The sequence below is a fragment of the Pongo abelii genome, chromosome 5, assembly GCF_028885655.2.
Source record: "Pongo abelii isolate AG06213 chromosome 5, NHGRI_mPonAbe1-v2.0_pri, whole genome shotgun sequence".
NCBI classification, from domain to species: domain Eukaryota; kingdom Metazoa; phylum Chordata; class Mammalia; order Primates; family Hominidae; genus Pongo; species Pongo abelii.
This window is the reverse complement of record NC_071990.2, coordinates 36,526,601-36,579,239: the sequence shown is the minus strand read 5'-3', so window position 1 is coordinate 36,579,239 and position 52,639 is coordinate 36,526,601. Positions and strand designations below refer to the sequence as shown.

At 48.8% G+C, this 52,639-nt stretch overlaps 1 protein-coding gene across 2 annotated transcripts; it reads right to left on the bottom strand.

The window, feature by feature from the left end:
- Positions 1-2,235: 2,235 nt before the first annotated feature.
- Positions 2,236-43,732, bottom strand: PNPLA1 (patatin like phospholipase domain containing 1). Of its 2 annotated transcripts, XM_054557429.2 has the most exons (9): positions 43,140-43,458; positions 22,619-22,851; positions 21,056-21,121; positions 19,782-19,991; positions 18,751-18,811; positions 12,022-12,630; positions 8,146-8,230; positions 6,814-6,939; positions 2,236-2,765 (listed from the first exon to the last, which is right to left on the bottom strand). In XM_054557429.2, exons 1-9 carry the CDS (start codon positions 43,342-43,344, stop codon positions 2,642-2,644), a joined length of 1,719 nt encoding a protein of 572 aa, XP_054413404.2. In that variant the 5' UTR covers positions 43,345-43,458; the 3' UTR covers positions 2,236-2,641. The 2 variants fall into 2 exon arrangements, with proteins under 2 accessions (XP_054413404.2, XP_002816852.3); XM_002816806.4 differs by lacking the exon at positions 2,236-2,765 and having other exon boundaries at positions 5,769-6,939; positions 43,140-43,732.
- Between the last annotated feature and the right edge of the window lie 8,907 nt (positions 43,733-52,639).

Below are 52,639 nucleotides of genomic sequence, written 5' to 3'. Positions count from 1 at the left end.
TAACAAAATGTCCTCTATTTTATCTGGCAACTCTGAAACTAATGTAAGAACAATTATTTTAATTACCTCAAAACAAGAAAAATAATTAACCCAAGTGAAGGGAAATATGCAAGTGGATGTGTTAATACTTTAACATAATTGACATTAAGAGCATCTGGGCTCTAAATACAGACTGTGAATTAAAACAATAATTATGATTAAGTTCGAGTCTTCCTTGGGTCCCAGGGAACAAGCATTCCTGGGCTGTGCAAGAGAGGACACTCTCCTCCCCCTATTTTCCCAGGCCTCAGGCTTCTGCAAACATGGAGGCCACTCCTGGAAGAAAGGCCTGCGGCCAGGCGGGCCTCTCTAGTCAGTCTCCCCCGAGTACACACCTCCAGCTGCTTCCTTTGACTGGTCTGGCCACAGATCAACCAGAGTAGGCAGAAGATGCAAGACCCCTGGGACTTTGACCATTTTCAGGGTCTCAAAAGTACATTTTGTTCCCTGAAATGGCTGTGTTAAGTGGGGTCTGTTGCCGCAGCCGAGCCCCAACCCCCTAAATCCCCAGCCCCACCAGGCTTAAATTTGCATATGGTCTCCTCAGGCTCCAAAGGCCAGTTTAGTATCGTCCTCCACCCATTCATTCTGGGTTTTGCATTTCAGGATTTGGTAAGCAAATGTACCTGAGGCCTGTGGGCAGCTAGGGCTTCCTTGCTGGGCCTGGCGGGGCCTGGAGGTTGTCTGCTCTCTGGGGAGGAGGGGGGCAATTATTTTCTGGACAGGCTGGAAAAATTGAGGCTGAAGTTGTCTTCCTCATGGAACATTGTCACTGAGGTGTGAACAGCAGACAGAGAGCCCTCATTTGTGTTGGCTGCAGGGGAGGGACATTTGGCCTCCTTCTTCCTCTACAGCCACCCAGGACTCCAGGGCACCCTGTCTCAACACCGCAGCACCACATAATCCCGGGGGAGCTCTAAAGATCTCAATGCCTGGGCTGCCTGAGCAAATTCAGCCAGCGATTCCAGTGACCAGCTCAGGCCAAGCTGTTAGTACACTGTAAGAATTAAAAACCAAACAACAGAACTTGGGCTTCTGCCACCACAGGAAACAGGGAGTATGTCGTTGGCTCAGTCCTGCTGGGCCCCCAAGCATTTTGCCCTTGGACAGGATCCTGGGGAGACTAGAAATGATCTGGCTCATCTCAAAGAAGCAAGCTCAGGCCAAGGTTGGGAGGAAGGTCCATGAGTGCCAATCAGTGCTGGCGTCCATCAGTCTGTCCAGAGTAGGGTAGTGGAAGGGTTGAAAGGATCGCAGGAAGCTGAGATGCTCACCCTGGAAGGGAAACAGATCTTGTGCACCATCGGGACTGACAATAGGTGTTGCCCCTGGTCCTCAAAAAGGCCCAGAGTCAGGGAAGTGTGCCGGAGAGCAGTGAGAAGCAGGCTTGGCCTCAGGGTCCTCAGGTTCTCTCCCGTTCCAGCTCCAGTTCTCTCTGTCGGCTCACAGCTTCCTAGGAAATCCCCCATCTAGGACTTCCCTAACCTTAGTTCCACCGGGGATCACCCTTATAGGTTCATACACCTTAGGCAGTCCTCAGCAAGTAGCCAGGCCTTTTATAGCCAATGCATGGAAATTGGAAATCTCAAGCTACACCAAAAGCCAGTTAGGGGGTTCATTTCATTACACAAGGGTCTTTTGCTGCTTGCAAATGTAACCTCCAGTGGGAGGTGATAAAAGGGTGTTTGACAATAGCAAAGACTTGGAACCAACCCAAATGTCCAACAATGATAGACTGGATTAAGAAAATGTGGCACATATACACCATGGAATACTATGCAGCCATAAAAAATGATGAGTTCATGTCCTTTGTAGGGACATGGATGAAATTGGAAATCATCATTCTCAGTAAACTATCGCAAGAACAAAAAACCAAACACCGCATATTCTCACTCATAGGTGGGAATTGAACAATGAGAACACATGGACACAGGAAGGGGAACATCACACTTCGGGGACTGTTGTGGGTTGGGGGGAGGGGGGAAGGATAGCATTGGGAGATACACCTAATGCTAGATGACGAGTTGGTGGGTGCAGCGCACCAGCATGACACATGTATACATATGTAACTTACCTGCACATTGCGCACATGTACCATAAAACCTAAAGTATAATAATAATAATAATAATAATAATAATAATAAAAGAAAAAAAAAAGGGTGTTTGAAACATCATTCCACATATGAAAGTTCAACTGATACTTGTCTTTTTAGGAAGGGGATAGGGCTGAAGTGGTCTCCGGATGGCTGAGTACAGTTGTGCAGATTTTACACTATACAAGGGTACAGTGCCATACAAAAGGGGTAGGCGATTCGCAGACTTATGCATGTCTGTGCATGTTCTTTGTAGTTTTCTAGCAGTTGTCAGTCAAGTTTCTTGCTCTAACAAAATCAGCATATTACGACAATTTTCCGGTGGCTGGTAGTCAGGTTCTCCAGGAAGGGGTGCTATTTTCTTAGTACAAAAGGTACTGCCTGGGCTAGTGTTGACCTTGACTGTGACCATGAAGGGAAAGGTGGGAGAATAAAAGGAGCTGGATCAATGAGACCCAGGAGTCACCACCGCATCCCAGAACAGGACAGGCAGTATCTGCCTTTCAAGGTCATCCTAAGGAATTCCACACCTCAGGGCAGCATTCCTGGATCCGGCTGGGATGAGGTCTGTAGGTGACCCAAACTGTCTCAGAAGTGGAGAGCAGAGGGAAGTTGAGTGGGCAGGGAGCAGACCTGGATAGGAGAAGCCGAGGAAGAACAGGTGAAAAGAAGGGAGACAAAAGGGAGAATCAGAAGACCTCACTTCCAAGCCTTGCCTCCACCTCCTGTGTGACTTGGGGCGAGTTACTTGCCCTCTCTGGGAAATTGGAGGAAGACACTTGCCGAGCCCAGAGAAATGCTGGGATGTCGACTTGTACATTCTTGGATAATTTTCAAATCTCCATAATTTTCAAATCTGTCATTCTGTTGCTTAGACCCTGCAATGACTCCGCAGCACCACACGGGAAGTCCAGCCTCATTAGCTGGTCATCCAAGCCAGCCTGACGTACCTTCCACCCCATCTCCAAGTTCACTTCCAGGCCTCTCCACTACCTCCATCCTTGCAACTGCAGTTAACTGCTTGCATAGGCTATTTCCTTGTTCTGGGCCATCCCATGTGCCTGGAATACCCTCCCACACCCTTATCCTCAGTCTGACTAACTTCTGCTCATCTTCCACACCTCCACCAGGTTCCCTGAGATCCCCAAGCTAACAGAGTGAATTCGCTGCCTCTCCTCTGTGCTTCTATTCCACAGTAATCCAGTGGTTCTCAAACTCCAGCGTACATCAGTCATCTGGTGGACTACGTGAAATACACACCACTGGGCCCCAGCCCCATTTCTGATTCAGTAGGTGCAGGGTGAGCCCAAGAATCTGCATTCCTAAAAGCTCCTAGGCAGAACCATGCATTCAGATACCCTCTCTCTGCTCCTTTCTCTTGGTGCCCCGGTCCTACACACTGCCCCGGGACCCTCCCAAATGTCCCACGCAGGCCTGGGCACTGGTCATAAGGTCCTGACATGTCTTGTTACCCAGAATTACACAGGATGCTTCCACATTCAGCTTCTCAGTTAAGTCCCAAATAACATGGGTTGAAGGCAGAGTGGATGTTACAGAGAGAAACTGAAACTCCCACTAAGTAAAGTAACTTGCCAGAATAGAGAAACCAGTGCTAACCCCTGTGACTTCTGACTCCCACCCCAGTGCTCCCACCACCCTTGTAGGCTGTATCACTAAGTTGGAACATGAAGACACTGGTGACAGACAACCTGAATTGGGATCCTGGCTCTGCCACCTACCAACTGTCTAACTTTGGGCATGTTACTCAACCTCTCTGTGCCATGGTGCTGGGCACGGAAGTACTATGTAAGTTGTAGCTATATTAGTACATTCACATTGGAATGGGGGAAATTCCGTAGAAACTCAAAGAAAAGGATCTCTTATGGTGGAAACTTGGGGCATCTCACAGACTTGGTAGGAATTAGGAGGATTTGGGGGCAGGATGGTGTCCCCCTTCTCCATTTGTAGCCTGTAGGCAGCCTCTCAATTTCTCAGTCTGTCTCTTCACTTTGAGGCCAGTGACACAATCCAGAGTTGGATGACAACTGAACCCTTACTGGAGGAGAGCCAAGGCTATCAGAGGAAAGCTAGGCTGATGCATACACCCACCCGTCACTGCCGGTCCTAGAATGAAAGGGGCCTGGAGCAGACTTAACCCAGCCTGCAGCCTAAATAGAGCTATCCCAGCCAACACATAGGCCCATGAAAGAGAAACACAAATGTTTGTCTTTGTAATCCACTGAGATTTGGGGGGTTGTTTGTTATGCAGTGTTATCATAGCAGCAACAACTGACTAATACAATTTGCATCAGAGTACGAATTTCAACCTCTGATTAAAAAACAACACTGAATAATGTATGGGACATCTACACTTTAGCTTTTGTTCTAGCCTCTCTCTGCTTGTCCGCAGGGATATCAGCTGGGGACTGGAAGTTTGCACAGGACTAGCCATGGATGTGACAGTGGTTATAATTTGGGAGGAAATGAGCAGGTTTCTCCTCTTCCTGAATCACTCCCCCCTTCTCTATCCCTAACATTTTTGAGCTTTTCTTTTCTACCCCTTACCCCAGCCTTTGGAATTGCGTAAGACCATCAATTGGTAAATTGCCATCTCCAGGCAGGCTCATCATCTGTTCTGTAAAGGAACGCAGCAGACAACCACCTGCCTGGTGCAGGAGGTGTGACCCAATGACAACAGTGCTTCCCACAGTTTATAAATGTTGTCTTGTTTGTTTTTATCACAGCCTGCTTCTTTGTAAAGCACCTTCATTCCCAGAAGATTTGTTAACCAAAGTGGCTCTTGCTGAATTGCACAGTTCCCGCTTCTCTGCTGCAGTGGGAAGAGAGCTGGCCCTGGAATCAATGAACTGGGGCCTGGGCTTGGCTTCCAGATAGTGCTCCTAGTCCCAGGGAGGCTCCCCACACCCACCACAGATCGGTGGCTTCCCAAGGCCAAACGTGACCATGAGCTCCTAGAGACAGAGATAAGGACACTCAAAGGTCAGGGAAGTGTTGGGGCTGGAGATCAAGAATGAGTGAGAAGAATTCCAGGCTGAGATTGTTGATCCCATGAACCCAGGGACCTCGAGCTGCCGTCCTGCACCCTCCCTTACCTACCTGTCATCCAGAAAGAACATGTGGTTTGTTCCACTTCCTGCAGCAGCTCTGAGAATCTCCTCTACCATACTGCTTCCCACCACTCACCAAGTGTATTGCTTAAACTTTGAGATGAGCCTTTGGCCGCCGGGTGAGCCTCTGACCCTTGTCTGTCTGATAAATCCCTGTGCCCATCCAGGGACCCCACCTGGGACAAGAACAACCAGGAAGGATGTTGCTCAGAATGATTAGAGGTTTTTCTGACCAACAAAGACTTGAAGCAAATTATATAGCAGTGTGGGTCTGTTCCATTCAGAGAATACTATGTTGCCCAGCCCAGACTCCAACTCCTGGGCTCAAGCAGTCCTCCTGCCTCAGCCTCCTGAATAGCTGGGACTACCGGCACATGCCAACATGCCTGGCCAATTCAGAGAATACTTTGATAACCCAATGAAATAACTGTAAATAATACCCGACTTGGTTTGAATCTGAGGCTCTCATTTTGAATTTGTGAGTCTATTTGTATACATGCATGGGGCTTTACTTAAAATATGATGACTCAGTAAAAAAATTAAAACTTGGTTTAGGTGGGGCTCAAAGTTCATCAGATTCTTAGGTTTTAGTCTTATCTTTGATCTAAAGTTAGACTAGGAGTAAACTGTTGAAACTTGGGGATAGAGTTTTAATTCATTTTTTATTTTGCCAGAGTACAGGAGAGTGTTTGGCACTTAGTAGGTGCTCAATAAGTGTTGACTGACTAAGTCAAAGACAGCATAATATAGTCAAAAAGCTATAGGAAGCAGGCCTACATTGACTAGGGCCCTTAACTGTATGCTGGCAACATTTGAGTGTCACGTAGGCACTCACTTGTCCAGTTTTGTTTTGTTTTTTTCGAGATGGGGTTTCACTCTTGTTGCCCAGCCTGGAGTGCAATGGTGCAGTCTTGGTGCACTGCAACCTCTGCCTCCTGGGTTCAAGCAATTTTCTTGCCTCAGCCTCCCAAGTAGCTGAGATTACAGGTGCACACTATCACGCCTGGTTAATTTTTGTGTTTTTAGTAGAGGTGGAGTTTCACCATGTTGGTCAGGCTGTACTTGAACTCCTGACCTCAGGTGTTCCACCTACCTCAGCCTCCCAAAGTGCTGGGATTACAGGCATGAGCCACCATGCCTGGCCTGTCTAGTTTTGTTTTTAAGTAGCATCTCTTCAGAAGCAGAGAGGTAGCCAGTTAACCTCTGGGAATTATGTAAACATAATACCTACTTATTGTGAGCTATTACACATTTTGCATTCTATGAAGCAATTTACATCATTGATCACATTTAACTCTCACAACTTTATGAAGTGGTATCATCCCCATTTTACAGGAAATGGAGGCTCAGGGAGAGCAAGTGTCCCAACCATGATCGCTGAGTGGAGTTGTGGCAGAGCAGGAATTTTATGTCGGATGTGTCTGTTCCAAAGCCCAATCTCCCACCACACCCCCTACTCCCTTACACTCTCCTCTATTCCTCGGAATCTCTCTGAACACAGTTCCCAAAGCTGCTCCTCTCCGTGGGATTTAAGGAACATTAGTCATGCTCACTGCACTTTGCCGCTTGGTTTTTTGGATCTCGGATGTCTTGGGAAGCCTTTTCTGGTGCCACTTGTCTTTTGCTTGTTCTTCTTGAAGACCTTATTCACCCAGTTTAAGTCTTCAGCAGGGCTCTCCCTAGGCAAAGAGATTAAGTAGATGGTTCATTATGGGCCGGCCTGGGCCCTCCAACATGGTGGCCTGCTCAGCTCCGCAGGTGGACACACCCGCGCTGTGGTTCTCAACCCTAGCTGAGGATCGGATTTCTCAGGAAACTTTTTAAAAAATATAATCAATGAATATTTATCTAAGTAACATCATGCCCATGAGTCAAATGAAACTCAGACTTTTATAGAGTTATATGTAAATGCAAAAAAGTTTAAATTATGTGAACAAAATGCATAACTTATGCCTAAGCTCAAAATTGTTAAATTTATACAAACTCTTTCAAAAAGTTTTATGGTTAAAATTATATTTAATGTGGGAAGCAGGTAAATTTTAATATGTTTGATGTGAGAGAGAGTGCAAACATTAAAAGCAAGAATGCCTCAGGCCCTGCCCTCTCAATACCTGCAGCTGTGGTCATGGAGAAACCCAGCTACTGCCAGAGTGGTCCCAAGGCAGGGAGGGATGAGAGAGGGGCTGGAGTTGTGGGGAGAAATACCCTTGACCCAACTTCTGATCTCCTGTGGTGCCTCCCCCACCACCAGTACAAACGGCATTCAGCCAGCAAGGGAGCCTGGGTAATGTGGTCCTCAGGGAAGTTTTTAAAAAAGCAGATCCCCAGGTCCTCTCACAGTTATTGCAAAGATATAACGGAGTGTATGTTATGCAACCCAGACACTTGATGTGCATAATAAAAAAGATTTTCTGGGGACAGTCTACAGTCTAGGACTATCAGGTCATTATCATGCTAATAGAAAATAGTTCGGAGTAAGGAAGGCCTTTGATAGAGACCCTTAATTCATTTCATGCAGGAGCTACCTAAGGCTGGGAGGTAGGATGCCTGCAGGCCCTCTTGGAACTGTGGCATCACCAGAGAGTAAAATATGAGGGCAGGGGATGCACATTCTTGCACTGCACTCGGAGAAGGAGCATCCCCAGTGTGCAGGAGAAGAGAATGACATCATCAACACGGACAGGCTCCTTCCCCACACGCTGCCCTAACTGAACAAGAGAAGGCAGCTTTGTGAGGTGTAAACGGGTGGACCCGTAATCACACAATCACACACACCAGAAAAGGATCCCAGAGTTCCCGGGGCAGCTAAGGTGGAAGATATCGCTTAGCCGAGCTTGCTTCTCCCACCCAAAGGAAAAAGCATGCTCCACGAAGGAGAAACTTACATTACATAAGGCTTGCTGATGGTTTCCTTCACATGAACCAGAGGCACGGCGCTTTTTGGTTTTGAAGAGACAAGAGGAGCTACAGCTAAAAGTAAAAATATAGGAAACGGGAGTGAGATGGGGAGGGGGGATATGGAGTCATTTTTGAAATAGCAATAGTCAGTGAATGAGAATGTTTAAAAACAGCAGAGAACTCTCTTGTCCTCCAATTCTCATCTTTACAACCAGAGTCATGTGGGACTTGACTGAGATGCAGGCCTGCGGCATCTGTGGAGCGGCTGACTCGGACCCTTGGTGGAACATTAGAAACAACTCCCAGGGGCAGGCTCAGTGGCTCATGCCTGTAATCCCGGCGCTTTGGGAGGCCAAGGCGGGATCACTTGAGGCCAGGAATTTGAGACCAGTCTGGCCAACATGGTGAAACCCTGTCTCTACTAAAAATACAAAAATTTAGCTGGGTGTGGTAGTGCATGCCTGTGATCTCAGCTACTCGCTGAGGTAAGAGAGAATCACCTGAGCCCCAAAAGTTGAGGGAGTGAGATACTGTCTCCCCACCACCAAAAAAAAAAAAAAGAAAGAAAAAGAAAAAGAAGGAAAAGAAAAGAAATAGCTCCCTCACAGAAAGCAGTGTGTTAGGGAACGTTTTCGGGAAAATCCCCTGAAGGGGCCTGGACTTTCCATCACATGCTTCGTGTAATACTTTTTGCTTGTTTCTTAGAACAGAGTATTAATAGTTTCATATCCATTACTCTTAAGTAAGTTCTTTACATGTTTTTAATGAGTATGGGGGTACATAATAAATGAAGGTTAATATGTAATTATGTATTATATATAAATAAAAGTAATATAAAGTATATGTGGGTTCCTCTGAAGTTATTTTGTTAGAGACTTGTTGTATGTCCCTAACTCTCCCAAATCTATTCACAATGAGGTTGTCCTTTTGTTTTTGGATTTTCCTAGGGCTTTTAACAATTTTCCTGTTCCCCAATGCCACCAATGGCCATCATTAAATGACTGATACCACTAAACTCCAGGGCAGGGGTGTCCAATGTTTTGGCTTCCTTGGGCCACGCTGGAAGAAGAATTGTCTTGGGCCACACATAAAATACACTAACAGTAATGATAGCTGATGAGCTAAAAAATAATCCAAAAAAAAACTCACAATGTTTTAAGAAAGTTTATGAATTTTTTATAGACTGGTGCATTCAGAACCGTCCGGGCCACGGGTTGGATAGATTTGCTCTAGGGGGTCTCAGCTCTGCCTAACTCGCATAGATGGCCTAGGATGTCACCGCTGAGGCTCAGCTGTAAGCTATAACATGGTCTCTCAATCTCAGTACATGCTATTGACACTAAGGGTCAGAGAGCGCTTTGTGCAGAGGCTGTTCTGTGCATTACAGGATATTTTTCAGTGTCCCCAGCCTGTAACCACTAGGTGACAATCAAAATGTCTGCAGACATTGCTAAATGTCTCCTGGAGACAAAATCACTCCCAGTGGAGGATCACTAGACTATATATGCCCTCTATCCACCCCCAATATGAGTGAGGAATGCCGACTTGGGGCCCAGGATTGCTCAGGTACCTGAAGATGGCCGCCTTCATGCACAGGTGTGATTAATGTAAAACAAATGTTTTGCATTTAACAGGAAATAAGAGAGCAGGTAAAACACTGTGCCCAATTTTCTGACTCTTTTTTTTTTTTTTTTTTTTCTTGAGACGGAGTCTCACTCTGTCACCCAAGCTGGAGCACAGTGGCACGATCTCTACTCACTGCAACCTCCGCCTCCCAGGTTCAAGTGATCCTCCTGCTTCAGCCTCTTGAGTAGCTGGGACCGCAGGTGTCTGCCACCATGCCCAGCTAATTTTTTGTATTTTTAGTACAGATGGGGTTTCACCACGTTGGCTAGGCTGGTCTCGAACTCCTGACTGAAAGTAATTTGCCTGCCTCTGCCTCTCAAAGCCATGAGCCACAGCCTAATTTTCTTAATGGTGTTTTGTTTTTGTCTCATTAAAAGAGTCAAAGTAAACCTGTTCCAAAGAAAGGGCATCTCTGCCACGTTGGGGCTAATTCCCAGATGAGGAGACATTGCCGATCTGTGATGTTTACTATAATAGCTCTGGAAGTTTGGCTGAGGACCATGAGTACCCTACAATCTGGCTTCAGTCCTTCATTTAGGTCTCTGTCCCTCTGTCTCCACCCAGACCATCCATGGTGGCCGCACACAAGTCCTCTCCTTCCTAAAGTACCTGGAAAGTACCCTGCACATTCCTGCGCTGCACCTGAGCATCTTAAATAAACAAAATCGGAAATGCTCTTTCTACTCCAACCCATCCAATCCCACAAACCACGATGTTCAAAATCCTGCCAATTTAAGCTCACCTGTCACCTCCAAGAAGCTTTTCATACTGCCCCAGAGAGAAGTGGTCTTATTCTCTACGAATACCCTCCAACACTGTGTTTTTATTAATTATATAGTACTTAATACTTCCGATTTTTTTTTTTTTTGAAATGGAGTTTCACTCTTGTTGCCCAGGCTGGAGTGTAGTGGCATAATCTTGGCTCCCTGCAACCTCTACCTCCTAGGTTCAAGCGATTATCCTGCCTCAGCCTCCCAAGTAGCTGGGATTACAGGCATGCACCACCATGTTTGGTTGATTTTTTGTATTTAATAGAGATGGGGTTGCACCATGTTGGTCAGGCTGGTCTTGAACTCCTGACCTCAGGTGATCCACCCGCTTCGGCCTCCCAAAGTGCTGAGATTACAGGTGTGAGTGACCACACCCAGCCCGATTGTATTTTTGAGGTTAGTATCCGTGTTATCTCCTCTGCTGAAAGGGAGATTTCCTGAGTAAGGAATTGAGAACATTTTATCTTTGCAAGCCCTATAGTGGTGCTTCTGAAACCGTCTATAGCAGTAAGGAAACAGTTTTTTAAAAATTTCTGGCCGGGCACGGTGGCTCACACCTGTAATCCCAGCACTTTGGGAGGCCAAGGCGGGCGGATCACAAGGTCAGGAGGTTGAGACCATCCTGGCTAACACGGTGAAACCCTGTCTTTACTAAAAATACAAAAAATTAGCCAGGCGTGGTGGCAGGCATCTGTAGTCCCAGCTATTCGGGAGGCTGAGGCAGAAGAATGGCGTGAACTCGGGAGGCGGAGCTGGCAGTGAGCCGAGATCACGCCACTGCACTCTAGCCTGGGCGACATGTCTCAAAAAAAAAAAAAAAAAAAAAAAAAAAATTTCTTTGTAGTCTATGGCAAACTAGTAATTTTGTGAAATACAATGCAAATGAATTAGTAAAAAATGGTCAAGCTCCGGGATGTTGTGGCAATACCTTAGTGCTATAAACGTTTCTAAATGATTACTCTTAATTTCTGCACACACTCCGTGGTGTGCTAGTAACACACAGTTGAGGGCTGGATTGGTCTGCGGACCACTCTTTGAGTAGCACTGCCCAGCACAGCAGGTTTCACAGTAAAAATCTACTGGCCCAGCGGTCTCAAATGTGAGCAGGCAAAAAATCACCTGGAGGGCTTGTAAAAAAGACAGCTGGGCCCCACCTCCAAAGTTGGTGATTTAGTAGGTCTGCAGTAGGACCTGAGAATTATAAGTTCTAGCAAGTTCCCACGTGATGCTTTTGCTGCCGGTGGGGGGACCGCACTTTGAGAAGCACTGCACCAAGGGAAATGAACCAATGTCTATTATACTGCCCCCTTGTGGCGGACTGTCCTCATAATGGACAGAGACGCTAAAGCTCACTGCTAACTTCAGCCACGCACCCCTAAAGAAGTGGTTATCAGCCCTGGTGTCCTTGCTCGCTTGCCAAGGGACTCCAGGCATGAGAAAGTCATAAGAAGCCAGAAAGGTCCGTACCTTGGGGCTGTTCTTGGCCTAGTTCCTCCACCAGTGGCTGAGCAGGGAAGGCTGAAAGAGAACTTCGGGGCGGTGTTTGAGGTACCCCCACAGTTGAAGGCCCCAGGGATGGCCTGGGTGAAGTGGGTGTCTGAGAGTGTGGGGATCTGGCTGGTGATCCAGATGGTTGTACCTGCTGCTGAGGTGACAGAGGTGACAGTCCAGGTGGTGGGGTGGGCAGTGATGAGCCAGGTGTGGAGCTGGGTGGCTTGTGCACAGCTGGGAATGACACAGGTGGCATGCCAGTTGGAGAAAGTGGCGTTGAAGAGGCCAGTGGCTGTGCAGGTGGCTGCTCAAGTGGAGAGACTGGTGCTGAAACAGGTGACTTGCATGTGAATTCAAGTGTCTGCATGGGTTGGGACACAGGCGGACCATGGCCACCCCCTCCATCCCCTTTGGGAACCCACTCCGTGTGAGGTTGCGTGGCTCCTTCCAGACTGGCCTGCCGTGCTCGAAGGCTTGGTTGACTCCTTTCAGGGCACTCATTGCCAAGGGCGAGTTCTATCTGGCAGTACACTTCCACCCGGGGGAAAATCACTCTCTTGGAGGAAGAATTAAGATAAACAGCATCTAGGAGAAGCAACAGCATGGGGTGTTACTCAGCCCTGGCAGCAGCATGGCCTTTGCAAAAATGTTTCTTATTTTCCTAAACAGGAACAGTGCTTTTCAAAGGTCTTTCTGTACTTACTTGAATTTATAGTGAGAGAAAACAAACGTGATGTTTTCTGGCACTTACGGTGTAGTGTGGGGGAGCAGGCGTTGCCCACCCAAATCATCTAGAGTTTCAACTGAGGCAAATACAGGAAGAGAGGAGTGTGGTGCTGTGAGAGAGGGCAGGTCATCTGAGGGATTGGCAGTGAGCAGAGATCTGAAGGGTACATGGCCCAGGATGGTCAGGGCGGGGTGGTGAGGGTGTTTCAGCAGAAGGAACAGCACACACAAAGGCCACAAAGTTTGAGGACACACCAGATGGTGGGGGGCCTGAAAGGTCAACGTGGGGTGGGGGTACTGTGCTGGGGGAGGAGGCTGAGGAGGCGGCAGGGGCCGAACCATGTCAGGGCTGTAGGCAGCAGCAAGGATCCTTGGTTTTCATGGCAAGCATTATTGTAGCATGACCTTTAGGCAGGGGAGGTAACCAGCTGAGGCTGGTTCTGAGAAGGTCACTGTGGCTGTAAGACTCATTGAGAAAGGTGAAAGGGTTGCTTGAGCCTGGGAAGCTGAAGCTTCAGTGAGCCATGATTGCGCCACTACGCTCCAGCTTGGGTGACAGAGTGAGACCCTGTCTCAAAAAGGGTGGTTACCGGGGGCGGGGGCGGGGGGGGGGGGGCGGCATTTATCTAGACCACATAACAGCACTTAAATAAGAAAACAAACAATTCAGTTTTTAAAATGTGTAAAAGAGCCAACTGAAAGGGCTCCCAATGGCCAAAGCTGGAACAATTTGAGGAACAAAATAAAGTAGTATTGAATAATAACCCAAAGTATAACATAACCATGAGTCCATACTGATATAAACATATATTATGTAAGTAAGTAAATCAGGGAGAAGAGAGAAAGCTCCCCTGCAGAAGAATTCTTAGTAATTTATATAGATGCTTGACCCTTTAGGAAGTGGAGCATAACTTCTCACTCCTTAAGTATGAGCTGTGCACAGTGACTTTCTTCCAAAAACTGCAGTAAGGATAGAGGGAGAAAGAGTACTTCACAATGGAGAAACCCGATGGACGCTACCTTGGCCAGGCGGTCACGGTCAACATCAGCAGGGATACATCACGTTGGCAGCACGTGCCCGTGAGGTAACGTGATGTGAATAGCACCTTACCTCTGTGGTCTCCTCCCCAGAACTCACAACCCCAGCCTAATCATGAGAAAAACATCAGACAAACCCCAACTGAGGGACGTTCTACAAAATACCTGACCGATAGTCAACTCTGTCAAGGTCATCAAGAATAAGAAAAGTCTCTGTAATCCCAGCACTTTGGGAGGCCAAGGTGGGCGGATCATGAAGGCAGGAGATCGAGACCATCCTGGCTAACACAGTGAAACCCCGTCTCTACTAAAAATACAAAAAATTAGCCAGGGGTAGTGGCGGGCACCTGTAGCCCCAGCTACTTGGGAGGCTGAGGCAGGAGAATGGCATGAACCCGGGAGGTGGAGCTTGCAGTGAGCCGAGATCGCACCACTGCACTCCAGCCTGGGCGACACAGCAAGACTCTGTCTCACACACACACACACCACACACCACACACACACACACACACACAAAAGAATAAGAAAAGTCTGAGAAACTGTTATAGGCAAGAGGAAACTGAGGAGATATGACAATGAAATGTAATGTGATCCCTGGGTGGGGGGTCCTGGAACAGAAAAAGGAATTAGGTAAAAACTGAGAAAATCTGAATAAGCAATGGCTCTTAGTTAATAATATATCAAGATTGGTTCATGAGTTGTAACAAATGTACTGGACTGAATACCATGTTATATATGTACCATTCTGTAACGTCTAACAGATGTGAGACAAGCACCCTGTATTATTTTCAAAAGTTATCCATAAATCTAAAACTACCCTAAAAAAACAAAGCTTATTAAGAGTCTAGGTGAGAGATGTACAAAAGAGTGCAACGAATGCTTCACCAAAGAAGATCCACGGAAGGAAAATAGGCAAATGAAAAGATGCTCAAAGTCATTAGTCATTAGAGGAATGCCGATTAAAACCACAATAAGTTACCAACATGCACCTGTGAGAAGGGCTAAAATGAAAAATTCTGAGCATTAATTAAAAATACCAAAAGTTTTGGAGGAATGGGAACGCTCATCCACTGCTGGTGGGAATGAAACATGATACAACTGCTTTGGAAAACAATTTGGCAGTTTATTAAAAAGTCAAACATATATTCTGGTTATATATCCAAAATAATTGAAATAGGATCTGGAAGAGACATCCATGGGCACTGCAGCATTATCTACAATAGCCGAAAGATGGAAGCAATCCCAGTGTCCTTTGTCAGATGGATGGACAAAGAAAATGTGGAATATATTCGGCTTTAAAAAGAAAGAAAATTGACCAGGCGCGGTGGCTCACGCCTGTAATCCCAACACTTTGGGAGGCCGAGGCAGGCAGATCATGAGGTCAGGAGATCGAGATCATCCTGGCCAACTTTTTGAAACCCTGTCTCTACTAAAAATACAAAAATTAGCTGGCCGTGTTGGTGCATACCTGTAGTCTCAGGTACTCAGGAGGCTGAGGCAGGAGAATCGCTTGAACCCAGGAGGCAGAAGTTGCAGTGAGCCGAGATCATACCACTGCACTCTAGCCTGGGCAACAGAGCGAGACTCCATCTCAAAAAAGGAAGAAAATCCTGTCACATGCTACAGCTACAACATGGATGAACCTTGAGGCCATTATGTTAAGTTAAATAAGCCAGTCACAAAAAGAAAAATACCACATGATTCCATTTATATGAGGTACCTAGTGTAGTCAAAATCATCAGCACAGAAAGTGGGATGGTGGTTGCTGGGGGCTGGAGGAGGAGAAAAGGGGGAGTTGTTGATCAATGTGTGTAAAGGTTCAGTTTTGCAAGATGAAAAAGTTCTAGAGATCTGCTGCACAACAATACGAACATAGTTAACACTACTGAACTGTGTGCTTAAAATTTGTTACTTTTTTTTACCACAATTAAAATATTTGTGTATGTGTGTTAAACATGAATGTACCGTGCAATTCCGTCATTCCATTTCTAGGTATTTACCCAAGAGAAATGAAAGCATATGTCTACACCAAGACTCATGTATGAGTGTTCATAGCAGCTTTATCCATAATAGCCCAAATCTGGAAATAACCTAAATGTCCATCAACAGGGGAATGGGTAAATGGGCTGTGGTATATGCATACAGTGGTATATTCAACTCTTTTGGTAGATGAGCTGTGGTACATTCATACAGTGGCACGGAACGTAAAAAGGAACAAACTATTTATACATTCAACAACATGGATGAATCTCAGAATAATTATGCAGAGTGAAAGAATTCAGATTTTTAAAAAAGAGTTCACATTGTAGTGAATTAATCTATAATGGCAGAAAGCAGATCAGGGGTTGCTTGGGAATGGCGGGGGGTGAGGGAAGGTGGGAGGGATCACGAAAGGGCATGAGGAAATTTTGGGGATGACGAATTATTCACTATCTTAATTGTGGTGATGGTTTCACAGGTGTGTGTGTGTGTGTGTGTGTGTGTGTGTGTGTGTGTGTATGTACAGAGAGAGAGAGTCACTTACCAAACTGTGAGAGGGAAGAAGGGAGTGGGGGAGGAGGGCGGAAGAGAGGTTTGGCCAGGCATGCCTGAATGCCGGATGGATATTTTAGACATGGCATCCTCTGAGCTCCAACCTCACTCAGCACCCACATTCACACATCTGTGTGGGGAATGCGGATTTTCAAGCACGCCAGCGTGCGCTGCCCTTCCCTTTGGCAGAAGGCCGCTGCCAGGATGGACTGAGTGTAGAGAGAGTAGCTTGCCTGGCAGCAAGAATAATTAATTCTCCGAAAGAGGCTGTGAGAATGTGAGCTGAGGAATGGAGGGTGACACCTTTTTGGGTGTAGTTTCCTGCTGGAGGTGACCCCCACCCAGAAAGCAACCAGCGGAGGCTGGGCGGACTCCCATTTTCTGTTCCCAGATGGCAGGTGGGGATAAGAGTGTGGCTCTGGAGACCAACTGCAGTTTCTCAGTATGTGTCAGTAGTTCCTGTTCACATCTGATGCAGGGAGAAAAATCCAGTCCCACCAAATCCAAGAGGACTGAGGTGGTGGAGGTGAAATCTGCGCTGAGAAACCCGTGCCATACACTGGCAAATCGGAAGAGGAAGCAAAAATAGCTGGTAGTCAGCACGAGACCATTTCTCCCTTAGGAGTTGTATCTGTTCCTACTTGGAGTGATTCCAGGGCCATTGAAGAAACCTGCCCCCATCCATATACTGGCTCAATTTTGGGGGCGGATTCCTGAAGTGCCACCATCAGGTTTCACCCAGCAGTAGATGGGACTGACTGTGGCTAGGACTCAGCACTTTGACATTCTCATGGGAGCTACCATTTATTTGAGCATTGTGCTAAGGGCTTGTGGCTTCACTCCTTTAATCTTCAAAATAAAACTCTAAGGTTCCATGATTAGGCCCCTTTTACAGATGAGGAAACTGAGGCCCCAGGAAATTAATTACCTGCTCAATATCACATAGTTAGTAGGTATCAGGAGCTAGTATCTAACCCCCCCTTTTTTTTTTTTATAGATTAGGAAACCAAGCCTTAGAGAGGGGAAGCGATTATCTGGAGGTCACACAGCTTGTGGGTGGGGTGGGGGCCTAGAGCTACTTGCCTCCAGAGCCCAGGTTTTCTCCATCCTGCTCTCCTGTCTGTCCAGCCTCTCCACCCCCCTTGTTGGGAGAAAGGACCCAGGAGAAAGTAGAGACACGATAAGGGGAGCTTGGGAAGCAGGAAAGAATTTTGAAGAAGGGAAAAATAAGTGAACACCTCCTAGGAAGAAAATCTCATCCAACCCCTTAATCTCACCCACAGAGTATTTTTTAAAGCAACATACACAAAAAGTTTGCCACAGAATTACTCATAATCATGAACATTTGGAAACTCAAAGGAATGATCAAGCAAATTTTTCTGCACAGCTATGATGGAATATTATACAACTGCCAAAAAAGACAGTCACAAAGACATGTGGCAATAAGGAAAATGCTTCTGATGTAACATTAGGTAAACCCTTTGATCTGGTGATCCCTTTTTCTGAAAATAATTGATTCTAAATATGCAAAGCTTTTGTTGATTTCTTTCTTTTTTTAGAGACAGGGTCTTACTCTGTTGCCCAGAGTGGAGTGCAGTGGTGCAGTCATGGCTCGCTGCAGCCTTGATCTCAAGTAGCTGGGGCTATAAGCATGTGCCACCATGCCTAGCTAATTGTTTAATTTCTTGTAGAGCTGGGAATCTCACAATCACCCAGGCTGGTCTCAAATTCCTGGGCTCAAGTGATCCTCCTGCCTTGGCCTCCTAAAGTGCTGAGATTACAGGCATGAGCCACCACACCCAGTCCTGTTCATTTCTTTTAACAAAGATGTTTGCCATGGAGTTAGCACATAAAAGACATGTCACTGGAATTGTTTCTTCCACCCTGATAAAGCACAGAGAATATATAGGTGGAGGGACCACCATTCCAAACCTACATAGGGCAAGGGCTCTTCTCTGTGATTTGCTGATCAATAGGTCACTCAAAGTCTTACACAAATATAAACTAGTGACATCCAGTTCTACATTAATAATGTGATTTTACTGGAAAGAGAATAAAGTGGAAGAGAATGAAATGACATGAAAATGGAATTCTCCAGGAAGATCTGAACTCTGGATTTCCTAAATAGAGTTTTTACATTCATAAACATACATGCACAACTGTCCTAGACACTGTGCCCTTAGTTAACCCCAAAGCTCCCTTTACATGGAGATCCTACTTTGTGGACCCAGCGGTCTGGGCTGGGCGATGCAGCCTGTTAGGTCCCCACTCCCATTTCCAGCTCTCCCAGGTGAAGGGCGTCTCCAGGTCACAAATTTGGGGGGAATACCCCTCCATTCAGCCCTTCTACTGTTTGAACTTTCCCTACCCTCCAACACTGCCCTTGCCTGGGGCCCCACCGGTACTTACTCAGCCGCCTCAAGTACAAAACTGCATCCTCGTACCCTCGGTAGTAGTAATCGTGCAGGATCTGGGGGCGGGGGGCACCAGGAGAATAACCAAGGCTGCGGGAAGGAAGGGAGCCACAGTTCCCCCGACCCAGGGCAGCTACTCCCATTGCTCTTGAACTTTATTTGATGGGCTTTTCAAAACGTACCCATCCAGTGTCCCATCCCTCACTATCTGCTAAGAAGAACTGAGGAGCAATTCCTGATCACACACCCCAGTGATGCTGCATTCATGAGTTACACCATTCATGGTGGATCCTCAGCCTCCCCTGGGCGGGAAAGTGTCGGGTGCTCATGGCAGTACCAGAGGAGGTGCATCGGGGCCATATGAAGAGCAAAGTTTGGAGCCTGAGTTCAGGTCTCTGGGCTGCCCCTTATTGGCTGTGTTGCTGTCACCTCTCACAGCCTCAATTTTTTCATCTATAAAATGGGGACAGTTATAATATTGATCACAGAGGATGCTAGAGGATTACATGAGATATTGCCCACAAAGCCTTTTCTGTAAAGGGCCGGATAGTAAATACTTATTTTGGGCTTTGCTGGCCACATGCAGTCTCTGCCTAATGTTCTTTTTCTTTTTCTTCTTTTTTTTTTCCCCCATAACTCTCTAAAAATGGAAAAACCTTTCTTAGCTCACAGGCTGTACAAAAACAAGCCATAGGCTAGATTTGGCCCGTGGGCTGCAGTTTGTCGACCTTTGATTTGGTACATGAACTGTCCGAATGGAAGAGTTCAGTTAATATTTCTATCAGCACTTCTGACATCATGTCGCTTTACAGGGGAGAATATTGAAGCAGGGAGAGCTTAAGGCACTTGTTCAAGGTCACATAGCTAGTTAGCAGCAAGGCCAGGATACAGGTCTAGGAGGAAGTTTAAAGGATCATTTGAGGGGACGAGACTCAGATGGAACTTGAGTGGGCCCCAGTGGCTCTCTAACCCTACCCCCAGTCCCTGGTACCTTCCGCTACTCCCCAGACCCCTTCTGCCTCTCACCACCAGGTCCGGGGGGAACAATGCGTGGGTCATCCTGGCGATGTTCTCCAGGGAGAACTGGAAGGAGCAGTTGAACATGCGGAAGTCGTGGAAGATGGCCGGGCAGTCCCGGGGACAGATGTCCTGCTGCCCACTGAAGGTGGAGATGGTGATGGCATCGGTCCAGAAGGCACAGGGCTGCATGCCTGTGAAGCCCCCATCGATGTACCTCTGTGGGGGCAGAGTGAGAAATGCCCACCTGGGGCCAGAGTTCTCAGCCCCACTCGGAGTGCATTGAAACGGCCCATGGGACATGGCACCAGCTTCAAGGGCCCATCAAGGAAGGTCCAGAAGACCCCTCAGGATAAGCCTGGAGACGGAGGTCCTGGTGGGTGCATGGTGTGCCCCTGGTCACTTAGTGAGTCTGCATTGGCCTCTGGACTCCCAACCCGGTGCTCTGTCCTGCACTGATCCTCCCTCCACTATCTTAGTGGCGCTGAGACTGGGGCTTGCAGGGCTCTGTGTGCAGGGGACCCATACTCTGGGTAAAGCAGGAGACGTGCTCCTCTGCCACAGCCCCACCACCTGTTCAGCCACAAGCCCCTTCCTTTCTGGGGCTTCTGTTTTCTCACCTATGAACGAAGGATGACAAATACTGAGGCTCTAACTCTCAGGGCTGGCTGACATACAATACGGGCTCCATCTACTACCTGAATCCTAGTCTCTGGCCCTGACTTTCTCTGCATATAAAATGAGGAGGGGGCATGAGCTAGACCATCACCACTCAGAGTGTGGCCCACCCACCAGCAGCACGGGCAGCACCTGAGGCTGGTTAGGGGCGCAGAGCCTGAGGCCCTGCCGCAGACCGCCTGGATCAGAACTTGCATAATTTTACGAGACCCCGAGTGATTCACGGGCACATTAAAGTCTGTAAGGCCCTGGCCTACAAGGCTTCAGAAAACATCCTCATCATTTGAGGTTCCAGGTCCCAGTGCTTCATCTCCTCTGCTCTGTCAAGTCTGGGAAAACCTGCCAAGCCTATGGAGCCTTGATTTGCCCGGCTCGGCAGTGGATAGGTGGGTCCAGAGAGGAACCCACCCCAGCTGGAGAAGTTCATCTTAAAGGCCCAGAAAGCCACCTACATTGGGAATTCTGAGTAACAACACGAGAAACTCTCCAACTCTAGGTCCTCCCGCTGCATTCTGAGACCACCCCCCTGCTCCCCCAGGTGTGAGTCACAGGGACCTGAGGTCCCTTGGATCTCGTCTCACCCCTCACCATGCCGAAGCACTCACCACACCGCGGTAAGTCGGGGGGATGAGGCCGCAGTACACTGGGACGAAGCAGCTGCAGTATAGGGCCTGTGCGGAGAGAACAGGGCTGAGATGCTGGAGGCCTGGGGGTGGGGTGGCGACAGCTCACCTGTCAGCCCCTGGGCCACCCACCACCAGCCCGGACCTCCTTAAATCCTAGGTGAAGGTGCCGCACTGGGAAGCAAAGCTCTGAGTTCAATTCCTGGCCTGGCCTTCACTAATTGGGTCCTTGGTGACCTACTTGGTCCGTCTGGCCCTGATGTCCTAGCTTTAAAGCGGGAGGGGGTCCTCAATAGCTTCGGGGTTCCTTCTGATGCTGAAATTTCATGAATCCAGTGGGATTCAACAACCATTAATGTGTGTCAGCCCTGGGCCAGGCCCTGGAAGCAAAGGAGGCTGAGAGGCCCACCCTTGGGAGTGCCCTACGAGAGGGAGCGAGCAAGTGGGTGACGGTGCAGTGGGGCGACAGGGGCTTGGTGGAGGTGAGCACGAGCACCGTGGCTCCACAAGAGGGGTGCAGGCAGGGTGGGAGGGGATGAAGGGAAGTGCCCTGGCAGGAGGGACTGGGTTTCAGCAGCAGGCAAAGCAGCGTGGGGAGGAGGGAGGGGATCCCAGGCAGAGGGAGCGGCAGGTGCGAAGGCCCAGAGGCCTGGCTTGTGTGTGGTTTGCTAGGGTTGGCGTGGTAGGAGTAGAAGGTGGGGGAGAGAAAAGTGCAGCAGTGGGCGATGAAGTGAGAACGGGGGTGGGCGTGAGGAGGCAGATCTGGAAGAGCTAGCTGCTGATAAACCCAGGGGACTGTGATGGGCGGAGGAGGTGTCTGTGCCTACTGCCTGTTCATCCCTCATCCCCAGGATTACTGCCAGGCCAGTATGGGATGAGGATGGAGTGGCGAAGGCTCTGTATGTGGGGGAAGAAAGGAGAGCGGAGATGTGGTATGGAGGCCACGCAGCTTAACCCTTCTGTCCTGAAAGACACTGGGACCTATCCGCGGCCCTCTCCAGCAATCATTATTCATAACTAAAATTAATATTAATGAGCTTAGGGCAGTGCACTCAGGATTAGGGTGCACTTTTCTAAGTGTTAACTGATTTGGTAACAATTCAATCCCTTATCAAGGGCCACTGGAAGAAAGGGAGCAGAAAGGAGACATGGGGGCCCCCTCTCCCCTGACCATTCCCACAAAGTGGGAGTAATTCAGGGGGGACGCACGGCAGCCCAGGCTGGAAGGCCCTGAAGGAGCCCCGGGCCCTCTGCAGATCACACCTGGGCCTCTGGGAAGCTCCAGGCTTAGCGCAGAGGGCCGGGTGGGGTGGATGTGAAGGCCGAAGCATTGAGGGTGGCGGTCAAGCCTGGTTCGCCCTGGGCTTCTGTGTCCATCTCATCTAACACTGCACCTTGCACGGGGAGACACTGGGAGCATGAAGGAAGGGAAGGACTAGGGAAGTGAGGCAGGCGGGTGAGGCATCGGGCTGAGCTGTGGAGAAAGAGCAGGAGCAGCCCTCCCCCTCCCCCTCCGTGGCCTCCCTCCCGGCGCATCCCCCTTGCCTCAATGAGCTCCTCCTTGGACGTGAACTCTGAAACCACCACACTCTCCCCGTCCATTAAGCGGGTGAGGCTCACATGGAGCTTCCCCGTGGTGACCTTGTAGGAGTCCTCAGGCAGGACCCGGTACAGAAACTGCCTCATCATCTGCACCATCTTACAGGATGGGGACAAGGGCCCCAGGAAGGATTTCTTCACCTCGGCCACACCCACGTTGAGGACTCTGAGGTACTCATCTGCAAAGGAAGCAGAGAAGAGGGGGCGGTCAGTGCCACCCAGTGGCCAGGGGCCAAGGGAGGTCTAGGGTGGTTTCTCCAACTCATCTCTGAATCCAACAAATGGGGAAACCTAGAATTCGGAAGCTGGGAAAACCCCAGGAATTGGCCTGCTGTCTTGCACATGACGGAAGCAAGATACTGAGGAAGGAAGTCGCTGGCTCCAGAGAGCCCAGAGCTAGGCAATGATGGAGCTGGACCCAGGCATCCTGACCTTTGTCCAGGAGTCACTACGTGACAGGCACCTTCATATCAACAGCTAAAGGAACACTTTAGCCCAACCCCAAATAGTTTTCCCCAACTTCTTGTCACTCTGCCTGGAAGTCCACTGCCAGATGACATTTTTGGGGTCCTGTATGAGATTCCTATTAAAACACTGGTGCAGTTGGAAGTTTTTCCCAAGTGAAGCCCTGGGATACTTGCTTAGTGCCCACTGAGTCTGTGGGCAGGGAAGGGGTGCTGGCCTTGGGCCGGTGAATCATGAGGAGGAGGTGAACTTTGTCTTGAAACCATTGCATCATCTTTCCTTTATGGCCCTGGTCCAGGTCTGAGAGGGAGATGACCCTGAGATATGGAGTATGTAAGGCTCGCCTGTGCCATGTGCTCAGTGGGCAGATGCGCTATTCAGGGGGTGGCAGAGGAGGGTGTAATCTTCCCCACCCCAAGTCCCCAGAATCCCACCAGGGAAGTCTGGGTTGTAAGCTTAATAAGAAGTGCTAACTTGCTTAATTCCCACAACAATACTGGCAGGTAGGTATTTCTATCTTCCTTTTACTGACCAGGAAACTGAGGCTCAGATAGGTAATATAACTTTCCCAGGGTCAGCGTCAGCCAGTTTGTAAGTGGATAAAGTAGCATTTCAACCTAGGATGTGTGACCCCAGAGCCCAGGCTCCTTCTATTACACTAAGCCAAAAGCTTCTTCTGCAGCTGAGCCCACACCTGCTTTTTGCTGACCCCTGTTCATCTCTACCCCGTGCAAGCCTTTGGGAAAATCAGGAGTGAAAATAGCTCTGGAAAGGATTGCTAACTTTTTTAAAACAAACATTTGTTTGTAAAATATGCTATAATACGCTATATGGTAGAACTTTCTTATGGTTAGTGTCATGTAGCAATGGCTACATGGGAAGCTGTGCGGTCATGAGTTTTTTGCCATAGGAGGTAACCAGGCAGAGGCTGGACAAGTATCTCTGTCAGAGAGTTTATCAGAAAGATTCCTGCATGAGTGGTAAGGGCTAAGATTCCTTCCAACTTTGAGATTCTGGGATTCTCACAGGCACCTTGCAATATATCTGGGAAGTAATCAGTGTGCCTTACTGGCCTATTTATAAATAGAGCAGCTGAGACACAGAGAGGTTAAGTGATTTACCCAAAGTCACATGGCAATTTGGGGACAAGCCAAAACTAAAGATGCCCTACTCCTCTTGTGTTTTATGGTTTACCGATTATTCCACCCCAGTCCTGGAGGTGAGTAAGAAAAGAAGCTTCAGCACCATTTTACAGGTGCAGAAACTGACACAGAGAAAAGCTAAGTGTCTTGCCTGAGGTCAGGCAGCCAGGCAGTGATTTTTCTCACTCCATACCCCACCTTCTTTCCCTGGGGTTTGGACTGATCTCAGGAATGAAGAGGCTGAGCAAGCCTGGGTTGCCATGGTGACAGCCTTTTTTTTTTTCCAACCTTCAGAATCACACCTGCATATGTGTAGTAGGGACCTCCCTGAGCAATGGAGCATCGTAGCTGTCACCCTCCTACAGGGGAGGGTGCTCCTGGGAGGCGGAAAGTCCCTACAGTTTTAGTGAGGTTAGCCTTACCATGTACCAACAGAGGTAAACAGTGTTTGCCCTCAAGGGAGGGCAGCGGCTAACCCACTCACAGGTGATGCGGCAGCTTCTCATTTGGATACCAAGGTGTTGGATCACTGAGGTCTCGCCCATAAGACCAGCTGGGATGGGGAGTCAAGCCGGGGCAGGGAATTCTTAGTGAGCAGCTTAACACCTGGTAAGGGTCAATGGCTTTTCCCATGAGGCCTGGGAGCCAGGAACACCTGATCTCCCAGCAGAAGCCAACCCTGGGAGGGAAGCAAGGAAATTTGTTCTTATTACAAAAATCAGACATGCTCATTGTGGAAAAACTTTTAAAAATGCAGATAAGCAGAAAGAAAAAAATTAAAATGTCTTGGAATCCCTCCTCGTAGAGACTAACATTTGGTCTGTCTTCTTAAATTATATATTTTATTTGTATTCATACTTATAAAGGGTCATAAAATACACACTATTTGTAACTTGCTTCTTTCACCTAATATGTTGTGAATGTTTTTCCAGGTCAACAAATATCCATTTATAACCTAATTTGTTTTTTCAAATAGAGTTTTGTTCTGTCACCTAAGCTGGACACCATGATAGCTCACTGCCCCCTGGAACGCCTGGCTCAAGCAATCCTCTCGCCTCAGCCTCCTGAGTAGCTGGGATTACAGGCATGTGCCACCACACCCAGCTAATTTTTTAATTTTTTTAAAAATAGGGTCTCGTTATGTTGCCCAGGTTGATCTTGAACCCCTGGTCTCAAGCAATCCTCCCACTTTGGTCTCCCAAAGTGCTGGGATTACAGGCATGAACCACTGCACCCAGCCTGTAACTTAATTTTAAAAGCAGTATGGAAAGCTGTTGTAAGGTTATACCATTATTTATTGATCAGGAAACCAAGAGTGGTTGGCTATTTAGTTTGTTTCATTGCTTTTCTAAATAATGATGCAATGAGCAATCTCATGCTAGCTTCTTTATCCATATACTTATTTTCCTCAGGATAAATTCCTAGAAGTGAGAATGCTAGGTCAAAGGCACGCATATTTAAATTCTTATAATGCTTACTTTAATGGTGGCTTTAGTATATTATTCATCTACAGTCAACTCTCACCTATTCAGGGGTGGGGTTGGGTGACAGGAACAAAACTGTGGACAAAATAATGCAAACAGTGTCAACATTCCAAAGTACTCACATCTGAAAATGGTGCTATCTGGAAATTAGCAATGCTCTAGCCAGTCATGTCGCCTGGGAGGAAGAGGGCAGGAAGTTGTCTGATTCTCTCAGTCTAGCTCCCCTGCTGCTGGCTGAAGCCACACACCAAAGGATACTGTTATCTCTGCATCTTCTTACTTCTCTCCAGGGGTGTGTGTGTATGTGTGTGTATGTGTGTGTGTGTGTGTGTTTCTGTCTGTCTTCAAAGTCTCTGACTGTCTTTCTCTGTGTCTCTTTGTCTCTGTCTCTGTCTATCTCTCTCCTTTCTCTCTCTCCCAGCAACTAATCTAGTTAAACAAATCTATGCTGGTAGAAAGTTAAGTGTTAAGCACAGCAATTGCTGGGTGCTGAGAGAGGGGATAAATTTAGCTTCTTTATGTATTACCATATTTTCCAGCACCTTCTCCCATTTAAAGGCCTCCTTCGGAGCTGCAGGCTGCCAGGCTCTGAGATACAGAGTCCCACACTAACCACAGCAAGGTTATTAGAAGCAGCACCGCAGACCCAATGTGTCCTGATCGGGGTATTCAAGGTTGACTGTTCCCACCCCTCAGCCCACCCTAGGCACATCCACTTCTGCTCAGAGGAGGGGATTCTCTGAGGGTAAATCTGATTCTCCTCCTCCTCTCACAATAGCCCATCACTGAGCTTTGCCCATAGGAAGCTCTTCAGAAACCTCCTCTGAGGGCTGGAAATTCCTCCAGGGAGAGATGGGCCATACTCTATGCCCACCAAGGCTCTCAGTGTGTGAACAAAGGAATATAAAAACCTGAGAGCAATAGAGATGCCCCCAAGAAAGAGCTACTTGACTTAATTACCCAATAAAAGCTTGAAGGCAAGATCATCCCAGATAGATGGATAGACAACAAGAGTTAGCAATATTGATTAGTGTGGTCAGCTCACCAGGTTTTATGAGTCTAATGTGCCAAGAAAAATAAGCAAAAAGATGTTGGTCAATGCTGGGTGTGGTGATTCATGCCTGTAATCCCAGCACTTTGAGAGGCTGAGATGGGAGGATCACTTGAACCCAGGAGTTTGAGATTAGCTCTGGCAACATAGCAAGACCCCTGTCTCTACAAAAAAAAAAAAAATTTAAATTAGCCAGGCATGGTGGCATGCCACTGTAGTCCCAGCTACTCAGGAGGTTGAGGTGGGAGAATCACTTGAGTCCGGGAGGTCGAGGCCGCAGTGAGCCATGATTGCACCACTGCACTCCAGCCTGGATGACAGAGTGAGACCCTGCCTCTAAAAAATTAGAACATAAAAAGACGTTGAGATTGGGAGATTTTTGAATAGCACTTGGAAGTTATATTTTCAAGTTTCAGCCACTCAGAGAGTCTTTCTTTTTTAAATTTAATTAAAAATTTTTTTTTTAGAGACAGGGTCTCACTCTGTTGCCCAGGCTCCTCAAAGGATCCTCCCACCTCAGCCTCCTGAGTAGCTGGAACTACAGCATGTGCCACCATACCAGATATTTCTTTTTATTTTGTAGAAACAGGGTCTCACTGTGTTGCTAAGGCTGGTCTCAAACTCCTGGGCTCAAGCAATCCTCCCACTCAGCCTCCCAAAGTGCGGGGATTACAGGCATGAGCCACTGTGCCCAGCTGATCAGAGAGTCTTTCCTTGACCACATCCATTTCTTGGAAGGAGCTTAGGCTTTGGAGCCAGGCAGATTTTGTTCAAATCCCAGCTTCACCACATGCTATCTAGATCATCACTGGCCACTTAAATAACACCTTTCATCCTCAACTTTATTGCCTGTAAAATTAGTATAAGAATACCTACCTTACTGGATTATGATGAGGCAGACAGCTTTTAAAATGCCGGCACATAGTAAATGCCCAAATATTGGATATGGCAATAATTCCTTATGTGACAAGGCATTTTGATGATTCAGACTCAGCCTGCTCATCTGAACAGGAGACAGTGATCCCTGCCCCCACATCCTTATCAAGGTGTGGTCAGGCTCAAGTGTGGAATCAAAAGAGCAAGACATGAGCTTGGAGTGAGAGGGTGCACCCCAGTTTCAGAGTAGTGTAGGCCTGACTGGGAGACACTCCCTCTCCTGTCAACTTGGGGGACCCTACAGATATAGTAGGGGGAAAGAGGGGCTAGAAAAATCATCAAAGGGGAAGAAAAGGGATAATTGTACATGCGTTTATTTTATTTGTTTAGGTGGGTAATGTTCCCCCCTTCACGAGGGCAAGGATGGTCTCTATCTTGTTCATTCTTTTGTCCCTAGCACTCAATATAGTGCCTGGAATACGGTGGGCACTTAAGAAACATGCACGCAGGCATGAATAATGGATAAATGAATGAACTACAGAAACTGAAGCGGGATACTGAGGTCCAGAGAGAGAAGTCACTATTCAAGATGACCCAGAGGATAGAAACAGAAGGCTTCTCTTCTCCAACTCCACATGGCCTCTTGCTAAATGAAAAATCATAGAAAGGCGGGCACTTGGGGCTGATAATTTAAGCTGCTGAGGATGCCGTTCACAGGGTGCCGGAATTAGGTCTGCAGTGAGGGATGGATCTGCCACAGAGGATGGGACTGCGGGGCCCCAGGCTCAGGGCGCACTGGTAGCCTAGCAACAACCTCCGGTTCAACCAATCACTGCGAGGCGGCGCCGCCGCCGGCCCTGCTCCCAGAGCAGCGTGCGTGGTGGGCGCGCGGGAAGCAGGGGGCGCAGCAGCCCCTGGGGAGGCGCCGACGAATGCTCAGAATCCCTGCATGGATCACCTGAGAGTTGGCTGCTCCTATCTGGTCCCTAATTGCAGACTGAATTGTAATCTGCATTTTCCTGTGGGTATATCTTGAATACCCTACCCCAATGTAATAATTGTTATCATCTTAACAACAATCGTTTCCCTAACCAGGCTTTCCCACCTATTATCTCAGTTTATCCTTACAGTGACAGCCAGCCTCCGAGGAGCAGTGACCCTGGTTTATTTACCATTTTATTTCTATGCCCTACACTACAGGGGTATTGATTGAAAAACAATTTGGCTTGAAGCTACAGTGTCACTACTAGAAGGTTTACAGAGACCCTCTGGGGCAGTGAGTTTTCAGTAAGGGAGCCTTTATTCAAAATAAATCTTAACTGGAAACCCAATATATAAAACAGCTAAAAATGTGGCTGTTCTGGGTTGAGGCTGTTCTGAGACTGTCCCATCGCCCCACCCACCTTAGGAAGGTGGCCCCCAAAACACTGCCCTGAGACTCCTAAGATTCTGGGATCCTAGGTCAGAAATACGAGTCCCAACGAATTCTCACATTTTACAGGTAAGAAATCCTGCCCAGGAAAAAGGTGAGGCTCAATAAATGTCAGCCAGATGGATGGATGGATGGATGAGTGGTTGGTTGGTTGGATGGTTGGTTAGATGGATGGATGGATGAAGGAAGGACATACCCTAGGACCTAGGTCACACAGTTTTTGTTTGCAGAAATAGAACTAGAATGTATGTGAAAACTCACATTTTTCTTCTCTGCCCTAAATGCATTATAGGCTTTCGCCAACAGCAAAACAACTCTGACCTATTCAGTACTTCAAACCAAACAAAACAATGTTTTTAATGGATAATAACAATCCTCCACATAGACCTTCTTCTAACCCTAAGAGTTTACTAAATAATTAGATTTAAAAGTTCAGACTGGCTTATATCCGATTGTCATGGAAACAGAAGTATCTTCTGCTGATTCATCACCTGTGCTCCTAGCAAGGTGTCCACAGGACTCTTTGCTTGGCCTCAGGTAGAGGGCCTGGGGCCTCAGCCCTCACCCCACTATGAGCTTTTCCCCCCAGAATCCAGGCACAACCTCCAACAACCCACTGCAGAATCTTACTGATCACCCTGAGGTGAAACAGGCAGAGAGGGAATGCATCTAGAAAGTTCCCTGGAAATGATCATGTATTCAGGGCCATTGCCCCTGCTCTTTTCTCTCTGTTTTCTTTGGTGGACCCAGAAGTCCTTTTGGGGCCCTGCTCCAAGGTAGAAATTAATTCTGCCTCTCATCTAGGCTGTGGCCTATCCTGCCGTACAGATTCTCCATGCACTACCAAGGGAACACTGGGATGATGCCACAGCTGTGAACTAAGTCACCCCCTAGTCTTAAGACTCAGCTGAACTTGAGGTCTGATAAGGCAAACCACAGGCAGTATGCTCTGTCAATCCTGCTTCTAACTTGTGCTCCCACAGGGATGCATACTAGACTCTGAGCTAGGGCATAGGAGGAGATTCTTTCTTTTTTTGTTTTTTCTTTCTTAATTTTTTTAGAGACAGGGTCTCACTACATTGCCCAGGCTGGACTTGAACTCCCGGGCTCAAGTGATTCTCCTGCCTCAGCCTCCTGAGTAGCTGGGGCTACAGGTGCACCACCATGCCCAGCTGAGGAGATTCTTCCTTACATGGTGATTTGATGAGGACAGAGTTGGGTTACCCACACGATTGATGGGTGAACTCCTAGCTCAGGGGAACCAAAAAAGTCTGGAGGTTTATTTACCGTTTGTTTGGCTGTCTTCCCCCTAGAATTGGAAAAAGAGCTCAACTGTCTCTCTTGAATTTGAGCCCAAAATGAAGCAAAGAAAAAACAATGCTATTTTAATACTGTCTAAGTGAGTTGGTTTAAAAATGGATCCTCCAAATGCAGTGTGGAATCCTGGATTGGATTCTGGGACAGAAAAGAGACATTAGTAGAAAAATTGGTGAGATTCTAATAAGTCTGCAGTATAGTTAATAGAAATGTACCAATATTGATGTCTTAGTGTTGGCAAATGGACCATGGTTATGTAAGATGTTAACATTAGGGGAGACTGGGTGAAGGATACGCAGAGCTCTGTACTATTTTAGCAACGTTTCTGTGAAGCTGACATTATTCCAAAATAAAAAGCTTATTATTAAATTAAAAAAAAAAAACACAGATCAGGCCAAGTGCAGTGGCTCATGTCTGTAATCCCAGCACTTTGGGAGGCCAAGATGGGCGGATCACGAGGTCAGGGGTTCAAGACCAGCCTGGCCAAGATGGTGAAACCCCATCTCTACTAAAAATACAAAAATTAGCTGGGCGTGGTGGCATGCACCTGTAATCCAGCTACTCGGGAGGCTGAGGCAGGAGAATTGCTTTAACCCAGGAGGTGGAGGTTGCAGTGAGCTGAGATCTTGTCACTGCACTCCAGCCTGGGCGACAGAGCAAGACTCTGTCTCAAAAAAGTTAAATTAAATTAAAAACACACACATACACACAGATAAAGCAACGCTGTTAGGGATACAGTGCCTGGCACTCACAGGGGCTCAGTTAGCACCTGCTGATACCAGGGGGATGGATTAACATATGTCACCTACATGAGTTGCTTTCCAAATAGATGTTTCTACTGTGTAACGAACACATTCAAAGCTTTACGAGATCTTCCATTCAGTGTTCTTCTACTAAAAAGTCCAAGGGATTTTTTGGGGAAAATGAATCTTTATCCATTTGGATAGAGATGTTTAAACATGTAAAGCATACGTTCCTTTGAGTGAGATGGAAGATACTGGTTCCAACATGGTAGTGGGAGTTAAAACAACTACTGCACAATGACACCATTTCCATAATATTGTATAAAAAGTCCTTTTGTATTTGTCATGCCATTTGATCTTTCTTTCTTTCTTTCTTTTTCTTTCTTTCTTTCTTTCTCTTTCTTTCCTTCCTTCCTTCCTTTCTTTCTTCTTTCTTCTTTCTTTCTTTCTTTCTTTCTTTCTTTCTTTCTTTCTTTCTCTCTCTCTCTGTCTCTTTCTCTCTCTCTCTGTCTCTTTCTCTCTCTCTTTGTCTCTTTCTTTCTTTCTTTCACAGAGTTTCACTTTTATTGCCCAGGCTGGAGTGCAATGGTGCGATCTCGGCTCACTGCAACCTCCCCACCTCCTGGGTTCAAGTGATTCTCCTGCTTCAGCCCCCCGAGTAGCTGGGATTACAGCTGCCTACCACCATGCCCGGCTAATTTTTTGTATTTTTAGTAGAGACAGGGTTTCACCATGTTGGCCAGGCTAGTCTCAGACTCCTGACCTCAGGTGATCCACTTGCCTTGGCCTCCCAAAGTGCTGGGACTACAGGTGTGAGCCACTGCACCCGGCCAGATCTCACTTTCTTAACCAATGTATAAATAATTGTTTGACCCATGGAGTGTAACAAGAAAGCTGTCATGTTGCTTGCAAAGCAATTTCTGAAATCACGATGAGAGAGGATGTAGAATGTAGACATTTAGAGAAATCCCAGTCTTGGCTCTGTTGTATAAACCTGGGAAAATTATCTAATCTCTCTAAATCCCTGTTTCCTCATTTGTAAAGTGAGTATAAATATAGTGTCTGCTTCATAGGGTTGTGAGGGGATTAGAGTAAATGATGCATATAAAGCACTTAGCACGGGACCTGGCACATTCTAAGTGCTTGGTAAATAGCTGTTATTCAAAAGACACTAGGATGTGAATTTGAGCAGAATACCTTTTTACAGAAAACACTGCCATCTCAGATAACTAATTTGGGGAGTGATTTTTAATGAAGACATTTTGATTCTGAAAGTGTACCCAGCAGCCAGGACTGAAATCCAAGTTACATCTGAGCAACATATACACGTACACACCCACTCACACTCACCCACACACCTGCAACAGGAAAAAATGGAGGTTCTCATTCATGTATTAAGGAACACTGGAGAGACTTCCAGCTCCAGTAGTATGGTGGGCTGAGCTAAAGAGGAACCTTTCCAGCTTCAGAAACAAGAGATCAGGTGCCATGGCTCACACCTGCAATCCCAGCAATGTGGGAGCCAGAGGCAGGCGGATTGATTGAGGCCAGGAGTTCGAGACCAATGTGGGTAACATAGTGAGACCCTGTCTTTACAAAAAAAAAAATTAAAAAATTAGCCAGACATGGTGGCACGGGCTTATAGTCCCAACCAGTCAGGAGGCTGAAGCAGGAGGATCGCTTGAGCCCAGGAATTCAAGGCTACAGTGAGCTATGATGGCTCCTCTGCACTCCAGCCTAGATGACAGAGAGAGACCCTGTCTCAAACAACAACAACAATAACAACAAAAAGCCCAATATTAAATACAATATAAAACAAAGTTGTAAGACATGGTTGAACTCACAAGAAAGGAAGAAATGAAGAGGGAACTGAAAGCCAGTGGCATGAGAAGGAAAGCTGATGATGTGGTAACTGCGGGGACTGTTATCAGACAAGAAACTGGCAGGGACAGGGACTACGTTCTTGGGCTGGGTGAACTGAGACCTCTGCTTAAAGCTAGGACCCTCCAAAGGCTGCTGGGCTATTACAATGTGCCAGTGGCTTGTGTCTGCCCAGGGATCTGGGTGAAAAAACACAGTCTCCCATAAAAAATGAAAGACCCAAATCTGTATTACATATGGTTTAGAGCTTGAATCGATACAACCTACAGAGTAATTAACATGAAAATTGGTCCCAAGTCAGCAATAATCCTAGGGTGTTTGGCCGAAGCCAATGCAAACTAGCTGAGATGGGTCCTTCCACTGCCGGGACCACACAGAATTCCTGCAAAAAACCCAAGTCCTTGTGCAGATGAGCTCACAATTACCATTAAAAACACTGCTCAGACCAGGCTGGATTCCAGTCATCTTTGTTTTTGTTTTCGTTTTTGTTTTTTGAGACGGAGTCTTGCTGTGTTGCCAGGCTGGAGTGCAGTGGTGCAATATTGGTTTACTGCAACCTCCGCCTCCCGGGTTCACACAATTCTCCTATCTCAGCCTCCTGAGTAGCTAGGACTACAGGCACGCCCCACCACGCCCAGCTAATTTTTGTATTTTTAGTAGAGACAGGGTTTCACCGTGTTGGCCAGGATGGTCTTGATCTCCTGACCTCGTGATCTGCCTGCCTCGGCCTCCCAAAGTGCTGGGATCACAGGCGTGAGCCACTGCGCCCAGCCTGTTTGTTTTAATAAAGTTTAATTTGTTCTCTGGGACATTCTTGACTTTGGAAAGTGCTGCTTTATCTATGCTTTTCTATTTCAAGGTAATTTTCTTTTCACGTATTCATCCATTCATTCAACATTCATTCTCCAAAGACTTATTTTGTGACTAGTATTTGCCAAGCAGGAATGCATCCATGACTTCTTTTGTCTTTCACCATAATGTCCAAGGGATGTGTTTCCAATTACCCAAGTTACAGATGGCAAAACCAAGGGCGAGATTGGTCCCTGGCCAGCCAAGAACCCACGGAACTTGGGGGCAGAGCTGGAAGTTCAGCCCTAGCCCTCCTCCTTCCTGGGAACTCTATTCTCCACTAATCCTGGCTATGTCTCATTCCTCAACTGAGTGACAAAGGTAGGTGCATGAGTGACCAAGGAAAGGAGTTACTAAAGAGAGGTTCTCACAGAGGAAACCTTGACTCTCCAGTGCCAGCCCCAGTGGACCAGAATACACCTTGAGCCACCTATCAATGACAATAACCAGCCAGCCTCGGCTCCAGGGCCCCAGGAGAATTTCAGTTACTGGGCGGGCAGTAGCTGCCGAAGGTAGCACTGGCCCTAGTGTGGGAGGCTGGCCAAAACACTTCTCCAGTGCTCTGTCTCCATAGGAGGAGTTGTTCTGGGTCCTGTTGTGCACACATTTGTGGGGCAGGGGGCAAAACACATGGCTCCTCTGGACCTCTCATATGTTTTGCAAGATCCCTTTGAAGTCTGTTTCCTGTCCAGAGGGACAAGCTATCTCCCTTTCTGAGAACACAAGAATGTTTGCACTGTGGGGCAACTACACCTGCAGACCTGTCAGCCTGGAACTCTCTTCCCTCAGTGCACGTGGCTCTCTCCCTAGCTTCATCCACCTCAGAGGGACCTTCCCTGGCCAGCCCACCCAACACTGTGCCCTTGTGTCATTCTCCCATCCTTCCCCTGCTTTGTCTTCTCCTTTGAGCATGGATGCTGACCTTTTTTATATGCTTAATTTTCTATGGTTTAATTTCACCAAGAGACTATCAGCTTCATGAGGGTGGACATCCACTGCTTTGCTCACTGCCAGATCCCCAGGACCTAGAATGAATGAGCGAATGAATGATCTATTTCATCACCGTAATTCAGCCAAAATCTGATCTTCAACCTCCTTGTCTGCATCTTGAGGGAACTGGGCTCAAACAGTGATTCTCAAACTTTAAAAGAAATTACTGAAAGATTTTCTTTACATATAATTTCAGCAAGATCCCCCATGTATAAGATGGACAACAGCGGGGCTGTACTAGTGCAGCCGGGGCTTCAGACGTGTCTGTCCCCTGCTTTTCCTCCCCATCTGCAGAACCCTAAGGATCCCTGGAACACAGTTTGGAAACAATTGGCCTAAGTGAGGTCTGCCTCCAACTAGTCACTTTCTCTTCCAGGGTCTAAATACAATTATCTGCAAAATGAGGGAGCTGGACTTACTGCCCTTGACACTGTAACATTCTAGCGTTATATCTCATATCCATAACTATAGAAAATCATCCAAGAGCCAGGGAAACTACAAAATACAAATAGCAAAGACACATTCATGTCACACTGGCCAATAGCCAGCAAACACCAGGAGTTTATCAAGGAGTTCTTGTTTTATGAGCAGTTTGTGGGAGCCATAGGACCCACAAGATCTCAGATTGCTCAACCAATCTAGTTGATGAAATGAGACACTGTTTCTGAAACAGTTAAGACCGTACAACATCAAATGCTAGAATATGTGGGCAGATTTTATGGGCAAAGTAGACATAATGGAAAAGAGAGATGGAGTGGGGTAAAATGGGATGGTGTCTGGGGAGGAGGTTTTCTCTCTGAAAAGGAGGGTCATTCTAGGCAGGAGACACAGTAGGTACCATGGTGCATTGCCCAGGCCCCCTGCTGCAAGACCGAGGCACTCATGCTCCCACTGCCACGGGGGCAGCTGCTGGTGGGCCAGAGCTGAGCCCTTTCCCAGACAACAAACTGGACTTGGCTTTGTGATTGTTTGTTTGTTTTTAGAGACATGGTCTCTCTCTGTCACCCAGGCTGGAGTGCAATGGCACAATCATAGTTCACTGCAGCCTCAAACTCCTGGGCTCAAGTGATCCTCCCACCCCAGCCTCCTGAGTAGCTGGGAATACAGGGACAGGTCACCACACCTGGCTAATTATTTTATTTTTTGTAGAAACAGGGTCTCACTTTGTTGCCCAGTCTGGCCTCAAACTCTTGGCCTTAAGCAATTCTCCCGCCTCAGCCTCCCATAATTCTGGGCTCACAGGCACGAGCCACTGCATCTGGCCAACTTTGTGATTAGGAAGTCATGGTCTTGGTCTCAGGCAGGGGCAGAGTTTCTCCAAGATCCTCATGCCATTGATTATGGTTGTTGCAACAGAGACTGCTGGTTGTTCCCAATACCCATTCTCCCCTTCTTCCTTTGTAATCGAACCTCCAATTTTTAGCTGGCCACATGGCCTCCCAAATTAAAGTCTACATTTCCTGGGTTCTCTTGCAGTCAGGTGTGACCATGTGACTAAATTCCAATCCGTGGGATGTAGCTGACGGGACATGTGTTACCTCCAAGTCCTGCTCTAAAGGACTGTGCCTTTCCCTTTTCCCTTTCCGACTAGCTGGAGTGCAGACATGGCAGGGGGCTCTTGGACCACAGGAAAGGCAAAGCCTTTCAACTCCTGACGTCAGTTGACTTGCACTGTTTGCCATGCTCTGGAGGCATCATGTTTCCCCACTGTGTGGCTTTGTCGTGTTGTCATGCTATGTCCTTGCTGGAAGCCTTGGTTCCTGCCCAACCTGTCTCTACCTGTCCAACTTCTACTCACATTTCAAGCATGGACTAGCTCAAATGCCGCTTCTATGAGGCTTTCCATGTTTGGAAGTGTTTTTTCCATCCCTCTGCACTCCTATGCCTTATAGTTCTCTAACATTCAATAGGAACTTTCTTGCATTATAACTGTTTGGTAGCTGCCTTTAAGTTTGAGTGGACTGCAAGCTCCTTGTAGCAAGATCAAAGTTTCATTTTGTGTTGTACCTTTGCGTCCTCTGCAGGACCTAGTATGTGCTCAACTAACGCAGAAGGAAGGAAGGAAGGAAAGAAGCAAGGAAGGAAGGAAGGAAGGAACGAAGGAAGGAAGGAAGGGATGGACAGACTGGCTTGCCAGTTTTTTATGAGGAGAAAGGTGCCAAGAAGTAGCTTAAGTGGGAGTGCGGTTTTAAGTCTGCCAAATCACTATTCTTCGATAAGAAACATTTTATTTTTCAAAATTATGCAAATGCAGCTTTGAGGCATGTTTCCAACCCCAGTTCTGACAAGATTGGAAATTCTGGATCCCCCAGTGGCAATCACGGAGACCACCCCTGCTAGGTGAATGAATGGATTAATGAAGGTTACCACATCTCTAGTAAAAATCGGGCACTATGTTAGTGCTTTTACAACATTTTCATGTGCCTTGAACTGGCCTAGTCACAGAACTGTGCATACACGCCAGAAGATGCACCTCTGCCACCTCAGCTTTCACAGGAAAAAAACAGGATCTCAGGACAGAAAATCCCCAAACTGGCTACAAAAGTAGGGACATAGCCTTCAGGAGAGCCTCATAAAATGCTAGCTGGGTGCAGTGGCTCACGCCTGTAATGCCAGCACTTTGGGGGGCCGAGGTGGGTGGATTGCTTAAGGTGAGGAGTTTGAGACCAGCCTGACCAACGTGGTGAAACCCTGTCTCTACTAAAAATACAAAAATTAGCTAGGTGTGGTGGTGGGTGCCTGTAAGCCCAGCTACTCGGGAGGCTGAGGCAGGAGAATCTCTTGAACCCAGGAGGTGGAGGTTGCAGTAAGCCAAGATCACACCACTGCATGCCAGCCTGGGCAACAGAGCGAGACTCTGTCTCAAAAGAAAACAAGAAAGAAAGAAAGAAAGAAAGAAACAAAGAAAGAAACAAAGAAACAAAGAAAGAAAGAAAGAACCATAGGTAAAAAAGATCCCATTTCCCATAGTAATAAAAAATAAAACTACAAGGGAAAAATAAATCTAATAAAACACACAAAATCTTTACTGAAGGACAAAAAAAGACCAGAATAGAAAGATCAACTATATTTATAAATGGGAAGACACAATTTCAGTCGAAAGCCCAGCAGAGCTTTTCACATGAGGCGGGGAAAGGGCCAAACATAACGGGGGCAATATTTGAAGAAGAAAAAAGGAAGAGGAAGAGGAGGAGATTGCTTGTCATATGTGATGAACCCTTTATTATAAGACTATAATGATTAAAACAGAAATAGACAAATTAGCCAACAGAATAGAAGAGATACTTGAATATTCCAGAAGAAGCATTTCAAGTAAGTGTGGAGATAGCCTCTAATTGGCTATCACATGGCAAAACAATTTAAAAATTAGATCTCTACCTCAACCATTAACGAAATAAATTCCTGAGGAATTAACCTAAATATGAAAATTTTAAAACTTTTGAAAGACAATGTAGAAGAAATCATTGTAATAAAGATATTTTAAAACACAAATTATAAGAGGATGGCCAGGCACAGTGGTTTACGCCTGTAACTCTTGCATTTTGGGAGGCTGAGGAGGGAGGATTGCTTGAACCCAGGAGTTCAAGACCAGCCTGGGCAACATAGTGAGACCCTGACTCTACAAATAAATTTTAAAAATTAGCTGGGCGTGGTGGCACGCACCTGTGGTCCCAGTTACTCAGGAGGCTGATGCAGGAGGATCACTTGAGCCTAGGAGTTCAAGGCTGCAGTGAGCCATGAATGTGCCATTGCACTCCGATGTGGGTGACAGGATGAGACCTAGTCTCAAAAACAAAACAAAACAAAACCCGAGTTGTAAGATGAAAAGATGGATACATTTGACAGCATTAAAATTAAAATCTGAATAACAAAAGACATCAAAGCAAAATAAAAATACAAGAAATAGAGTGAGAAAAGAGAGGTGCATTGTGTATAACTGGTGAACGATAAGTGTACAGAATATATAAAGAACACCTACACATTAAAGGAAAAAGATAACTCAGTAGGAAAAAACAGGGAAAGGTGGTGAGCAGGCACCGTACAGAAGAGGAAACGTCTACTGGTCAATAAGTACATGGGGATGCTGAACATCACTAGCAGTCAGGATAGGTAGATTAAATACACTAGATGAGATATACTTTCACATTTATTCGATTGGCATAAGATTTTCAAGTGTGACATTGTGGGGAAATTAGAACTCATATCTGCTGCTTGTGATTAAATTGGTACAACTGCTTTGGAGAGTAACTTATCAAAATCATTAACAAAGTTAATGACACAAATACCCTAGAATGATATACACGTCATGTGAGCATGGGAGACACAAACAAGGATAGTTATAACAACAAGGAAATTGGTCAAATCCATCAATAAAATGACTAACTGTACTGTGGCATAGGAATACGGAGACTTGAAGAAAAACTGGAGACCTAGCCCTGGTTCCTTTTCGGCTTCTAACTAACGATGGGACTTTTGCTTCTGCGTAGAATGCTCTTCCCAAGATATTCTTGGGCTCATTCCCTTACCCACTTCAGGTCTGTGTGGAAATTCCACCTGTTCAGAGAGACTCCCCGACCCTGCCTCCACACCCCTTAACATTGCATTGTTAAGGGCAATTTAAAGGATAAGAATGTAGACTCTGGCCAGACTGGGTTCAAATTCTAGCTTTACCAAGTGCTATCTGTGTGACTGTAGGCAAGTTATTTAAATTTTCTGTGACTCAGTTTCCTCCTCTGTAAAATAGGGATAATAACAGTTTTCACCTGGGAGGGCTGTTGTGAGGACTGAATGAGTTAATATGCCAGAGGTAGAACGGTGCCTGATATAAAAGGAAGTGCTAGTTAAGAGTAAATTGTATGGCAGTTAAAATGAGTGAATGAACTAGACTGGAGTGACCTTGACAAGTCTCATAAACATGCTGCTGAGCGGACAGAGTGAGTCCCACACATACCTCCCTCACCCTTCCCTTGACTTCTGCCATAATTACGAGCAGCCCACAGTCTAGTCCTTGATTACACCCCACTGATTGATGTCCTTTTTACAGGTTTTAGTTCCTACCACTGCCGTCCATGACCGTCACAGCCTGGCCAAGTTGGTTTGCAGCAGTATTCATCAAACTGAATGAGTTAAATTAGGTCTGAAAAATCTTTTCTTTCTTTCTTCTTCTTCTTCTTTTTTTTTTTTTTTTTTTTTTTTTGCGATGGGGTCTCCCTGTATTATCCAGGCTTGTCTTGAACTCCTGGACCCACACAATCTTCCTGCCTTGGCCTCTCAAAGTGCTGGGATCACAGGCATGAGCCACTGCACCCAGATGCTGTATTTTAAGATGACATAAAGACAGAAGAGTGAGGGTAATGGAGCAGATGAGCAACGCAGGCGCCTGGAAAAGGAGAGAGAATCCCTGCACCAGGTGTTTCCAAGGCAGGAATTCTGTGACTCCAGGACAGAGTGGGGGCTGTCACCCTAGCCCCATTCTGAAGGCCTGGAGTTCACTGGGGAAGAGCCATTAATGGCTATATTCAAGGAAGACTGTGCATTAAAAAGATCTGGAAAGATCCATGCCTAGCCCTTAACACTGGCTAGAGGAGGGAGGGTGGGATTAGGGGCAGCCGGGCAAATGGAGACTTTCTTTCTACTCTTTATTTATCTGAGACAGAGTCTGGCTTTGTTACCCAGGCTGGAGTGTAGTAGCGCAATCTCACTGCAACCTCCGCCTCTGGGGTTCAAGCAATCTCCCACCTCAGCCTCCCGAGTAGCTGGGACTACATGTGTGCACCACCACGCCCGGCTAATTTTTGTATTTTTTTTAGTAGAGAAGGGGTTTCGCCATTTGGCCAGGCTGGTCTTGAACTCCTGATCCACCTGTCTCAGCCTTTCAAAGTGCTGGGATTACAGGCATGAGCCACTGCACCTGGCCTCTATTTTCTACTTTTACTCTATACACTTTCGCACTGTTTGAATTTTGTCCGGTGAGAAAAATGTGTTTATTGCTTGTGAGATATTAAAAAGAAAAAATTATCTTTATACATTAGAGGTACTCAGTGAATAGGCATTACTATTATTCTTTAAAATAAAGACTTTCCACCCAGCATAGAGGTCCCCAGCCAGGAAGGCACCCTGCTTGGGCTGGGAGAGGGCTATTATCTGCAGCCTCTCCCTCACACAGCCCAGCCGGCCCTTCAGCAAGTCTCACTGGCTCTACATTCAAAGCACGTCCTGAATCTAATCTCTTCCCTTATCTAGTTTCCACCTTGCTCCCTCAAACACACTCTGCCCGTTGTTCAGAGATCTTAAGAAGCCTAATCAGATGGTTGCCACATTCTGAACACTTGCCATATGCCAGGTATTGTTCTAAGCAGGTATTCACATTAGCTCAGCCAATCCTATAACCAGGGGTTCCCAACCCCCAGGCCGTGGCCCCGGGTCTGTGGCCTGTTAGGAACCAGGCTGCACAGCAGGAGGTAAGCAGCAGGTGAAGCTTCATCTGTATTTACAGCGGCTCCCAATCGCTCACATTACCGCCTGAGCTCCACCTCCTGTCAGATCGGTGGCAGCATTAGATTCTCGTAGGAGCGTGAACCCTATTGTGAACTGTGCATGGGAGGGATGTAGGTCGCGCACTCCTTATGAGAATCTAATGCTTAATGATCTGTCACTGTCTCCCATCACCCTCAGACAGGACTGTGTAGTTGCAGGAAAACAAGCTCAGGGCTCTGATTCTACCTTATGGTGAGTTGTATAATTATTTCATTATATATTAAAATGTAATGATGATAAAAGTAAAGTGCACAACAAATGTAATGCGCTTGAATCATTCTGAAACCAACCCCCACCAACCCCGGTGTGTGGAAAAATTGTCTTCCACAAAACCAGTCCCTGGTGTCAAAAAGGCTGGAGACCGCTGCTCTAACAGTGCCGGGAACTAGGTGCTATTAGGAGCTCCCTTTTCTGGATGGAGAAACAGAGGCGCAGAACGTTCAATAACTTGCTTCGGGCACGCGTCATGAAATCGCAGAGCTGGGATCCCACCTGAGGAGCTCACGCCCTCTGCCCCCTCCCCACTTGCTGTCACAGCCGTCTGTGCTCCCCCTCCCTTAGGTGAGATCAGAGCTTGCGGCTAAGGCCACATGACCTGGCCCCTGTCGACCTCCCACCACCTTTTCCACACCACAGGCTTTGTGGCTGCTCCTCCACCAGGAATTCTCCTTTTCAGGAGCTCCCAGTAGCTTGTTCTGTCACTATACCCAGCTCTAGGCTTGAATGTCACCGCCTCAGAAAGACTTCCCTGATCACCTTCCTGAAATAGTCTCCATTTTATTCTCAGTCCCTTTCCTGCTTTAATTTTATTCATAGATCATATCACTTCCCGACCTTACACTAGAAGGTGCCTTGTTTGAATGTTTATTATCTGTTTCTTTTCTCTAGAATTTCTGCTCCACAAGGGCAGGGACTTTGTCCTTAGTGCCTGGAACAGAGCTCCGTCTAGAACAGGAGCTCTGTAAATGAATAAATGCCCCTCCAAGATAGCCCACCAGGCTGTTGGGCTTGTTCCTTGGGGCTGCTAGATGCATCTGCTCCCCAGGACAGTGTTTTTCTCTCTCTGGGTTAGCAGTGTAGCAGTCCTTCTCGCTGAGGCTCCTGGACCAGCAGGACAGAAGGTGAAGTGAGAGCTTCTGTATTCTCTCCCCACCCCTTCCTATTCTTCTCCCACTCTGGGCTTCCTCCTGGCTACCCTTCCAGCCTCAGGGCATTCATCTTTCCAGCCACCTGGAAATGATGGACAATACATCCCCATCAGGGTGATAGAGATTTGAAGAGTTGCCTCTCCCAAGGGTATTTGCATTTTGAAAGAGGCCAGGCAGGAGCAACACTGAACCCCAATGTATGACTGTGCCGCGGTGTAGCTTCTGACAACACCGTGTTTGATGTTCAAGGGAGATACTGTCCTTCACTCTCCCAGCGCTGGGAGACACAGCGTCTCACAGGTAAGGGCACTGAGGGAGAGGGACAGGGGTCCAGGCTCACCCTGCAGGTCAGAGACTGGGGCCTGGCAGACCCCAACCTTCAAATGTCACAGCTGCTGCTGTCCTACTCCAACCAGCTCTTCCCTTCCCTTCCCTTCCTGCCACCCAGGCCTGGCTTTGTCCCCCAAAGCATCCCCAGCCTCCCTCACGCTCCTTCCGTCTCTGTGGAATCCCCCAAGAGACTTCCCAGGGGACCCAGAACACAGGCCTTACCCATTTCAATCCCGCAGATGGCCAGGGCGGCGATCACAGCACCCGCCGATGTCCCCGCAAAGCGGTGGGCTGTTTCCAGCATCCGGGGGGCCAGGTCCCGCAGGGCGTCCACGGCCCCTGCCTGGTAGAAGGAGAGGAATCCACTGCCTGAGAAGGAGATGGAGTGAGGGGTGTCCGGGTCCCCCTTGAACACCTGTTCTTCCATCTCCTCGGCCTCTGGCTTTCTGCGGAAGGCGGAGCCACCCTTCAGCACTTGCCTGCCCGAGCCTGGGCTGCCGCTCCCTGTCGGAACTCCCTGCCCAGCTTCCCTGCCACCCTGGAGCTTGGAATGTGGCTGTCTCTATCTGGCTGGAGCAACCACAGGCTGCTCAGCAAGCTGCCTCGGCCTGTTAAGCTCCGCCAGGAGGCAACCCCAAAGGTTGGAAAGGGGCCCCAGGATGAGATGCAGAAGGCCCCCCTGGTACGTGAGCAGGTTCCTGATCCTGTGAGCCCCCCACTGGCTTCATTTCTTGGCTAGATTCATCTCGGGCACAGGATCCTCAGCCCTCTGCCCATCCGTGGTATACCAGGGCGCATTCACTGCTCCCCAACACAGGGCCTTGCCCAAGGAGGCGGGCTCTGCCCAGCCCTCAGCTGCAACATTCAGTTGCAAAACCTCCCTGATGGTTATCGGTGGACACCTCCCTCCCCAACATGCTGCTGCGGCAGTGAAGGGCTTCCAAGTCCGCCTCCATCCAGGAGGACGGTGCCTACCCCGTCTCTTTTGGACGGGTCCCCCAAAAGAGATGCCCCTCCTGGGCTCCTTCAGGCTGTGTGGTATGTGTGATGTGTTACATAAGCATTTTTATTTGCTTTTCTTACATAAACACCCCTTTGTTTATTCACTTGTTTGTTTATTTACATGTTAGGATCGGCCCTGGGTAAAATTTTAAGAGAAGTGTGACTTTGGCGGCCCCACCCACCACCGCCTCTGCACCTCTCTCTGTTTCTTCTCCCTGGCCCTTCACTGACCCTGTGACTTTGGTCAGTGCCCTCTCGCCAAGCCCCAAGCCCTCATGCTATCTTCTAAGTGTGCAGGAAGAAATCAACCTGAAATCTAGATCATTCTAAGTGTGTGAGGCTTCGTGTTGTGTGCTCTTCTTCCCACTCAGAAATGAGAAGTTTGAGATAGCAATGTTTAACCCCAAGGAGGAGCAGCTGGGGAGGTCACCTGTGGGGATGTCGGGGTCAGGGCAGAGAGACGTTTGGGTAAGGGAGGTGGTGTGAGAGGACCAGGGTTAGCTCCAGGGGCCGCGGTTCTGCCCCCTGAGGGGCTGTATCATGTGGTCCTGATGGGGAGGAGTGGTCCTCACACCCACAAAATGTCCCTTCATGGAGATATAACAAAGAAGGCAAGATGGCGTCTCCTCCTCCCCTCAAAGACCACACAGCAACAGGACCAGAATCAGAATCAAGACACCAAGGCCTCCACCAAGTGCCAATCCAGCTCCAGCCTCTCTGTCAGGATGTGACATCAGTGGCTTCCCCGCTCCTGGGGAGCTTGCACCATTCCGGTGGACTCACTGATCTGCATGGGAATTCCACAGTGAGGGCAAGGCCAGGCTTCAGTTAGGAGGGAGTTTTCTGTCTTGGGTAGGTAATTCCAGGCATATTATCGCCTCAGGTTGAAAAGAGAGCTTTAGATTAGATAAAGTGTGTGTGCATACATGCGTGTGTATGCATATGTGCGTGCATGTGCAGATATCTGAGGCATACTGCTGGGGTGGGGGCAGGTGTGTCAGGGTGGAGTCCAGTCAGCTTTTGGACAGCAGAGATCCTGCCCCCTTCCTGGGAGGTCAGGTCAGCTCCACTGAGGGCTTGTGTGCCAAGCCCTGTGCTGTGTCGGGGCCCTGGGGGACAGGAGCACATAGAAGCTCCATCCCCAATTCAGACATTTGCAGGCTTCTTGGGAACAAGACAGGCAAATGTGAAATAAGCAGAGAACTGTACAAGGCAATCTATAATTAAGTACTAAACTGTGCAGGGCTGAGATTCCTGCCAGAAAAGTTAAGAGGCGGGGCTGAGCAGTGTGGGCTGGAACATCTGAGGAGCTGTGTGGCGGAGGTGTGGGCTGCGGGACTGGAGGCAGCTGGGAGGAGCAGGCAGGGCACTGGACGAGGCGCAGCAAGAGCCCCTTGCAGAGAAGGGAAGGGGTGTAATGGGACCTGTTTCACAGGATGAAGGGCTTTGGATGAGAACCCTTCTGAGTCATAACGTTGGATCCCAGCTCTGCTATTTACAGGCAGTGTGATCTGTGCATGATCTCTCTGGGCCTCAGTTTTCCTCATCTGGGAAAGGGACAATACTGTCATTCCTATGCTGCACAGTAGCTGTAAAGGCTAAAGGTAATGGCTGTAGGATGCCTGGCACACGACATGTCTGTGGTTATTAGAGGGTAGTAAGAGTCAAGGCTTCTGGAACAGATAGACCCCAGAGATAAGGTGGAATAGAAAGGCAGGGTCCAAAGGGGAAGGCTTGATCCACACGCGACATGTGGAGGAGCTTGGAGAGGTCTCAAGCAGCAGAGCCTTGGAAGGAAGACGAGACTGGGGCTGGAGAATGAGGAAGGATGATGGTGGCCAGGCCAGGGTGGCAGCTGCAGGAAGACAAGTTAATGAAGTTATTAACTTCATTATTGCTGCAGAAGACTCTCAGGGCCAGGGACTGGTTGGATGGGCAGGGTGAGTCAAGGCTGAGGCCTCACTTTTAGCCTGGGGGTAGGGAGGAGTGGGGCTGTCTTCAGCAGAGTTGGGGAAACTGGAACAGACCTGGGGAAGCCGGGTGGAGGATGATTTTACTTTAAGATGCATCTGAGATGACAGCAAGACATGGGCACTATCCATGGGGGGGCAGGGATGGCACCAGAACCAAGGACAGAGACCCCTGCCACTGAGGCAGCAGAGAAGGGTAAGCAGGTGGAGGAGGGTGTGGGGTCATGTCGAGGGGAGGACAGCTATGGATAAGTTTCTTTTTCCGGGTCATCCCAGTGAAACAGAAAGCAAGGCCACCTGCTGTACATGGGCTGCAGGCATCTGGGGGAGCTGGGGACCCACCACCCCTTCAGAGACAGCACATCCTGACATGGCCCCCGTTGTCCCCACCTCCTTAGACCTGGCTGACTTCCACAAATGCACATATGTTTCTGTTCCCTGTGGACGTGGAGACAGCAATGCCGCACAGCCTCCTCCATGCAAACACGCCAGCCAGAAATCCGTGACTATCCCTGGGAAGGCCGTGGAGGAGCTGCTAACCTGGACCCCAAAGGCTGAGCCTGGCAGACTGGTCTCCACAGCTGACAAGGGCTGATGAGCAGCAGGCCTCATCCTGTCCTCTGCTGGGTGCTAAACTCTTGAGAAGGTTCCTTTCATTCGCCCTCGTTCCTGACCCTCTACTCATGCCCTAAGAACTTCAAGTGAATGACATCGAGGAAGAATCACTTTCCAGCATCTCTGTATTTGATTTTTAGTCATCTCATGATCTTTGCAGGTGTTTTTTAACTAAGTTAACACTGCTCGTGTGACTCATCCATCCCTGAGGAAATCACGTGGGAGAAACAGATTGCTTATCACACACACTTTCAACAAGACAACCCAAAATGAATTTCTAGAGGAACCTGGACTTCCCATAAATTTAAGATATGTGAAGCCACCCAGGATGGATACTGCGGAGAAAGATGCACATAGACTCCAGATTGGCTTTTACCTGATGGGGTATCACCCTCTGCTTACATCCTGAAAATGTTAATTTAGTGAAGAACCTGGTGGTTTCTTGATTCGGTAGAGTAGGAAGGTCACAACATCATCCATGAATATTCTTGCCAAAACGATGTCACCTGAATCTAATTGAGGCCTACCTTCTAGCTTACAGTAAATATGGAGCATGAAGGATGCCAGGTGCAAACAATCAGACAAACAGAGCCTGTGGGAGGCTGGCAGAGACTGTTGCTGGCTACCAGCAGCCATCTCCGGCCCACTTGCTCCTTACCCACCTCCCTGTAAAGCAGCTGAAAGGCCTGGTCCTCGGTTTCAGCTAAGGGTGAATCATGAGCTCACAGTGATCATCAGACCCCACCCCCTGGACAATGAGAAGTAACAGAGACTGTGCGGGATTGCTTCTTGGAAAGATTTCCCTCCTTGATAAAAGGTAAAAGGCACATAGGGAGACCCCTGTAGCTCCATCCCCTTTTCTTCCTGACAGAGACACTGTCCTGGGAGCATATGGTGCGTGGATCTATGACAACTGTTTTACATCCATCAGGGGAAACGTGGCAGACACACTGAATGTATTGGTTATCCATTGCTTCATGACGATTTACCCTGAAACATGGCACTTTCAAACAATAAGCATGTATTATCTCACACCATTTTTGAGGGTCAGGAAACTGCAAGTGGCTTAGCAGGTGGTTCTTGCTCTTGTCTCTCAAGCTTGCATTCAGGCTGATCACCAGGGTTGCAGTCATCTCAAGGCTCATTGGAGCTGAAGAACCCACTTCCAAACTCACACTTCTGGTTGCCAGTGGGTATCAGTTCTTGGTCAATGTTGACAAAAGCTTTAGTGCCTCATCAAGTAGGCCTCTCCATTGGGAGCCAACTTTCTTGGCAGCTGACTTTCTTCAGTGAGAGATGAAGAGAGTGAGAGAGAGAACGACGGAAGGAGAGTGTGTGAGCCCAAGATGGGAGCTGCAGCCTTTTTATAATCTAACCTCTGATGTAATCCCAGCTATATTCTATTGGTTACACAGACCAGCCCTGGTAAAATGTAGGAAAAGTGTGAATACCAGAGGGTGGGTATTATCGAGGGCAAATTTGAAGGCTGGCTAAGGCATCAAAAATCGTATAAGAGAAAGCAAGGCTCTCCCTCTCCCTCTCCCTCTCCCTCTCCCTCTCCCTCTCCCTCTCCCTCTCCCTCTCCCTCTCCCTCTCCCTCTCCCTCTCCCTCTCCCTCTCCCTCTCCCTCTCCCTCTCCCTCTCCCTCTCCCTCTCCCTCTCCCTCTCCCTCTCCCTCTCCCTCTCCCTCTCCCTCTCCCTCTCCCTCTCCCTCTCCCTCTCCCCTCTTTTTTCGGTCTCCCTCTCCTTCTTTTTTCGGTCTCCCTCTGTTGCCGAAGCTGGACTGTACTGCCGGGATCTCGGCTTGCTGCAACCTCCCTGCCTCGGGCTCCTGTGACTCTCCTGCCTTGGCCTGCCGAGTGCCTGGGATTGCAGGCGCGCGCCGCCACGCCTGAATGGTTTTTGTATTTTTGGTGGAGACGGGGTTTCGCCGTGTTGACCGGGCTGGTCTCCAGCTCCTGGCCTCGAGTGATCTGCCTGCCGCGGCCTCCCGAGGTGCTGGGATTGCAGACGGAGTCTCGCTAACTCAATGCTCAATGGTGCTCAGGCTGGAGTGCAGTGGTGTGATCTCGGCTCTCTGCAACCTCCACCTACCAGCCTCCTGCCTTGGCCTCTTAAAGTGCTAAGATTACAGCCTCTGCCCCACTGCCACCCCGTCTAGGAAGTGAGGAGCGTCTCTGCCTGGCCGCCCATCGTCTGGGATGTGAGGAGCCCCTCTGCCCGGCCGCCCTATCTGGGAGGTGAGGAGCGCCTCTGCCCGGCTGCCACCCCGTCTGGGAGGAAGTGAGGAGCGCCTCTGCCCGGCTGCCCCGTCTGGGAGATGAGGAGCACCTCTGCCCGGCCGCCCCGTCTGGGAGGAAGTGAGGAGCGCCTCTGCCCTGTTGCCCTATCTGGGAAGTGAGGAGCGCCTCTGCCTGGCCGCCACCCCGTCTGGGAAGTGAGGAGCGCCTCTGCCCGGCTGCCACCCCATATGGGAAGTGAGGAGCGCCTCTGCCCAGCCGCCCCTTCTGGGAGGTGAGGAGCGCCTCTGCCCAGCCGCCCCGTCTGGGAGGTGAGGAGTGCCTCTGCCCGGCCGCCCCGTCTGGGAGGTGAGGAGCGCCTCTGCCTGGCCGCCACCCCGTCTGGGAGGAAGTGAGGAGCACCTCTGCCCAGCTGCCCCATCTGGGAAGTGAGGAGCGCCTCTGCCCGGCTGCCACCCCCTATGGGAAGTGAGGAGCGCCTCTGCCCGGCCGCCCACTCTGGGAAGTGAGGAGCGCCTCTGCCCGGCCGCCCACTCTGGGAAGTGAGGAGCGCCTCTGCCCGGCCGCCCACTCTGGGAAGTGAGGAGCGCCTCTGCCCGGCCGCCCACTCTGGGAAGTGAGGAGCGCCTCTGCCCGGCCGCCCCGTCTGGGAGGTGAGGAGCGCCTCTGCCTGGCCGCCACCCCGTCTGGGAGGAAGTGAGGAGCGCCTCTGCCTGGCCGCCACCCCGTCTGGGAGGAAGTGAGGAGCACCTCTGCCCAGCTGCCCCATCTGGGAAGTGAGGAGCGCCTCTGCCCGGCTGCCACCCCCTATGGGAAGTGAGGAGCGCCTCTGCCCGGCCGCCCACTCTGGGAAGTGAGGAGCGCCTCTGCCCGGCCGCCCACTCTGGGAAGTGAGGAGCGCCTCTGCCCGGCCGCCCACTCTGGGAGGTGAGGAGTGCCTCTGCCCGGCCGCCCCGTCTGGGAGGTGAGGAGCGCCTCTGCCTGGCCACTCCGTCTGGGAAGGGAGGAGCGCCTCTGCCCGGCCACCCCGTCTGGGAGGAAGTGAGGAGCGCCTCTGCCCGGCCGCCCACTCTGGGAAGTGAGGAGCGCCTCTGCCCGGCCGCCCACTCTGGGAAGTGAGGAGCGCCTCTGCCCGGCCGCCCACTCTGGGAGGTGAGGAGTGCCTCTGCCCGGCCGCCCCGTCTGGGAGGTGAGGAGCGCCTCTGCCTGGCCACTCCGTCTGGGAAGGGAGGAGCGCCTCTGCCCGGCCACCCCGTCTGGGAGGTGAGGAGCGCCTCTGCCCGGCTGCCACCCCGTCTGGGAGGAAGTGAGGAGCGCCTCTGCCCGGCCGCCCCGTCTGGGAGGTGAGGAGTGCCTCTGCCCGGCCGTCACCCCGTCTGGGAGGAAGTGAGGAGCACCTCTGCCCGGCTGCCCCGTCTGGGAGATGAGGAGCACCTCTGCCCGGCCGCCCCGTCTGGGAGATGAGGAGCACCTCTGCCCGGCCGCCCCGTCTGGGAGGTGAGGAGTGCCTCTGCCCGGCTGCCACCCCGTCTGGGAGGAAGTGAGGAGCACCTCTGCCCGGCCGCCCCCTCTGGGAAGTGAGGAGCGCCTCTGCCTGGCCGCCACCCCGTCTGGGAGGAAGTGAGGAGCGCCTCTGCCTGGCTGCCCCATCTGGGAAGGGAGGAGCACCTCTGCCCGGCCGCCACACCGTCTGGGAAGTGAGGAGCGCCTCTGCCTGGCTGCCCCATCTGGGAAGGGAGGAGCACCTCTGCCCGGCCGCCACACCGTCTGGGAAGTGAGGAGCGCCTCTGCCTGGCTGCCCCATCTGGGAAGGGAGGAGCACCTCTGCCCAGCCGCCACACCGTCTGGGAAGTGAGGAGCGCCTCTGCCTGGTCGCCCCGTCTAGGAGGTGAGGAGCGCCTCTGCCCGGCCGCCCTGTCTGGGAGGTGAGGAGCGCCTCTGCCTGGCCGCCACCCCATCTGGGAGGAAGTGAGGAGCGTCTCTGCCCGGCCGCCCCGTCTGGGAAGTGAGGAGCGCCTCTGCCCGGCCGCCCCCTCTGGGAAGTGAGGAGCGCCTCTGCTCGGCCGCCCCCTCTGGGAAGTGAGGAGCGCCTCTGCTCGGCCGCCCCGTCGGGGAAGGGAGGAGCGCCTCTGCCCGGCCGCCCCGTCTGGGAGGTGAGGAGCGCCTCTGCCCGGCTGCCACCCAGTCTGGGAGGAACTGAGGAGCGCCTCTGCCCGGGCGGCCCCGTCTGGGAAGCGAGGAGCGCCTCTGCCCGGGCGGCCCCGTCGGGGAAGTGAGGAGCGCCTCTGCCCGGGCGGCCCCGTCGGGGAAGTGAGGAGCGCCTCTGCCCGGGCGGCCCTGTCTGGGAAGTGAGGAGCGCCTCTGCCCGGCTGCCCTGTCTGGGAGGTGTACCCAACAGCTCCGAAGAGACAGCGACCATCGGGAGCCGGCCATGAGGACGATGGCGGTTTTGTTGAAGAGAAGGGGAGGAAGTGTGGGGAAAGGAAGGAGAGATCAGATTGTTGCTGTGTCTGTGTAGAAAGGGGTGGGCATAGGAGACTCCATTTTGTTCTGACTAGGAGAAATTCTTCTGCCTTGGGATGCTGTTGATCTATGTATGGCCTTTCCCCCAGCCCCCTGCTCTCTGAAACATGTGCTGTGTCAACTCAGGGTTAAATGGATTAAGGGTGGTGCAAGATGTGCTTTGTTAAACAGATGCTTGAAGGCAGCATGCTCTTTAAGAGTCATCACCACTCCCTAATCTCAAGTACTCAGGGGCACAAACACTGCAGAAGGCCGCAGGGTCCTCTGCCTAGGAAAACCAGAGACCTTTGTTCATGTGTTTATCTCCTGACCTTCTCTCCACTATTATCCTATGACCCTGCCATATCCCCCTCTCCGAGAAACACCCAAGAATGATCAATAAATACTTCAGAAATTAAAAAACAAAAAAAAAAAACAAAAAAAAAAAAAAAAAAAAAGAAAAAAAGAGAAAGCAAGAAAAAGCCTGGGTCCTTGATGAGATTCTTGTGTGACCGCACCAACCCCCACACCATTTGTGTGTGTGCTTCCTATGATGACAGATAACTCAATGTCTTTGCTTTTAGTCACTGTTCCCTTGATATTTGCTGCTGAAAACCTCATGGCCAATGAAAGGGCTCTTAAATATTTCTAGTAAAATGTAGCCCTTATTTTGAGAAGAATGAATGAAATATGCCCTTTGCTTGTAGTAAAAACAAAAGAAATACTTTAAGGTATAGATACTTTGTTATTGTAGGTAAAATAACTGACTCATAGAAATTCTGAAAAACTTAATTTGAAAATTTATATATATTTTTAGAAATTGTTTACCAACTTATTTTTGTTAGAAGCCAAGAAGTAGATTTTTTTTCTCTTCCCTACCCCTCCTGAAAAATACAATGGGGGTCTGATAACCTTTTTCTTTTTGAGACAGAGTTTCGCTTTTGTTGCCCAGGATGGAGTACAATGGCACTATCTCGGCTCATTGCAACCACCACGTCCTAGGTTCAAGCGATTCTCCTGCCTTAGCCTCCCAAGTAGCTGGGATTACACGTATGTGCCCAAACGCCCAGCTAATTTTTGTATTTTTAGTAGAGATGGGGTTTCACCATGTTGACTAGGCTAGTCACAAACTCCTGACCTCAGATGACCCGCCCCCCTCAGCTTCCCAAAGTGCTCGGATTACAGGCATGAGCCACCATGCCTGGTCCTGATAACTAATTAAACAGCCCTCCACTGTAGCACTGACCTTTTGAGGTGTGTGACTTAAGTTTTGAATACTTGACCAAACATGTAGACATATCCATGGTGGGGGTAGAAGTGTTTAAATGTTTCCAAAAAGTCAGGAATTTTTAAAGATACAATGTAAGAAGAGAAGAGAAAGTTTGGCACAGCT

What these genes read in the sequence shown, in the direction of transcription:
- PNPLA1 (XM_054557429.2), bottom strand. Translation starts at nt 43,344, where the DNA reads ATGGAAGAACAGGTGTTCAAGGGGGACCCGGACACCCCTCACTCCATC. An exon ending in CATCTGCGGGATTGAAATGG is followed by an intron (nt 22,852 to 43,139) that starts GTAAGGCCTGTG and finishes CTTCCTTTGCAG; the next exon opens with ATGAGTACCTCAGAGTCCTC. An exon ending in TTTGTACTTGAGGCGGCTGA is followed by an intron (nt 12,631 to 18,750) that starts GTAAGTACCGGT and finishes TGCTTCTCCTAG; the next exon opens with ATGCTGTTTATCTTAATTCT.